The sequence below is a fragment of the Aegilops tauschii genome, chromosome 4, assembly GCF_002575655.3.
Source record: "Aegilops tauschii subsp. strangulata cultivar AL8/78 chromosome 4, Aet v6.0, whole genome shotgun sequence".
Lineage (NCBI taxonomy): Eukaryota > Viridiplantae > Streptophyta > Magnoliopsida > Poales > Poaceae > Aegilops > Aegilops tauschii.
The window spans coordinates 374,968,634-375,040,722 of NC_053038.3; the positions used below are offsets into that span (position 1 = coordinate 374,968,634).

A 72,089-nucleotide genomic window follows, 5' to 3' on the forward strand; every position below is an offset into this window, starting at 1 on the left:
TGGTCATTTTCTCCAAGTGCAGTCCCACGTGTCAGTGAAGAGGCAAGCCGAAGCGCGTTCCGTTTGCGTGAGCCGTGTGCAGGACCGAACGTGTGTGGGGTGCAATGCGACCGCGACAGGAGTGCTGTGAGTGTACCGCCTTTTTTCCTTTTAAACTAGGTGCTTCGCCCCCTCAAAAAAATAATTTGTTGCTTCGCGCGATCCATCGATACTACTACTAGTAATCCGGTAATCCCGACTAAAACGGCGCAGCCGGGTCTTTTCCCGTGCGATATGCTGGGAGGTTGGCTTAGTTGGTTTTTTTAGGACGAGTAATGCTACACCTATGTAATCCCAGTTACGTAATTAACGTAATGTGAAACGTGTGAGCTGTTGATTGTAGATTGGGGGGAGGGAGGGGCCCACCACCATGAAAATCAGGGGAGGAGAGAGAGAGGCAATTTACGTTAACCCTTTCGTAGGTTCCCGTAGATGTAGAAAGATGTGAAATGCGTGAATGTGTAGTGGACGTACTATTGGAGTGCCTAAGATAATTTGTGTATGTATAGACCCTATGTGTTTATTTTACTTCGCATGTTAGATTTGTCTCGATTCAATAAAAAGCTGAGTTGGTGATGATGGTGTGCCTGTCATCCTGCAATATAGGCCGTCCGATCTATATCTAACGGATAGGAAGGAAACTATGACAATTTACCCGCACTCCTCTCCACATTTGCAGATAAGGCTTTCCCTCGTTCATCCTTTTCTCCCACAAGATCTTGATCTTCCGTGCAACGCACGTGCATCTTGCTAGTACTCCTACAATATGTACATTATTGTGAAAGTTCATATACACCGGCCGAGATTAATGCAAACACGGCAGATTTTCATTACATTTCGAACTTTTATAGGACAGAAAAATAAAAGAAACCCGACCCTAAACCTATTCTACGGCGGCGACCGACGTCCTCCATCTGCGATCTCTATGTACGGGGGTGGGGTTCAAGACCCGTGAAGTGAAGGTGCGGTCTCCGGCGAGGAAGAGTAGAACACGGGATACGGACCGGCCAGTTGGCACACCATGCCCTGCCGCCTCCCATGCCCTACTCATCCTCGGAGGAGTCCCCGACCTCGGCGGTGCCGGACGTTGGACGGCGGCAAGTAGGACGCGTGGCTGACGGTGCTCCCATCGTCGGCCGCCAGCGTGGCCACCGCTTGTGTGGTCGCGTCCGCGTCCGGCTACGCCGCTATTGCGTCGCGAGAGGCGACTTGAGCGAGGGCGGCGACCTCGAGCTTCATCCCCGAAGACAAGCTCTCCCGCAGAGCGTTCACACTTGCGGTCATGGCGGATGTGGTGCCAGGTAGGAGGACGATGCGCTATGGTGTGGAGGTTAGCTGGGCGTTGCCGCTTTAAGTAGCGCATTCCGGTGAGGCCAAGCGTTCGGGTGCGTCATTAAGTCACCGGAGTTGGTTCCTCGGGCACCAAGCCTCTTAACGACGACATATGAACGAACGTCATGAATGCGGGCAGCTAGCACCGGTTGGGAACGCACCGTGCGACGGCGCGAGGGACGAGGGTTTTGGTGTGCCAGGGTAGTCAGCTGCGGTCGTGGCAACGTTGGAGATTCCCTTTGCTCACATGCGATCCCCGCATGTCATTGAAAAAGCAAGACGACCCGGCATGGTCTCAGGTCCAGAGGATGCAGTTGGCCGCGCTACACCACTCCGCGGACACGTCGCGGCGCCCCGTGCATCCTCGACGAGCCGGGTGTTGGGGTGTGTTTGGATTGTGGCCAAAGTGCACCTTACCAAAATTTTGGTCATGACCCAAAGATTGGTCTTTGTTTGGATGGTTGCCATTTTTTTGGCATGCCAATGAACTCTAGCCAACTCTAGTTCATTTTTCTTGCCAATGTCGGCCAAATCATGGGCAACCAATACCTCAACCAAAATTTTGGTCATGACCCAAAGATTGGTCTTTGTTTGGATGGTTGCCATTTCTTTGGCATGCCAATGAACTCTAGCCAACTCTAGTTCATTTTTCTTGCCAATGTCGGCCAAATCATGGGCAACTAATACCTTAAGCAACATTTTGGCTACCCAATGCTTTGATGGGGCAACCTTGGGCACAAACCAAACATACCGTTGGTCGTGCCACAGCACTAACGCTACCCTCGGCACACTGAAACCGACCGTGTCTAGCGACGATATGAGCGTGTCGCTCACCGCGGTCGCCGTGTCCAGAGGCGGTGCTGGAGCTGCGCCCCGTTGTTGGCCCCAACGACCCACATGAACGGTTGTCGGTGGCGAGGAGGTCGTGGGCCAGCTCCTCCATTGGACTAGTCTGCGCTACATCGTCCCGACGGGTGTGCCCCACATGTCGGTTTCCCTGTTTTCCCGGCCATATTCGAGCGTTAGTGCTCCGTGTTGTGCATTAGGCCTTTCACTATGTAGGCCAAGCGAGACAACGTATTATTTATTTGATCCATTCAAGTATAATCATGTGGCGTTTGCTTATTTCTCATTCCTCTCCAACCCTCTTCTCCATCAATCATGTCGCCCTCCAGTCGAGTCCATCCTCCCGCATGCCTCATTTGAACATTCCGCCGAGTACCATTCGCATGTACCCACCCTAGTTCTCTTTCAATAGATCTCCGGACCCCGAAATGAAATCGAGAGGGAACGAGTGGGGGCACGTGATACCTAAGGCGGATTCAAAATTTTGAACCGGTGATCATAGCATCCGCAAATCATATATAAAGGGTATTCAATGTTTGTTTCATTTTTGAACGTACAATATACTCCCCCTATCCTTTCTAGTTTACATATAAGTTTTATGTGTAGTCAAAGTATCTCTACTTTGATCAAAAAGGTATCAACATTCAACAACGCCCAATCAATATTGTTAGATTCGTACGTACTCCTAGATTTGTACTCGAGATGGTTTCCAGTTTGACTATTGACAAGATTAATAGTACATGAGATGTATAATGTGAAAATTATATCATTGGAAACTCCTTTCACATACGAATTTGACCGTATGCTTTGTGTAAGTTGCATGTAATATATTATTACTCTAACATTTGGTCGAAGTTATCCTCGAAAAACGTATTAGACCCTGTATGCTTTGTGTAAGTTGCATGTCATATATTATTACTCTAACATTTGTGTAAGTTGCATGTCATATATTATTACTCTAACATTTGGTCAAAGTAGTATAGTGGAAGTGGATCCTCTGACGTAGGTATCCCTGCCTTACCCTCCCTTTCGGTCACTTACTGGCGGACCCCATGCTTGCTAGGCCCCGCATGTCAGTTACTCAATGGGTTCGGCCACGTCAGGGGATCCTCATCCGTAGTATACTCCCTCTGTTTTTATTTACTCCGCATAAAACGGAGGGAGTGGTGGTATAATAAATGACGCGGGCGGGGGAGGGGGAGGGACGTCGGTGTGCTCTCAACTGCGGTCCCACAAGCGAGCGAAAACGCAAGACGAAGCATGTTCCATTCGGTGAGCGACGTGGAGGGTCCAGCGTGCCGGGCTGCAACGCGAACGCGACAAGAGCGATGTACAGTCAAAACCGATTCACCGGTCGTCACCGGAACCACTATTCACACCAGAACCTTCGCTGCTCGGCCTACGCCAGCCACTGCCCTAAAACCACATCAAATCTCCAGCCCATTCCCCTACCTTTTGATCCCCTAGCCCGCATCAAGCGTCCCCTAGTTCGCCGGAAAGCCATGGTGCGCTGCAAGATCACTTACTACAAGCTGCTGACGCCGGAGCGCCGCGCAGAAATCACGGCGGCGGTCAGCGCCACAGACCTCCGTTCCCAAGCTCGCTTTGCGGCGGGCCAATCCCCGAGTTCTCTGGAGCCAAGCTACGAGGAGGAGGAAGCCGATCCAATGTTCATGGCGGAGGTCGCGGCGCAGAAGGCCCCCGATGGGTATGAGACGATGGACGTCGACTTCGTGCCGGCGTCCGAGTCCCCCATGGTGCAGGCGGACCAGCTGTTCAACATGGCGATACTAAAGGAGGACCGGGAGGCAGAGGCTCAACTCGACGCGGAGCGCGCGCATGCCGCTGCCATCGAGGCTCTCCTGCAGGCGGAACCGGATGTCGTGGATGTGAACCGGGCGGCGGAGGCTCAATTTGAGGCGGAGCGCACGGATGCCGCTGCCATCGAGGCCCTCCTGCAGGCGGAACCGAACGTCCTGGACTTGAACCGGGCGGCAGAGGCTCGACTCGACGCAGAGCGAGCGGATGCCGCTCTCATCGACGCCCTCCTGCAGGCGGAACCGGACGTCCTGGACTTGAATCGGGCGGCGGAGGCTCGACTCGACGCGGAGCGCGCGGATGCCGCTGCCATCGAGGCCCTCCTGTAGGCGGAACCGGACGTCCTCGACTTGAACCGGGCTGTGCTCTCGTCCGTGTAGAGCGCCCGCACGCTCCGCTTGAACGAGTAGCTGGAGGCCGAGGACAACCACGGTGCGGAGACACACGTCGGCAGCGACGGCTGGTTCGCGCCGGCAGCCAAAGACGACGAGGCCGTCTCTTTCCGCGAGCAGTGATAGTTTTTCTTTATGTTGTTGTTTTTATGGATCTTTTGCTGTGTAAAAACATATATTTGTTATGCAAGTCGCCTGACTTGGGTCAGTCTACCATTTCAGGCGGTTGGATGAATATCCTACGCCTCCTAACCCTTCTTTCCTTCTTCCTCACCTCTTCTTCTTCCCCAACAGACCACCGCACGGGCCGTACGGATACTCCCCAACATGCTGTTGGATAAACATACTCTATGAACGAAAATTATGTGTCAGCGATAAGATGGCTGAGTTTGGTTTGTTCACATGCGACAGCACATGTCAGTGAGGGTGCGTTCCCTTGGTTGGGTTTGCGGCGTGCAGGAGCGACTGTGTGAGGGTGCGGTGCGACCGCGGCGTGCAGGAGCGACCGTGTGAGGGTGCGGTGCGACCGCGACAGCCGTGCGCAAGTGTACCTCCTTCTCATTTTGAAAAGTTTAGGCAAGCTTGGCAAAAATGTGTGGCGAAGTTTGGCAATGCAAGGCCTAGACCCAAACAGGATAAGTACATACGTACTAGGAGTACTAGTGTTAAAAAAGAAAGGCGGGGTTTTCCTTCGCTGGATTTAATCGATACAAATCCTCGTTTCACGTGTCAATTAATGCATATTTTTTTCTCCAAAGACCAAAGAGCTAACCATCTCACCCCTCATTGCTTGATTAATGCAGTGCCATGCAAACCAACCTTCTCACTTCCGCATGCATGCAGGGGATATTAATGTCCTTGGTTGCTAAACCCATCAATTTTGCCTCGATTAGTGTTAGTGGCCCTTTGCAAATTGTAATTTTGATATACTGGCCTTGTGTACAAAAAAATGGAGGTAGTAACTATATTTGACTTCCTTCCCCATTGCGGTGACGTCGACGATATCTTTTTTTTGGTGGTTTGGCGAAGTGCGTTCGACGGAGAACACCATTGAGGGAGACCACGGTAAGTCGTTCGCAAGTGCCGCCTGCAAGCCGAGACAACCGCCTTATTTGCATCCAGGAAGTCCTTTACTAGTACTACTAGGAGTACTAGTGCGGTGAGATGATTTCTCAAAGAAGACGATGGAGAAGCGGAGTCAGCGAAGAGTGAAATGATGGTTGCTTCGTCCATGCTTTTGTGATTTGACGCCTCACTGCTTTGTAATTTGTGATAGAAGGGACAGGGGAGTATACTCTGTGCTCTATACTGTACTACATGCGTCCAAGCATGGGAGAAAGAGGAGAGACGTTGCATTTTTCTATTCCTTCAATCAATCAATCAGGGAGCTTCGGTTCCATCTTTTTGGCTTTGGCAACACCGTCCACAATGGTTCCCACGATGCCAAAAGCTATTTTCACATTTGGCTACACATTGTGGATGCCCTTAACCGTACCACTTGGTTTTGCTCCTGTGTGCTATCTATACAAATCTCAATTATATTGATCTAAAAAATTATAGAATCAAGATTAGTAAAAAGGAGGTGATTTTTCCGCGCGGATGGCGGGGAGGTTTCTTATTTGAGCAATGCTACATCCACATAATGGTTTACGTAAAGTTACGAACTGATGTGATGTGGGACTATTTGATTGGATTAAAGGAGAGGATTAGGCCCACCCCACCTGAAAATCAGGGGGGGCATATATAGATTAGATGGAAAGTATACGTAGCAGCTACGTAGCCCTTTGTAAGTCTAGGATTAGGCTTCTTATTTTCGGAGGACGTTGTCCTGGTGGTTTGCTAACATGCGGTCCCACGTGTCAGTGCTTTACCAAGCCGATCCGCTCCCCACATGAGGCAGAACAACGGTAGAAGCAACACGTGGTTAAGTTGAAGAAGATGAGGGAGAAGCGGATTCAGCAACGAGTGAAATGATGGTTGCTTCGTCCCTCCAACTTAAATGCGGGAAAGGTGCAGCTTGTGATTTGACGCCTCATTGCTCATTACTACGCCGGCGCCATGACTGGGGTGCTTCACCCCAGCTGCTCTGCACTGTATTCCGGTATGGCACGTGGACCCGGTAGCTTGATGTCCCACATGTTGGCGAAAGGGACTAGAAGATTTATGAAAGCGAGCGCTCCACTCTTACGACGGAGGAGTAGACGACACGACGGCCCAGTGAACTGTCACTTGCAGTACTGTATAGTACTATAGTTTTGCTGTTTCGCGCGATCCATCGATACAAACCCGATTAAACAGGAAAGGGCGGGATTTTTCCCGCGCGGTAGATGATACTGGCCATACATTTCAAAGGCAATTTTAATGTATGCAAACTGAATAATTATAAGTAACAATATGATATCTAGTAAAACTAAAAACACATATGATTTATTGTGTTAGAGTGTAGTAGTAGTGTTGTATTGCATAGTTGTTAGATGTAACATGCGAGAACGTGTAGAGATGTAGTTTTGGAGGGTCTACAGAGAGAAAAGCGTAATACGGTCACTGAACTTCAGAATAAGCTGATTACGGTCACTATATACGTTTTGCGGTGATTATATGGTCACTTGCTCACATTTCAGCATCGGATTGCGCTCTGTTGACTGGCCAAATAGTATGTGTGGCGCCATGTTGACTAGTTAAATTGACCATGTTCCTTGTGGGTCCCACCTGTCAGTTCGCATAGGCAAAAGGTTAGATAAACACAAATTTACGCAGGCGCGACAAGGCTCCAACCCGTGCGCGGGAATCACCTGGTTGTGTATGTGTCTGTCAGGGCCTGATGTGTGCGCATGCACGTGTAGGTTGAGCACTTGAGCGTGAGAGTGTGTGTTGGTCGTGTGGTGTACTGGTGTGTGCATGCATGTGTGCGTGTGTGCGTGTGAGTGTTGCGTGCGTGCGTGTGAGTGTTGCGTGCGTGCGTGGCTGCGTGTGTACGTGTGAGTGTTGCATGCGTGTGTGGGTGCATGTGTTTGTGTGAGTGTTGCGTGGATGCAGTTCGTGTGCATGCGTGCGTGTGTGTATAATCACCACACCAGCTCCTGTGTGTTAAAACAGATGGCTCAGCATACCAATACAAGGCCACCTTGTCCGTTGTGCCCGCGGTCATGAATTCGAACCACCGTCCAAATATTTTTTGTCGTTTGTTTTCATTCTTACTAGCAAGATGCCCGTGCGTTGCACGTAACATCAAGATGCATTTGTATGACTTGTTTATCTTGTGAGAGAAAAGGATGAACGAGGGAAGGCCTTATTTGCAAATGTGGAGAGGTGTGTGGGTACCTTTTTGCAAAATTGCCATAGTTTCTATCCTATCCGTCAGATATAAATCGGACGGCCTATATTGCAGGATGGCAGGCACACCATCATCACCAACTCTATTTTTTATAAGAGTGTATTTTATGTATTTTATAAGAGTGTAGATGTAGAGTAGATACAAGTCGACAGGTGGGCACGATGGTAGTGAGATAATGTGATGCAACACTAGAGGTGCCACGTGGAGCGTTTAACTGGTCAACTAGTCATGTCATGAGCAAATACAGAGTTGTACGGTGAGCCCGTGACTGTATAATAACCACTAAACGTAAATGGCGACCGTAATGAGTGGATTCTGAAGTCCAATGTATGTACCGTGCTTTCGCTTCAAATACAATGATCGTCATTGCATATATCGCGAGAGAAAGATGAAACATGCGTGAATTTCCTGGGGGCTTACTTTTAGAGGACCTGGAGATAGTTTTGTGTGCATACGTGAAAGGGGCGTATAGGGGGGGTATGCGATGGAGAGAGAGATGCTCTTCGTTTCTCTTTATTATGACTAACTTTGTATATAGTATAAAAATATACAAATCCATAGTGCGGAATAAATATCATTGTGGGCACCATGCAACGCAAATTAGCGTTCGTACTCCTCCATATAACTTTGTAATGTTGTATATATGTAGAAACTCTAAAATAATTTTTTGGCCACACTTTATTCAAAAGGAATGTTGTATGTGAAATAAACGTGAAGAGATGGCTTTTTAGATCAATGGGGTACGTGATGTAACATGTGTGAATGTGTAGTTGATGCATTTGGCGGGGCCTAGAGAGGAATGTGTGTGTATTACGTATTCGAGAGAGGCATGGATAGAGGGGTCGACGGGGGGCGTGGGAGAGATAGCACGAGAAATGAGAGTGGTCTAGAGAGAGAGAGACGAATATGACGTCACGACAAGAGATTCCATTCCCTTGAGTGTGTATATGCAAGGGGGAGGGAATAGAGGCACCAGGAGAAATTTTCTGTGTGTGGTGTTTGTGTTGGTATGTGTGGGTGTGAGAAGATAATGAGACGTGGGGGCAGAGGGTGTGTCACCGTGTGAGGTCCGGTGGGTCGAGGTGAGGCCCTTCGTTCGGTTCCGACCTGCGCCACATTGGTCGGCATGTGACGCATTTAGGAAGACCCATGGATGACTAGTCGTACAAGACAAAGATAGCAGAATTGTGAAGGACTCTATGTCCACTGACAAAGCCGGCTAGGATTTGTAACCCTAGGTTCTCGGACTAAGGTAACCCCTTTATCTCTGATATTACTATTCATCCAACCTAACTTTAAGGGGCATCCTACAGAATGCTCTGCTAGAATCATACTCGTCGATTAGGAAGAGAGGTGTGAGACAATGCGTGAGAGACAGGCGTAAAGATAATGTGCGTACATGAGACACCTAGGCAGGTCCATGTATATAGAAAGGGTCGATGAGGATTGTGCGTGTGTATGTTTGCGAGAGGAAGAGTGCTTGTGATAAAGGTTAGTGAAAACAGTTGTAAATGGTTACGAGAGGGAGGGAGGGTTATATCTAGAGCATGTGTGCGAGAAAGACACCTCGGGAGAGAGTGTGTGAGCATGTGTGAGAGATCACTGATGGAGAGTGAAACTACACGTAAAAGACTGCTCTACACATTGATTAAAGATATAAATTGTATCCAAATATTAGGATGGGATCATGACATTTGCAATTCGCGTAAGGAGCGGTCATTGATCCATCAGACATCTAGATTCTATCGAATTTGAGCATGTCTATGTTATTATTCGACACAATTGATCCACATAGTTAGTATTTTGAACTCCAGACAATGCATCGCTTTAGCAATCGAATATAAACGTGAGTATAGTTCATGTTGTGTGTGTAAAGCACATTATACATACGAAAGTTACACAATGGACATTATAAATAGCTACCTATGAACTAGCATACATTTGAATTCAACTTAAGGTGGTTTAAAAAAATCGAATTCAACATGAAGTCCATTCAATTATTTGAATTTGATATCATGGCATTTGTAAACCATACCTAAATTATGGGGGCACCAATCTTTGCTCTGATTTTGTACATAATAGCATATGTAGTCGTGTACAAAATAGATTCAAATTTAGCTCCTCCATTCCAAAATAATCGTAGTTATAGGATTTTCAAGTGTCAAAATTTCAAAAAGAAGCGGATAATTTAATGAGGTTTTCAAACATACAAGGTCAAATATAATGTTGTCTATTTAGGTCAATCCTCATAGTTCAAGAGTACTCTAAACGTGAATGCTTGTGTTTCAAAATTTTGAACGAAGCGCCAAAAGAGCCTCTACTCGCCCGAAACCGCGTGAGACCAATGTTTGGTAGTACAAGGAAATTACTTTTCTAATAACTCCGACCCGTGAAACCTACCGGCCCGAGGTCCAAAGGTCTAAACCGGGGTAGGTTTGTAGCTTCATCTAGAGGCCACGCAACCGCATCCGAAAAACATTCATACACAATGGCCGCCTAAGCACACATGCGCGCAGCCGAAATCGCTCCCGCCCACTATTTGGGACACCTGGGATTACCATCCTACCCCCGACCCGCAGTAGGTCCGAAATTTAAGAGGGGGGCAAAGTTTGTACTTTCCCCAAATTTCAAACAAGCGCGTCCCATCTTCTGTTCAAAAAAGCCAAAAACAAGCGCGTCCCAGACCGAAACATGGTTCCCCCCCACCCGTCCGATTCCCCATTCGTACTCCATGGGCGCCAAAACTACCTCTCCACCAGCCGCGAAACCCCGGCGTCCTCCGTCCGCCACCCCATCCCACCCATCAACTGCCGCCCTCCTCCATCACGCCGGAGCCGATACCACGACGTCATCGTCCACCGCAACCTCAACCGCAACGCCCTCCATGGCTAGTAGTTGAAGCCGAGGCCGAGCCGTCCGTACCCGAGCCAGTTCAACCACGTCGTCCTGCGCCTCACCGCTGCCGCTCCAACTTCGCCACCCTCCACCGCACCGGAGCTGTTCCTGCTACGCCGTCCTTCGCCGCCTCGGATCTGCTTCCCCTCCGCCGACATACGGCCACCCTCCAGAACATCGGTTTCCCCGGTAAAAAGAAGAAGATCGGCGCAACATGTGGAGGTGACCACACCGGCAACCGAAAAAGGTACTCCTCTTCCCTTATTCGTGCAAATCTTACGTCTCTGCTTGCACGGTATTCATCCCACAGAAGACACTAGTTGACCGCTTCTTCTTGATACTAGATGTTCCTAGTAACTCGTGATGCACAAGGTTTCTCCTCATATACTATTTCACCTTAGCTAGAGGTCCGTCGCCCCCTGAATTTCAATTTCTGGCCAGTTGATTCCCAATTAACAGAAGCATTCCCCGGCGTAACAGGCGCTAGTACGCCTATTATGCCGGGGAAGCAGCGCCTTGGTGTTTATCTTAGGGGCGTGTGCGGCCTAGAGCTACTGGCGCCCGATCTGGAGGTCGGTCGGGATTAAAGGGATGGCCTGGGGGCGCTGCCAAGCACGGCGGTGGTGTGAGGTTGATGGGAGGGCGGGGCGGCGGAGGCAGGGGTCTGGGCCGGTGGTCGCTGGCGGTTCGAGAAAGATCGTCAACAGTGACTGGCGGGAGGTAGATGAAGGCCATCTGCCCGTTCCTTATAGATCGGATGGTTCATTAAAAAAATCGACTAGCCTATTTATTTTCAGTCGACTGTTATCTTAGATATGACCACATGTGGTGGTGTGCTGGAGGAGTACCTGCATTTCCTGTGCTCAGATATTACAAAATCATACATAGTAGAATCTAATTTTGTTTGCCATGCAATGTTGTAGAGCTATCATATGTCTCCTGTCATTTATTTTTCAGCCACCTGCTATCTGCTACTTTTACAGTGCACTAGTTCTACACACACTTCACCCTTACTCTCACTGTTGTGTTTTTATGCAAGGGTATTTCAGACTCTGCTGCCATGAGAGAAGCCAAAAAGAAAAGAGAGAAGTCGCTCCAGCTTTGTGTGCGGTTAGGCAAGACACGTTACAACGCTATAAAGGGTGCAGTGTCAGCAGATGGAGACGGTAAACGTAGCTCTATAGTTGATGACCTCGCTCACAATGAACCACCATCCCAGGTGCTTGCTTTAACTTCGCGGTGTCATATGTGGTTGCATGTTCCATATGGTGTCTAGCTTGTATTCGAAAGGCCGAAGTCGGTAAGATAAGGAAAGATATATTTTTTTACATGAACCACCATCCCGTGAGCACCAGAAGACAAATAGCTAGTCAGGGCACTGGCCGAGCCAGTGACAAGCCCAGCAAAGGTAGGCATCACCTGGAAGCCAACTAAAAAGCTGCGATGGTGGCGAAGCAGCCCGCCTCCCACCAGGCTCTCAGGTCCTAGATGATCATGCTCACCACTCCAGCCGGATGTCTAGCTTGTATTGCTTCCAATTTGGTTAAATTGCATCTGCTTAGCTTACACATTATACCTTTGAATATGACATGCCTTTCTGTTTTTGGTACATACTAGTATATCTGTGTATTAACCATGTTCTTACATCAAACTAATGTTCTTGTGTATCCCTCATCAATCACTTATGACGAGGCAGGCAGGCAGGCAAGGGGACTACTCCTCATTTAAAGAATGCAGCGTCAGCCTCCCGACATGATTCTCAAGAAATAGAAATGCTAGATGAAGATAGTTAACGTAGCTCTGTAGTTGATTACAACATTTCCCCTACACTAGCATCGCAGGTGCTTGCTCTAACTTGGCAGCGTGATATGTCGTTGCATGTTGCATATGGTGTCTAGATTGTAATTCTTCCAATCTGGTTAAACTGCATGTGCTAGTCTGCTTAGCTTATACATTATACCTGTTAATGTGACATGCCTTCCTGTATTTAGTACATAGTACATCTGTCTATTAAGCATGTCCTTACATAAAACTATTGTTTTTTTTGTATCCTGCATCAATCAACATGACGAGACACCTTTAGTATATGCAGTGCGATATTAGTTGCATCTTTCATATGATTTGTAGCATGCACTGCTTCTAATTTGTTGAAATTCCATTTATGATGGGACGCTTTTAACTTGGCAGAGTCATATTGGTTGCATCTTTCATGTGGTGTCTAGCTTGCATTGCTTCTTATTTGCTGGAATGGTTTTTGCTTAGTTTACACAAACAGTTGTGAACATGCCATGCCGTCCTGTTTTTCGTACATATTCCATCCTGGTATCATGTGTTTGCCTTACATCAAAGTAGTGATTGTCAGTATCATGCACGAATGAGTTCTGAAGAGAGAATTTTATTGATTTTTCTTGTCGGTTTTACTTGACAATTCAAAATCAATAAAGCGGAAGGAAGTTAGCAAGGCAGCGGATAAAGGTGCTCCTTCCGAATGGAGGGCCTCTACAGTTTCTACTCCTCCACACCCCCAAGATGATTTCCAAGACAACACATGCATAGACACTCAACAAAGTTGTGTTTATGATGAGCACGTCTCCCCTAGTGCAGCATCACCGGTGCTCCCTCTAACTTGGCACTGTTATATGTGGTTGCATGTTATGTGTGATGTCTAGCTTGTATTGCTTCTAATTTTGTTGAATTCCATCTGCTTACTTTACACATTATACTTGAATAAGACACGTGTTCCTGTTTCTAGAACATACAATATCTCTCTACCACACCATGTTCTTACATCAAATTACTACTGTTGTGTAACCTGCAACAATCACTTATCATAAGACACGTTTGACTTCGGAGTGTGATATAGGTTACATCTCACATTCTTTTCTAGCTTGTACTACTAATTTGTTGAAATGGCACTTATGACGAGACAGTTTTAACTTGGTAGAGTGATATTCGTTGCATCTTTCATATGGTGTCTCGCTTTCATTGCTTCTAATTTGTTGAAATGCCTTCTCCTTAGTTTACACATCATAAGCTGTGAATATGCAATGGCACTAATGACGAGAGACCTCTAACATGGTAGTGTGATGTTGTTTGCATCTTGCATATGATTTATTTCTTGTACTGCTTCACATTTGTTTAAACGCCATTTATGATGAGACACTGTTAACTTGGCAGAGCGATATTTGTAGCATCTTTCATATGGTGTCTACCTTCCATTGCATTGCTTCTAATTTGGTGAAATGTCTTCTTCTTAGTTTACACATCATAGTTCTGGTTATCTCTTCCGTCCTGTTTTTCATACATATTACATCCTCCTATCATGTGGTTGTCTAACATCAAAGTTCAGTTCATCTGCATCACGCATCAATTTGTTCTGAAGAACTAAATTGTTATTCGTTTTTCTTGTCGGCTTGACTTAACATGGCACACAGAAAGAGGAAGAAACACAGAATGGCAGGGAATGAGAAGCGGATGAATCCTGCAGATTCTGCTGGTACTGATGGTGCAATAGAAGGTCAAAGTCCAGCGGAAAATTCTACAAACACGACATCCCATGCTACACGAGTTGCAAAAAAGCCAAACAGAAACAAATAGCTGCCACCAAACAAGCAGAGACAGCCGTAGTTCTTGCAACACCTACCACAGTACTACCAGTTGCACGACTTACTCGTGCGTCAACTGAGCTAGCAGCACATTCCCAAGCTCCCTTGCCACCTGACACTACTTCCCAAGCACTCTTGACACAAGACGAGTTGGCAATATCAGATGAACCTTGTGAGCTTCAACAGCAAGAAGGTAGTTGCTGGAGTCAAGTTATAGTTGCATGCTTCTTTATATGTAGTCTCACAGTTTGATGTACACTAACACTTCCTATGTTCGTTGTTGGACTAGCACCTAGGCGCAAGAGGAAACAAACATCAGGGATAATGCTCGATAGGTTAACTAAATCTAGAGGAGGAAGAATGGAGATTCGTTTTGAGGCAGGTTTAAAAAGGCCACGTGATGCTACAGAGTCAGCCAAGTTAGTATCAGAGGCAGCGGTTGCTGTTAGGTGTCATGTACGTATCCTCCCAACATGGATTCAGTACAGGAATGACAAAGACGAAACCCAGTTCAACACCTTCCTCGACCATTTATCTGTAAGTATGGTTATGTATGGAAACTAGTAATATCGTCTTGCTCTGTCCCATACTTTCTAGGTTGCTGATAATGAGACTCCCATAATTTTCAACAGATGAGGTTCAAGCTGGATAGCCAAGCTGATGCAACCAGACAAGCTTGCACCCATGTTTTCAAGTCTGCTCTGCGACAGTATCGGTATAACTTGAGGAAAACTCACTTTGAAGGCAAGGCTAACAGTGAACTTTCCCAAACATCTCCAGTGGAAAATATATCGGATGAAGACTGGAGGGGCCTTGTTAAACACTAGTCTGATCCGAAGTATCTATATGTGATCAGATCACATGTTGAAGTCCTATTTACGCATGTGCCACACAAATCTATCTTCTTGTAGGTGAACTGTTCAAAGAACAAGGCCAACCGTACGAAAGTGAAATTCCAACAGACGACAGGATCTCGTAGCTATATTGCACACTGCGAGGCTCTTGTAATTAGCTGTTGTTTCACTCTTTTCGTTGTACCATATTATCAGATCTATATTGACTTGTTCGAAATGCAGAGGAAAGCCCGCAAGGACCAAAAAGTACCTAAACCAAATGTTGTGGAAATCTTCAAGGACTGTCACACCAGCAAGAAGAAGGGCATGACTACACCAGTCAAAGCCGCTGTTGTAAGTCCTTAATCCTCATGCCTTTTAACTACTACTTACTCTGACTTGTGCCTTGAACTGCATGGTTTGCAGCCAATGTCTATTACTCTTTTCAATTTTATACACAATTGTCTTAGCGTATCATTGCACCTTACAAGGTTTAAAAGAGAGGAGTGATGTTCCTTTGATCTTGACCCGTAATCTAGTTCCGTGCTGGACTTGCCCACACAACGTTACAATCGCCTGTTTGTCTGTTCTCAGTTGTTTTGTGATATGAATGATGTCATACTATGCTTACCGTATTATAAACTTCGTCTCTTTATCCTTAGCCCTCAATACAATGTGAAGAAATAGACAATACATTAGCGATGGTACATGGTCATATGTTTGGAACCTGGTTTTATTATGTACTTTGCAATAAAATACAACTAATATTTTACATGGGTTCACCGGAATAAGTTCTGTATATAGACCAAAGCTATTTTGTTTGGTTTTGCTGCCTCCTTAATATCTTCTGTTCTGGTACTACTAATGTAAAACCTCAACTTTTCAGCAAGCTATGGAAAAAATGGTGGAACCGCCACCTTCTGAAGGTGGCGAGGCAACTATAACCGCAATGTCAGCTCTTGCTGCAGTGGGTCAGTACCTGTCCACTAACAGTGCCAAAAGCACGTTCCCGCGTAATACTGGGTTGGTTGTTAAGGCAATATCGTCCAAACTGCCTCATGATCAAGATATGCAAGCTCAAAGCAATGTTGTATCTGCGCTCCAGACACAAGTCCATTCCCTAACAGAGACCCTTTGTGAAACAAGGAGAAACATTGCTCAATGTCGTCAAGATATGCATGGTTTTGAAACCAGACTATCAGACATTTGCTATGTTGTTCAGGAGCCTAGGGGAAATGAAGGCGAGGGTTATGGTGCTCCATCGGACAATACAGCATGAAAACGTAACAGTCAGGTCAAATGAACTGAGCTTCTGAACTTCTGGTGGTGCATTTATCTTCTAGACTGTTAAGTTTTATGCCAACCTTCCTTTTGTTATATAGTTGTAATTTGTTTTGGTGCGATACAAAATTTATTCTTAACGTGCAGCCACCGGCTGAAGAAAACAGCAAGCCATTTTTGTATAGTGTAGGGTGTTCCCTATATTTGCACTGGTGGCGATCTTTGATGCCGAGTGGATGTAATCTGTGCAATCGCCTTAATAGCCTAGCGTTAGTTTCGGCCTTATTTATTTCCTAGTCTTCTTTTTCCCTGGTTTGCTAGTGGCCGCAACTACCATGGGCCATATACGGGCCGTAGGATCCATGGGTCTCCTACGGGCCGTCGATAAATGGGCCTGTAATCGGTGGGCCTCGGGCCGTCGGATAAATGGGTCTACATGGGCCGTAATCGGGCGTAATTGGTATCGGCCCAGCACGGTAACAGGCCGTTAACAGGCCGTAGGACAGCAAAGGCTTAATTCTGTCACGGGCATAACGGGTCGTTAATGGGCCAGAATATAGGACGGGCTGGAAACAACGCAACGGGTTAACAGGCCAGAAACGGGCCGACTCTTGCCATGGGCCGAATTTGGCCCATTAGGGTAACAGGCCAGTAACGGGCCGACTCTTGCCATGGGCCGAATTTGGCCCATTAGGGGAACATGCCAGTAACGGGCCGACTCTTGCCATGGGCCGAATTTGGCCCATTAGGGGAATAGGCCAGTAATGGGCCAGAAGTAATCGAGGGCCGAAGAGGAGCCCAAGAACGTATGGGCCGTCAATAGGCCGAAAGATAACATGGGCTGGAAGGCCCATGTAAATCACGGGCCGTTAACGGGTATAAAGAAAATTACTGTTCATTATGGGCTAGAGTCACCGTCGGCCTGTAAAGGGCCGAAAGATACGAAGGCCTCATATGGGCCAAAAGACGTTGTGGGCCATACATGGGCCGAAAGTGAAATGGGCTGGCGTTATATTCGACGGCCCACATGACGTTGTTGGGCCGATTTCCTTTAGGGCCTAACGGGTCGTGAGTTAACAGGCCGTAAAATGGGCTATTTGCGAAGAGATCGTTAACAGGCTTTTCATGGGCCAGCCCGTTAACTTTTCACCAAGTCAAACGGGCCGGCTTTGTAAGCTAAATGGGCCAGTGGTGGGCCGTGGCACGTGTCGACATATCATAGGCGCCTATCTGACCCACTGACGAGCTGACACGTGTTTCGTCCGGCCAATAAGAATTTTACACGTGGAAATTTCCCATTGGTCGGGGCTGTTAACGGGTTATCGGATCCAAAACCCGACCTGATAGCTTAACGGCGTTCCGTTACGGTGGATGCCACGTGTCGGTCACCCTTGACGAAAGCACTTCTGTGACGCGCGATTTATCGTCATGGAAGTGGACACTTCCGTGATGATAATTTTGATAATGTCATGGAACACTTCTACGACAGCACAGGTATGACTGTCTTGATTTTGTCATAAAATTTTCATGGATGTACATGCATGACAAAAAACGCGACCTACTGTGACAAACACGTATCATCACGGAAGTGTATTTTTTTTGTAGTGTTACCGATGAACGAAGACGAAAGAGGGGATCCCATCCGGGGCATACCCAAGCTTAGGCTCTTTGTTGTCCTTGAATATTACCTTAGGGTGCCTTGGTCATCCCCAAGCTTAGGCTCTCGCCACTCCTTATTCCATAGTCCATCGAATCTTTGCCCAAAACTTGAAAACTTCACAACACAAAACTCAACAGAAAACTCGTAAGCTCCGTTAGTATAAGAAAATAAATCACCACTTAGGTACTATTGTGAACTCATTATAAATTCATATTGGTGTAATATCTACTGTATTCCAACTTATCTATGGTTCATACCCTCCGATCTACTCATAGATTCATCAAAATAAGCAAACAACACACGAAAATAGAATCTGTCAAAAACAGAACAGTCTGTAGTAATCTGTATCACTAGAATACTTCTGTAACTCCAAAAATTCTGAAATAAATTGGTGGACCTGAGGAATTTTTCTATTAATCATGTGCACAAAGAATCAACCTAAAAGCACTCTCCAGTAAAAATGGCAGCTAATCTCGTGAGCGCAAAAGTTTCTGTTTTTTACAGCAAGATCGCATAGACTTCACCCAAGTCTTCCCAAAGGTTCTACTTGGCACTTTATTGAAACAAAAGCTATAAAACATGATTACTACAGTAGCTTAATCATTTAAACACACAAAAACAGTAGGGTTAAATATTGGGTTGTCTCCCAACAAGCGCTTTTCTTTAATGCCTTTTTAGCTAGGCGTGATGATGATAATGATGCTCACATAAAAGATAAGAACTGAAACATAACGGGAGCATCATGAAGAATATGACTAGCACATTTAAGTCTAACCCACTTCCTATGCATAGGTATTTTGTGAGCAAACAACTTATGGGAACATGAAACAACTAGCATAGGAAGGTAAAACAAGCAAATCTTCAAGATTTTCAACACATAGAGAGGAAACTTGATATTATTGCAATATGTAGAAGCATATAATCCTCTCTCATAATAATTTTCAGTAGCATAATGAATGAATTCAACCATATAACCAGCACATAAAGCATTATTTTCATGATGCACAAGCATAGAAATTTTACTACTCTCCACATAAGCAAATTTATTCTCATGAATAGTAGTGGGAGCAAACTCAACAAAATAACTATCATGTGAAGCATAATCCAATTGATTAAAATCATGATGACAAGTTTCATGGTTATCTTTATTCTTTATAGCATACGAGTCATCACAATAATCATCATAAATAGGAGGCATGCTTTCATCATAATAAATTTGCTCATCAAAACTTGGGGGACTAAACATATCATCTTCATCAAACATAGCATCCCCAAGCTTGTGGCTTTGCATATCATTAGCATCATGGGTATTCAAAGAATTCATACTAACAACATTGCAATCATGCTAATCATTCACATATTTTATGCCAAGCATTCTATGTACTTCTTCTTCTAGTACTTGAGCACAATTTTCCTTTCCATCATTTTCATGAAAGACATTAAAAAGATGAAGCATATGAGGCACCCTCAATTCCATTTTTTTGTAGTTTTCTTTTATAGACTAAACTAGTGATAAAACAAGAAACTAAAATTTTCGCTTGCAAGATCTAAAGATACACCTTCAAGAACTCACCTCCCCAGCAACGGCGCCAGAAATGAGCTTGATGTCTACTACACAACCTTCTTCTTGTAGATGTTGTTGGGCCTCCAACTGCAGAGGTTTGTAGGATAGTAGCAAATTTCCCTCAAGTGGATGACCTAAGGTTTATCAATCCGTGGGAGGCGTAGGTTGAAGATGGTCTCTCTCAAACAACCCTGCAACCAAATAACAAAGAGTCTCTTGTGTCCCCAACACACCCAATACAATGGTAAATTGTATAGGTGCACTAGTTCGGCGAAGAGATGGTGATACAAGTGCAATATGGATGATAGATATAGGTTTTTGTAATCTGAAAATATAAAAACAACAAGGTAACTAATGATAAAAGTGAGCACAAACGGTATTGCAATGCTAGGAAACAAGGCCTAGGGTTCATACTTTCACTAGTGCAAGTTCTCTCAACAATAATAACATAATTGGATCATATAACTATCCCTCAACATGCAACAAAGAGTCACTCCAAAGTCACTAATAGCGGAGAACAAACAAAGAGATTATTGTAGGGTACGAAACCACCTCAAAGTTATCCTTTCTGATCGATCTATTCAAGAGTCCATAGTAAAATAACACGAAGCTATTCTTTCCGTTCGATCTATCATAGAGTTCGTACTAGAATAACACCTTAAGACACAAATCAACCAAAACCCTAATGTCACCTAGATACTCCAATGTCACCTCAAGTATCCGTGGGTATGATTATATGATATGCATCACACAATCTCAGATTCATCTATTCAACCAACACAAAGAACTTCAAAGAGTGCCCCAAAGTTTCTACCAGAGAGTCCAGACGAAAACGTGTGCCAACCCCTATGCATAAGTTCACAAGGTCGGTGAACCCACAAGTTGATCACCAAAACATACATCAAGTAGATCACGTGAATATCCCACTGTCACCACAGATAAGCACATGCAAGACATACATCAAGTGTTCTCAAATCCTTAAAGACTCAATCTGATAAGATAACTTCAAAGGGAAAACTCAATCCATTACAAGAGAGTAGAGGGGGAGAAACATCATAAGATCCAACTATAATATCAAAGCTCGCGATACATCAAGATCGTGCCAAATCAAGAACATGAGAGAGAGAGATCAAACACATAGCTACTGGTACATACCCTCAGCCCCGAGGGTGAACTACTCCCTCCTCATCATGGAGAGCGCCGAGATGATGAAGATGGCCACCGGTGAGGGATCCCCCCTCCGGCAGGGTGCCAGAACAGGGTCCCGATTGGTTTTTGGTGGCTACAGAGGCTTGCGGCGGCGGAACTCCCGATCTAGGTTATTTTCTGGAGGTTTCTGTATTTATAGGAATTTTTGGCATAGGTCTCACGTCAGGGGGTTCTCCGAGCCGTCCACGAGATAGGGGGGCACGCCCAGGGGGTAGGGCGCGCCCCCCACCCTCGTGGGCAGCCCGGGACTCTTCTGGCCCAACTCTTTTACTCCGGGGGCTTCTTTTGGTCCATAAAAAATCATCAAAAATTGGCACGTCAATTGGACTCCGTTTGGTATTCCTTTTTTGTAAAACTCAAAAGCAAGGAAAAAACAGAAACTAGCACTAGGCTCTAGGTTAATAGGTTAGTCCCAAAAATCATATAAAATAGCATATAAATGCATATAAAACATCCTAGATGGATAATAAAATAGCATGGAACAATAAAAAATTATAGATACTTTGGAGACGTATCAGTGTCTATGGGGTGCCCCCTCCCACGTATATAAAGGAGGGAGGGAGGAGGCCATCCGGCCCTAGAGGGCGCGCCCAAGGGGGGGAGTCCTACTCCAAGTAGGAATCGCCCCCCCCTTCCTAGTCCAAGTAGGAGAAGAAGGAAGGAGAGGGAGAGGGAGAGGGAAAGAGGGGCCGCGCCCCCCTCCCCTAGTCCTATTCGGACTCCCCTTGGGGGGGCGCCACCTCCTGGTCGCAGGCCTATCTCTCCCCTAAGGCCCAATAAGGCCCATTATTTCCCCGGGGGGTTCCCGTAACCCCTCTGGCACTCCGGTTTTATCCGAAACTCTCCGGAACACTTCCGGTGTCTGAACAACATGGTCCAATATATCAATCTTTATGTCTCAACCATTTCGAGACTCCTCGTCTTGTCCGTGATCTCATCCGGGACACCAAACAACCTTCGGTACATCAAATCACATAAACTCATAATACCAATCATCATCGAATGTTAAGCGTGCGTACCCTACGGGTTCGAGAACTATGTAGACATGACCGAGACACATCTCCGGTCAATAACCAATAGCGGAACCTGGATGCTCATATTGGTTCCTACATATTCTACGAAGATCTTTATCGGTCAAACCGCATAACAACATACGTTGTTCCCTTTGTCATCGGTATGTTACTTGCCCGAGATTCGATTGTCGGTATCACCATACCTAGTTCAATCTCGTTACCAGCAAGTCTCTTTACTCGTTCCGTAATGCATCATCCCGCAACTAACTCATTAGTCACATTGCTTGCCAGGCTTACTGTGATGTGCATTACCAAGAGGGCCTGGAGATACCTCTCCGACAATCGGAGTGACAAATCCTAATCTCGATCTATGCCAACTCAACAAACACCATCGGAGACACCTATAGAGCATCTTTATAATCACCTAGTTATGTTGTGACGTTTGATAGCACACTAAGTGTTCCTCCGGTATTTGGGAGTTGCATAATCTCATAGTTAGAGGACACATGTATAAGTCATGAAGAAAGCAATAGCAATAAACTAAACGATCATAGTGCTAAGCTAACAGATGGGTCTTGTCCATCACATCATTCTCCTAATGATGTGATCCCGTTCATCAAATGACAACACATGTCTATGGCTAGGAAACGTAACCATCTTTGATAAACAAGCTAGTCAAGTAGAGGCATACTAGGGACACTCTGTTTGTTTATGTATTCACACATGTACTAAGTTTCCGGTTAATTCAATTCTAGTGTGAATAATAAATATTTATCATGATATAAGGAAATATAAATAATAACTTTATTATTGCCTCTAGGGAACATTTCCTTCAGTCTCCCACTTGCACTAGAGGTCAATAATCCAGATTACATAGTAATGATTCTAACACCCATGGAGTCTTGGTGCTGGTCATGTTTTGCTCATGAGAGAGGCTTAGTCAATGGGTCTGCAACATTCAGATCTGTATGTATCCTGCAAATCTCTATGTCCCCTTCCGACACTTGTTCACAGATGGAATTGAAGCGTCTCTTGATGTGCTTGGTCTTCTTGTGAAATCTGGATTCCTTTGCCAAGGCAATTGCACCAGTATTGTAACAAAAGATTTTCATTGGACCCGATGCACTAGGTATGACACCTAGATCGGATATGAACTCCTTCATCCAGACTCCTTCATTCGCTGCTTCCGAAGTAGCTATGTACTCCGCTTCACACGTAGATCCCGCCACGACGCTCTGTTTGGAACTGCACCAACTGACAGCTCCACCATTCAATATAAACACGTATCCAGTTTGTGACTTAGAGTCATCCGGATCAGTGTCAAAGCTTGCATTGACGTAACCATTTCCGACGAGCTCTTTGTCACCTCCATAAACGAGAAACATATCCTTAGTCCTTTTCAGGTATTTCGGGATGTTCTTGACCGCTGTCCAGTGATCCACTCCTGGATTACTTTGGTACCTCCCTACTATACTTATAGCACGACACACATCAGGTCTGGTACACAGCATTGCATACATGATAGAACCTATGGCTGAGGCATAGGGAATGACTTTCATTTTCTCTCTATCTTCTGCAGTGGTCGGGCATTGAGTCTCACTCAACTTCACACCTTGTAACACAGGCAAGAACCCTTTCTTTGACTGATCCATTTTGAACTTCTTCAAAATCTTATCAAGGTATGTGCTTTGTGAAAGTCCAACTAAGCATCTTGATCTATCTCTATATATCTTAATGCCCAATATGTAAGCAGCTTCACCGAGGTCTTTCATAGAAAAACTTTTATTCAAGTATCCTTTTATGCTATCCAGAAATTCTATATCATTTCCAATCAGCAATATGTCATCCACATATAATATTAGAAATGCTACAGAGCTCCAACTCACTTTCTTGTAAATACAGGCTTCTCCAAAAGTCTCTATAAAACCATATGCTTTGATCACTCTATCAAAACGTTTATTCCAACTCCGAGAGGCTTGCAGCAGTCCATAAATGGATCACTGGAGCTTGCACACTTTGTTAGCACCTTTTGGATTCGCAAAACCTTCTGGTTGCATCATATACAACTCTTCTTCTAGAAATCCATTCAAGAATGCAGTTTTTACGTCCATTTGCCAAATTTCATAATCATAAAATGCGGCAATTGCTAACATGATTCGGACAAACTTAAGCATCGCTACAGGTGAGAAAGTCTCATCGTAGTCAACCCCTTGAACTTGTCAAAAACCTTTTGCAACAAGTCGAGCTTTGTAGACAGTAACATTACCGTTAGCGTCGGTCTTCTTCTTAAAGATCCATTTATTTTCTATGGCTTGTCGATCATCGAGCAAGTCAACCAAAGTCCACACTTTGTTCTCATACATGGGTCCCATCTTAGATTTCATGGCCTCAAGCCATTTCGCGGAATCTGGCCTCATCATCGCTTCCGCATAGTTCGTAGGTTCGTCATGGTCAAGTAACATGACGTCCAGAACAGGATTACCATACCACTATGGTGCGGATCTTACTCTGGTTGACCTACAAGGTTCGATAGTAACTTGATCAGAAGTTTCATGATCATCATCATTAGCTTCCTCAGTAAGTGGTGTAGGAATCACTGGAGCTGATTTCTGTGATGAACTACTTTCCAATAAGGGAGTAGGTACAATTACCTCATCAAGTTCTACTTTCCTCCCACTCACTTCTTTCGAGAGAAACTCCTTCTCTAGAAAGGATCCATTCTTAGCAACGAATATTTTGCCTTCGGATATGTGATAGAAGGTGTACCCAACAGTCTCCTTTGGGTATCCTATGAAGACACATTTCTCCGATTTGGGTTCGAGCTTATCAGGTTGAAGCTTTTTCACATAAGCATCGCAGCCCCAAACTTTAAGAAACGACAACTTGGGTTTCTTGCCAAACCACTGTTCATATGGCGTCATCTCAACGGATTTGGATGGTGCCCTATTTAACGTGAATGCAGATGTCTCTAAAGCATAACCCCAAAACGATAGCCGTAAATCAGTAAGAGACATCATAGATCGCACCATATCTAATAAAGTGCGGTTACGACGTTCGGACACACCATTACGCTGTGGTGTTCCGGGTGGCATGAGTTGCGAAACTATTCCGCATTGTTTCAAATGAAGACCAAACTCGTAACTCAAATATTCACCTCCACGATCAGATCGTAGAAACTTTATTTTCTTGTTACGGAGATTTTCCACTTCACTCTGAAATTCTTTGAACTTTTCAAAATGTTTCAGACTTATGTTTCATCAAGTAGATATACCCATATCTGCTCAAATCATCTGTGAAGGTCAGAAAATAATGATACTCGTTGCGAGCCTCAACACTCATCAGACCGCATACATTAGTATGTATTATTTCCAATAAGTCTGTTGCTCGCTCCATTGTTCCGGAGAACGGAGTCTTAGTCATCTTGCCCATGAGGCATGGTTCGCAAGCATCAAGTGATTCCAAAAGCCCATCAGCATGGAGTTTCTTCATGCGCTTTACACTAATATGACCTAAACGGCAGTGCCACAAATAACTTGCACTATCATTATTAAACTTATATCTTTTGGCTTCAATACTATGAATATGTGTATCCCTACTATCGAGATTCAATAAAAATAGACCACTCATCAAGGGTGCATGACCATAAAAGATATTACTCATATAAATAGAACAACCATTATTCTCTGATTTAAATGAATAACCGTCTCGCATCAAACAAGATCCAGATATAATGTTCATGCTTAACGCTTGCACCAAATAACAATTATTCAGGTCTAAAACTAATCCCGAAGGTAGATGTAGAGGTAGCGTGCCGACAGCGATCACATCGACTTTGGAACCATTTCCCACGCGCATCGTCACCTCGTCCTTAGCCAATCTTTGCTTAATTCGTAGCCCCTGTTTCGAGTTGCAAATATGAGCAACAGAACCAGTATCAAATACCCAAGCGCTACTACGAGCATTAGTAAGGTACACATCAATAACATGTATATCAAATATACCTTTCACTTTGCCATCCTTCTTATCCGCCAAATACTTGGGGCAGTTCCGCTTCCAGTGACCAGTCCCTTTGCAGTAGATGCACTCAGTCTCAGGCTTAGGTCTAGACTTGGGTTTCTTCACTTTTGCTTGTCGTTCTTCTTGAAGTTCCCCTTCTTCCCTTTGCCATTTTTCTTGAAACTAGTGGTCTTGTTGACCATCAACACTTGATGCTCCTTCTTGATTTCTACCTCCGCAGCCTTTAGCATTACGAAGAGCTCGGGAATTGTCTTATCCATCCCTTGCATATTATAGTTCATCGTGAAGCTTTTGTAGCTTGGTGGCAGTGATTGAAGAACTCTGTCAATGACACTATCAACCGGAAGATTAACTCCCAGTTGAGTCAAGTGATTATGATACCCAGACATTTTGAGTATATGTTCACTGACAGAACTATTCTCCTCCATTTTGCAGCTGTAGAACTTATTGGAGACTTCATATCTCTCAATCCGGGCATTTGCATGAAATATTAATTTCGACTCCTGGAACATCTCATATGCTCCATGACATTCAAAACGTCGTTGAAGTCCCGGTTCTAAGCCGTAAAGCATGGCACACTGAACTATCGAGTAGTCATCAGCTTTGCTCTGCCAGGCATTCACAACATCCGGCGTTGCTCCTGCAACGGGTCTTGCACCTAGCGGTGCTTCCAGGACGTAATTCTTCTGTGCAGCAATGAGGATAATCCTCAAGTTACGGACCCAGTCCGTGTAGTTTCTACCATCATCTTTCTACTTAGCTTTCTCTAGGAACGCATTAAAATTCAACGGAACACTAGCACGGGCCATTTATCTACAACAACATAGACATGCCAAATACTATCAGGTACTAAGTTCATGATAAATTAAATTTCAATTAATCATATTACTTAAGAACTCCCACTTAGATAGACATCCCTCTAATCATCTAAGTGATCACGTGATCCATATCAGCTAAATCATGTCCCATCATCACGTGAGATGGAGTAGTTTTCAATGGTGAACATCTCTATGTTGATCGTATCTACTATATGATTCACGCTCGACCTTTCGGTCTCAGTGTTTCGAGGCCATATCTGCATATGCTAGGCTCGTCAAGTTTAACCCGAGTATTCTGCGTGTGCAAAACTGGCTTGCACCCGTTGTATGTGGACGTAGAGCTTATCACACCCGATCATCACGTGGTGTCTCGGCACAACGAACTGTGGTAATGGCGCATACTCAGGGAGAACACCTGTACCTTGAAATTTAGTGAGAGACCATCTTATAATGCTACCGCCGTACTAAGCAAAATAAGATGCATAAAAGATAAACATCACATGCAATCAAAATAAGTGATATGATATGGCCATCATCATCTTGTGCCTTTGATCTCCATCTCCAAAGCACCGTCATGATCACCATCGTCACCGGCTTGACACCTTGATCGTTGTCGTCTCGCCAACTATTGCTTCTACGACTATCGCTACCGCTTAGTGATAAAGTAAAGCAATTACATGGTGATTGCATTTCATACAATAAAGCGACAACCATATGGCTCCTGCCAGTTGCCGATAACTGTTACAAAACATGATCATCTCATACAACAATTTATATATCATCACGTCTTGACCATATCACATCACAGCAAGCCCTGCAAAAACAAGTTAGACGTCCTCTACTTTGTTGTTGCAAGTTTTACGTGGCTGCTATGGGCTTAGCAAGAACCGTTCTTACCTACGCATCAAAACCACAACGATTTTTCGTCAAGTTGCTGTTTTAACCTTCAACAAGGACCGGGCGTAGTCACACTCGATTCAACTAAAGTTGGAGAAATAGACACCCACTAGCAGGGATGGCACCCGCAGGGTTTGGGTATGGGTGGAGCCACCCCATACCCTTACCCGTCATCTCAAACCTTACCCATGACCCGTACCCATACCCGTTGATGGGTATAATTTTTTCCCATACCCTTCACCCATTAGGGTAAATGGGTACCCGCGGGTAAAATTACCCAGATTTGCAACACATCAATTTGAGCATTACATAGTCATAAACAACAACTTATAATAATAATTTATAAACAGCAACACATCATGACAACAACGCATACTAGTTTGTGGGCTAGCTATTGTGGAGCGGCGGCCTAACATGAATGCATAATGAGGTCTTTTTAGGGATGTGGGATTTATGCACATGTAATATGTTTAATATGTGAATACATAATATATAAGGCCTGTTTGTCAGAATATATGCGGGTACATGGGTGCATGGGTATGGGTTATAATAAACCATACCCGTACCCACTGTACCCGATGGGTATAAAATTTTCCTATTTATATACACATGGGTATTTTTTTGACCCATACCCTTGCCCTAATAGGGTTTTTACCCGCAGGGTATGCGGGTAATGGGTACCCATTGCCATCCCTACCCACTAACCACATGTGTGCGAAGCACGGCGGTAGAACCAGTCTCATGAACGCGGTCATGTAATGTCGGTCTGGGCTGCTTCATCCAACAATACCGCCGAATCAAAGTATGACATGCTGGTAAGCAGTATGACTTATCGCCCACAACTCTTTGTGTTCTACTCGTGAATATAACATCTACACATAGACCTGGCTCGGATGCCACTGTTGGGGAACGTAGTATTTCAAAAAAAATCCTACGATCACGCAAGATCTATCTAGGAGAAGCATAGCAACGAGCGGGGAGAGTATGTCCATGTACCCTCATAGACCGAAAGCGGAAGCATTTAGTAACGCGGTTGATGTAGTCGAACGTCTTCGTGATCCAACCGATCAAGTATCGAACGCACGGCACCTCCGCGATCTGCACACGTTCAGCTCGGTGACGTCCCTCGAACTCTAGATCCAGCTGAGGCCGAGGGAGAGCTCCGTCAGCACAACGGTGTGGTGACGGTGATGATGAAGTTACCGGCGCAGGGCTTCGCCTAAGCACTACGACGATATGACCGAGGTGTAAAACTGTGGGGGGGCACCGCACACGGTTAAAGATCAACTTGTGTGTCTATGGGGTGCCCCCTCCCCTGTATATAAAGGAGGGAGGGAGGAGGCCGGCCAGCCCTAGAGGGCGCACCCAAGGGGGGGAGTCCTACTCCAAGTAGGAATCGGCCCCCCCTTTCCTAGTCCAAGTAGGAGAAGAAGGAAGGTGATGGAGAGGGAGAGGGAAAGAGGGGCCGCGCCCCCTCCCCTAGTCCTATTCGGACTCCCCTTGGGGGGGCGCCACCTCTTGGTCGCAGCCCTCTCTCTCCCCTAAGGCCCAATAAGGCCCATTATTTCCACGGGGGGTTCCAGTAACCCCTCCGGCACTCCAGTTTTATCCGAAACTCTTCGGAACACTTCCGGTGTCCGAACAACATGGTCCAATATATCAATCTTTATGTCTCGACCATTTTGGGACTCCTTTTCATGTCCGTGGTCTCATCCGGGACACCGAGCAACCTTCAGTACATCAAAGCACATAAACTCATAATACCAATCATCATCGAACGTTAAGCGTGCGGACCCTACGGGTTCGAGAACTATGTAGACATGACCGAGACACATCTCCGGTCAATAACCAATAGCGGAACCTGGATGCTCATATTGGTTCCTACATATTCTAAGAAGATCTTTCGTCAAACCGCATAACAACATACATTGTTCCCTTTGTCATCGGTATGTTACTTGCCCGAGATTCGACCGTCGGTATCACCATACCTAGTTCAATCTCGTTACCGACAAGTCTCTTTACTCGTTCCGTAATGCATCATCCCGCAACTAACTCATTAGTCACATTGCTTGCAAGGCTTATTGTGATGTGCATTACCGAGAGGGCCTAGAGATACCTCTCCGACAATCAGAGTGACAAATCCTAATCTCGATCTATGCCAACTCAACAAACACCATCGGAAACACCTGTAGAGCATCTTTATAACCACCTAGTTACGTTGTGACGTTTGATAGCACACTAAGTGTTCCTCCGGTATTTGGGAGTTGCATAATCTCATAGTCAGAGGAACATGTATAAGTCATGAAGAAAGCAATAGCAATAAACTAAACGATCATAGTGCTAAGCTAACGGATGGGTCTTGTCCATCACATCATTCTCTAATGATGTGATCCCGTTCATCAAATGACAACACATGTCTATGGCTAGCAAACACAACCATCTTTGATAAACAAGCTAGTCAAGTAGAGGCATACTAGGGACACTCTGTTTGTTTATGTATTCACACATGTACTAAGTTTCCGGTTAATACAATTCTAGCATGAATAAAATATTTATCATGATTAAGGAAATATAAATAACAACTTTATTATTGCCTCTAGGGCACATTTCCTTCAGGGAGGAGGGCGACAAAGGCAACAAGGGGTCGGCAGAGGCACTGGGTGTTCGCCAGAAGCAACGCCGGCGACGATGCGACACGGGTGGGGATGGCACATGCATGGGGGAGAGGACAAAACTTTTACTCCATGGGTGGGTGGCTGATTATATTTGAGAGTCAAGGCACCTCCAGAGTAAAAATTGTCCTCCTCCAACGACGATATGGATTCAGTTAGGTGCCGTTTAGAGGAGGAAAACAAATTTATCCTCGATGAGTGATATTTTGCGGTCATCGCACCATTGTTTAAACTAGACAATTCTAGAAATTTCAAGAAAATCAGATGATATTGCCAATAGTGACTAATAAATGCGAGAGATTATGAAATCCTTTGTTTAATGTGTTTTCGGGGGAAAGGGCGACGTGAAAGGAAATCATCGGGCACAAGGAAACTTGAAGTTTGGTGGAGAAGAGAAGGCAATTGAAGGTGCACCAAAGTCAATAGAGCGCAAGATGATGCTTGGTACAAGCGCACGCGCTCGTACGCACGCTCGTACCATATGCCGTTAGCTCCGGGAGGTTTACGTGACCAACTTCTATAAAGAGGTCGACGCCTAATTCTCAACATGGGCACCATTCGCGAAATGGAGAAACCATCTTCCAACCCTAACATCGTCGTTTCCCATCTCATCTCCATAGCCACCGCCACCATCATCACCGCAAACATCCATCTTCAAGATAGTCATACTTGTAATCGGTAAGACTGATATCATGAAGCACAAAAACAAAATCACCATTCATTGATACAATACCCGTGTTTGATCCATCGACTCATATCTTCCACGAGCGAGATTGGACGGTCGGAATCACTCTAGCAGATCAGATTGCGAGAAATGCCTGAGTTAAGAGGCCTTAAATTTGGACGCGATATTTTTTTGGGATGCCCAAAGGGTGTGCCGCACTACCCCCGAACAATAGAAGGTCCATATAAGACAATATCCCGGGCTGAAAGAGCACATTGGGTCGAATAATACTGTTCTCTCAGTGTCACCCAGAGGTGGCCACCTGTGTCGTGCCAGCCAAGCCGACCCGCCAGCATACCTGGCACGGCCCCCCATGGGCCAGGCACGACACAGGATAAACGGGCCATGCCCGGCATGCGGCACGCCTGGGGCTGTGCTTGGCCTGGAGGCTGGGCACGCGGGCCGGCACGACACGACCCGTCTATTTTTTGGATTTTTTATATATATGGCCTAAAATACAATCCAATAGGCTTAAAAAACAGTGAAACAACCTGAAAAACATACGGCCCAGCGTGCTAAACGTGCCATAGACCGGCCCGTTTACTAACTGTGCAGTGCCTGGGCCGAGGAGCCAGGCGGCCCAGCATGCTAAACGCGCCACAGCTCGACCCGTTTATTAACTTGCCGTGCCTGGGCTGAGGAGCGAGGCACACGGCCTGTCTATAAACGTACTTGCACGGGCCGTGCCGTTCCAGGCACCATTAGAGCATCTCCAGCCGCGCCCCCAACAGGCCCCCAGTCCATTTTTTAGCGTCGGCGCCCAAAAATCGGCCCGGGCGCGCCCCCATGATCTTGTTTATCGCCGGTTCGGGCCGAAATAACAGCCGGCGAACCTGAGCCGAACCCAAGCCCCCGGGAGTCGCCTGAGAGCGTCGGTCGAAGCGAAAAGGCGCGTGGGTCCGCTCTGTCGGCGAGACTGGGCCCTCTTCTCGCTGACCCCCCCGCTCCCCCCCGTTTCCCCCCATTCCTCCCTTCTCCCACCATTCTCCCCCCTCTCCCCTCCATCCGTCTGCCATGCCGCCGAAGAAGTACACGGCCCCTCGCGCCGCTACCGATGCCGACGCCACCCGACCGAAGCAAAGGAAGTAGAGGTCGCCTCCGTCCAAACCCCCGGGCATGTCAAACGCCGACTGGAAGGCGGAGGTTTAGCGCAGGGAGGCTGTCACCACCGACCGGCGAAATAGGCTCAACGCCAAGAAGGCCCGGGTCAGGGCGGCGGCGGCTGCGGCCGTGGCGGAGCAAGCAGATCGCGCGGCGGAACAAGGAGAGGCGTCTCGCTTGGGGATGATGAATCCGCCTGGCGGCCACGGCCCGCACGCTCCATGGAGCCAGCAAAACGTCGGGTCACCGGCCGGCTTCGCGCCGTCGCCACACCCTGGGGGTGCGCGCCCTCACCTGGCTACATCGACGGCGACGCGCACGGCGGGTTCAACCCCAACGCCACCTTTCCGCATGGCCACCCTGCCCAGTGCACGCCCTCGTCCACGTTCGCCGACGTCCAGTACCCCCCGTACACCTACTCGCCGCCGGCTTACACAGCCTCCCCGATGCCGCCTCTGCGTGTGTTGCACTGCTCTTCTTGCATGCCTCGTCGTCACATCTCGGCAACCCCGACGCGAGCGAAGCCAACATGGACGACATCATCATGAGCGGCTCAGCCGCCGCCACCGCCTCCCTCGGGTTCAATGCCCAAGAAGATACAATGGACCTCAACGGCGGCATGGACGACGAGCTCGACTACGGCGAGGAGGAGCCAGAGGAGGAGGAGGAGCCGACGCCTGCTCTGGCGAGGAAAGGGAAAAATAAGAAGCGGGCGGCCAAGACCGGCGAGCCGCTGTGTGATACGTCTCCGTCGTACCTATAATTTTTGATTGTTCCATGCCAATATTATACATCTTTTACATACTTTTGGCAACTTTTTATACTATTTTTGGGACTAACATATTGATCCAGTGCCCAGTGCCAGTTCCTGTTTGTTGCATGTTTTTTGTTTCGTAGAAAATCCATAACAAACAGACTCCAAACGGAATAAAAACTGACGGAGATTTTTTGGAATATATCTGATTTTTGGGAAGTGGAATCATCGCGAGACGATGCCCGAGGGGGCCACGAGGCAGGGGGACGCGCCCCTGACCCTCATGGACACCCCGTAAGGCGGTTGTTGCCCTTCTTTCGCCGCAAGAAAGCTAATATCCGGATAAAAACCGTGTTCAAATTTCAATCCAATCGGAGTTACGGATCTCCGGTTATAAAAGAAACGGTGAAAGGGCAGAATCCAGAGCGCAGAAACAGAGAGAGACAGAGAGATAGATCCAATCTCGGGGGGGGGGGGGGGCTCTCGCCCCTCCCACGCCATGGAGACCAAGGACCAGAGGGAGAACCCTTCTCCCACCTAGGGAGAAGGCCAAGGAAGAAGGAGAAGGAGGGGGCTCTCTCCCCCTCACTTCCGGTGGCGCCGGAACGCCGCCGGGGCCATCATCCTCACCGCAATCTACACCAACACCTCCGTCATCTTCACCAACATCTTCATCACCTTCCCCATCTATCTACAGCGGTCCACTCTCCCGCAACCCGCTGTACCCTCTACTTGAACATGGTGCTTTATGCTTCATATTATTATCCAATGATGTGTTGCCGTCCTATGATGTCTGAGTAATTTTCGTTGTCCTATCGGTAATTGGTGGATTGCTATGATTGGTTTAATTTGCTTGTGGTTATGTTGCTGTCCTTTGGTGCCCATCATATGAGCGCGCGCGTGGATCACACCATAGGGTTAGTTGTATGTTGATAGGACTATGTATTGGAGGGCAAGAGTGACAGAAGCTTCAACCTAGCATAGAAATTGATGCATACGGGATTGAAGGGGGACCAATATATCTTAATGTTATGGTTGGGTTTTACCTTAATGAACGTTAGTAGTTGCGGATGCTTGCTAATAGTTCCAATCATAAGTGCATAGAATTCCAAGTCAGGGATGACATGCTAGCAGTGGCCTCTCCCACATAAAGCTTGCTATCGGTCTAGTAAAGTAGTCATTTGCTTAGGGACAATTTCACAACTCCTACCACAACTTTTCCACACTCGCTATACTAACTTTATTGCTTCTTTACCTAAACAGCCCCTTGTTTTTATTTACGTGCTCTTTATATTCTTGCAAACCTATCCAAAAACACCTACAAAGTACTTCTAGTTTCATACGTGTTCTAGGTAAAGCGAACGTTAAGCATGTGTAGAGTTGTATCGGTGGTTGATAGAACTTGAGGGAATATTTGTTCTACCTTTAGCTCCTCGTTGGGTTCGACACTCTTACTTATCGAAAGAGGCTACAATTGATCCCCTATACTTGTGGGTTATCACTGTGACGCCCCCGATTTGACCGTACACTAATCATGCACGCAAATGTGTACGACCAAGATCAGGGACTCATGGAAAGATATCACAACACAATTCTAGACACAAATTAAAATAATACAAGCTTCATATTACAAGCCAGGGGCCTCGAGGGCTCGAATACATAGCTCGATACACAAGAGTCAGCGGAAGCAACAATATCTGAGTACAGACATAAGTTAAACAAGGTTTGCCTTAAGAAGGCTAGCAGAAAAGCAACAACGATCGAAGAGGCAAGGCCTCCTTCCTGGGACCTCCTAACTACTCCTGGTCATCAGCGGGCTCCATGTAGTAGTAGGCACCCTCGGGGTGGTAGTAGTAGTCGACTGGGGTGGCATCTGGCTCCTGGGATCCACCATCTGGTTGCAACAACCAGAAAGAAGAAAGAAGGGGGAAAGGGGGGAGCAAAGCAACCGTGAGTACTCATCCAAAGTACTCGCAAGCATCAGATCTAAACTAAGTATGCATTGGTATCAAATGGAAGGGTTGTGTCTGTGGACTGAACTGCAGAAAGCCGGAATAGAGGGGAAGGCCTAGCCTATCAAGACTAGCATCTTCAAGCAGCTCCAAGCATCTTGCAGCATGTCGAAGAGTAAAGAATAGCATTTTAATTTAACAAGCATGTTGTAGTATTAAGGCCCAGAGATCCTGCCTCGACTCCCTGCGAGGAAGCAATCCCGGGGCCAACATATCCATCACATATCTCAAGTAACCAGTTCTAGTTGTAATAGATCAGGATACAAGTCTGAACGTCCATTACCGTGGACACGGTATTCGACTTCCCTGCAGGGGTGCACCACGTTACCCAACATGCTCGACCACTCTGGCCGGACACACCTTTTTGGGGTCAATGCCCGGCCTCGGAAGATCAACACGTCGCAGCCCTACCTAGGCTCAGCAGAGAGGTCCTCGCCGGTCTACATCCTAAGTGCTCCGAGGTCTGGGCCCATCGCCCGTTGCACTCCGGGTCGTTGCGCGCAGGGCGGGTCCAGGCTCCACCACTACAGGATGGTGCCGGCCCAGCCGTGCTGCAATGCTGAACTGGACGTCTGACAAAGCTTCGGCTGATACCGCGACGTCGAGGCCCATAACTATTCTCGCGTGGTGATTAGTGCGTAAAGGCCAGAGGCCAACTCAGAACAAATACCCAAACCTGTTAGTGCATTATTAAAAAGAAGTGACGGCTGTCGGGACAAGTCCGGAGCTATCACCCCCTCCTGGGTGATACCGCTAAACAGCCAGCCGCCACCGTAACAACTCCTCAGGGTGCTCTCCGGGCCCGCCCGACTTTCACCAATGTCTCAAGTAAAGTCAAGGTAACCGTGTGTCCAAACATCAAGGGGAAAACCCAAGGAATCACCCTCGGAGGATTCCACTCGATGTAATCATCAAGGTGAACGTAAGAGGAACCACCCTCAAGGTTCACACTTGAGGTGTTGCACGACAGATTCGTATCGGGAATGGTGAAGGAGGAACCACCATCGTTGACCACAACCGAATAGCTACACTACAGAGATCTCATCAGGGGTGATGTATGAGGTTTCACCCTCGGCACTCGATGGTAACTCTGCAGAGTCGAGCAACAAAAGGGGTGTGATGTGATGTGAGGTGTCGGGCTTTGGTCGTCGATCACGTTGATCGAGTCATCGATGATGAAGCAGGGGCAACAAGGACAAGGATGGGGGTCACTCATGGATCACTAACCAACCTATACTAAGCAGTTTAGGATAAGCAGGTAGGTAACAATAGCAGGTACAAAAGCAGGCTATGCATCAGAATAGGAGCAATCAAATACTGTAGCAAAATCTAATGCAAGCATGAGAGAATGGAATGGGCGGTATCGGGATGATCAAAGAGGGGGCTTGCCTGGAAGCTCCGTTGAAAGGGAAGAAGGGTCGTCGTCGACGTAGTCGATCACAGGGGCATCAACAGCGGTCTCAGGGTCTACCGGAGAGAAGAGTGGGAAGAAACAGTAAATACAGAGCAAACAAGTGCAATACTATGCATGACAAGACAAAAGCGGCGCGAGGGGTGTTCTAACGCGGTGCTACACGATACCGACGAAGGGGAACAACCTCTGGGAAAGTTTTCCCGAAGTTTGGCTTTTTCGGACAGATGAAATGGAGGGGAAAAGTTGCATGTTCGCAATGCTACGGGCACGCGACAGATGAACGGAGAGCGTATTCAGATTCGTCATATTTTTCTGAGCAACTTTCATGTATAACACTTTTTCATCCGAGTTACAGATTAATTTATATGATTTTTCAAAGATTTAAACAATATTATGAATTTGTTATTAATTCGAAATTAAATAGCTAAAATGCTATGTGCACCCAGATCTGTGTACACAGAGGTGTACCAGAGGGTGACATGCGGGTCCAGGGGGTCCCAGTTGACCAGTCAATGTTTGACTGGTCAACAGGGGGTGGGGCCCCCTGTCATTGACTGATTAGGCTAGTCCAACAGTTTAGTTAACTAAACGAGGTGATTAAGCTAATTGAGTCTAATTAGACCTAATTAAACCAATTTAATTAAGTTAATTTTTTTTATTTTTCTCTCTTTTTTTGTTTGACAAAACAGGGGAGAGGGCCCCAGTGCCAGTGGCACAAAAGCCACTTGAGCGGGCTTAACGGGCGCGGGCGAGGGGTGCCCGTCGGGGCAGACCCAGGCGACGGCCACGGGGCGCGGCGGGGCACCGGCAGCCACCAGTAGTGGCGAGCAGCGGCCCTAGGCGATGGAGGGTGGCGCGCGCGGCGGTCAGGGGCGTGGCGCGCGGGATGCCGCCAGGGACCGGCGAGCGTGGACGACGGCTAGCGAGAGGGGCCGCGGGGCGCAGCCGAAGCGGGAGGTCGGGGCTGGGCCGCGAGCGGCGCGCGTTGTGCGCGTGCATGCAGCCGCGCGGCGAGGCGAGGCGGAGGTGGCAGGACACGCGCGGGCGGGGGTAGGCGGAGCCGAGCAACATCAACGCGGCGGCGAGCAGCAGCAGCGCTGCAACGGCAACAGGAGTAGAGCAGGCACGGCGCAGGCGCGTAGCACGGAGTGGCGGACGCAGAGGCGTGCAACAGCGGGGGTGCGGGGCGGTAGCTGCGGCGAGCGTACGCAGGCACCGAGCGGGACCGAGGAGAAGGCGGTCGGGTGCGAGGCCAGCGCGAGCAGGAGCAGCGGCGGTCGGCGCAGCGGACAAGGGGCCTGGGAGCACGGGCGGAACCGCGACAACCGCGAGCTGCGGTGGCTCCAGGCGCGGGGTGATAACGGCCTACGACGGCGTTCCGAGGCGGGGGAAGGAGAGAGAGGGAGTTGCGCTCACCGAGCAGGCGCAAGGAGGCCCGTCGAGTGGCTTAGGAGCAGTAGAGATGGTCGGCGTTGGCGGTGATCGTTGGTGATGCAGAAGACGGGACCGACTCAATCCGCGCGCTGTGGCATCGCCCGGCTCGAGTTCGCAGTCGAGGACGAGGTAGCGGAGGCCGGCAAAGCTTTAGGACAGGTCGGGGGCGCCTGGGGACGACGGGGGCTGCGGTGGTGGTGCGACGACGACGACGATGACACATCGGTGAGGTGGAGGGAAGGAGATCTGGTGGGGAGAGCGACGGACGCGCGAGGGAGGGAGAGGGGATAAGGGTTCCACGAAGGAGAGGAGGGGGCGCCAGGGAGGTTCTTATCCCCTCCCGCGTCGCTGACGGCGAGGGGGTTCGGCGGCGACCGTGCCCCTGTAGCGATGCGGTCGCGGGAACAGGACGACCGATGGGGGAGGGAAAGCTAGGTGGGCCGGCTCGGGTGGGGGTGGGCCGAGGCCCGGGGGAGCCAGGGGGTTTTCTTGCTTTAGCTTTTGCATTTTCTTTTCTTTTAAAAACTTTTCTGTTTTCTTTCAGTTTCTTTTTAGTTTTAGTTTTATAAAACACAACACTAGTCCCTAAATCAACATAGTTTGAGGTTTAAATAAAATAGTTTAGTATTTTTATAATTTAAAAAGCATTCAAAAATTGTTTTTAGCCACTGTTATTTTCACAAAAGAGCATTTAAATACTTTTACAAAAATGTTGGGCCAGCACCATAATTGGTTATGAAATATTTTCCACACTTTAAACATTTTATTTTGCAGGTTTGAGAAATTTGAATTTGAATCTGGATTGCGATTTGGATCAAGCGAGGATTAGCAACAGTAATGTGATGATGTGGCATCATTAGCAGAGGATTACTGTAGCTTAATTATCCGGACGTCACAGCCGCGCGTCAAGTGGGCGTCCAAAGAAGACGAGTGCCTCGCCGAAGCTTGGAAGATCGTCTGCCTCGACCCGATCACCGGCACGAACCAGAGCGCCGACACGTACTGGGAGCGCATCAAGTCGGAGTTCAATGAGGGCAAACTGGTAGATCCCTACTTCGCCGGCGTCCACATGCAGCGCGGCTCGAAGGCCATGACGAACCATTAGACGCTCATCCAGACGGCGTGCAACAAATGGCATGGGATCGTCGAGGAGGTCGCGGCTCGCCCGGAGAGCGGCGCCAGCATCGAGGGTCAGGTATGCACAGATGCCGGTCTCTCGCTCATTTTTCGCCGTGTGCGTCGCCGACACTTGTTCCTCGGCGCAGATGGTTCGGATGTTCGCCATGTATCGCCAGGACAGCAGCGCCGACCAAGATTTCAAGTACCTCCATGTGTTTTCCCGAATCGAGAAGTGCGAGAAGTGGGCGGACGTCCGGTGCATCCTCGCCAAGGCCAAGGAGACGTACAAGCCGGACGTGTCAACGCCGGGCGCGGCTAATGGGCGCCTTGACGGCAACAAACGAGCCAAGTCGGCGAAGGACGCTGCGTCGGCTACAGCGCGTATGCAAGAGTCCATCGAGCATTGCATCGCCGACGCCAAGACCCGCCCGCCCAGAGGGAAGAGAAAACCAATGCGCGATGGTCGGCGTTGATGACGAACAACGCCGTCAAGCTCGACCTGCTCCGAACCAACGTCGCCGCGAAGAAGACGAACACCGACCTGGCATTCCTGATTGGGGGGGGACATGTCGACGATGGACGAGCAGGTCAAGGCGTGGCCTCATCCTGAACTAGGTGCCGTTGGCGGCAGCGCCAACTCCCTCGCCGCCGCCGCCGCCGCCAGCGCCAACTCCCTCGCCGCCGCCGACGCCGCCGCCAAGCCCGAGCGACGATGCCTCCACGACGCCCAGTGCAGAAGCCGCGCCGACGCCGACCGGCCCGCGCACACCGACTCCCGCCAGTCCGACGCCGGAGGTCGACGCTGCCATTTGATGCATTGTCTACACGTCCTTTCTTTTGAACGCCGAACTTTTTATTGATCGTCGAACTGTGGCATGGTGATCGCCGAACTTGTGGCGCTGATGGCCAGACTTGCGGCATTTTTTGGATAGCGGAAATGGATAAATTTGAATTTATGACGTCTTGAGAGTGGCATATGAGGACGTGGCTGGGAACCAGATCGCCAAAAAAGCGTTGGCCGAAGGGCCAAAATAGCGCCGGACGACAGACTGGGGGGCTGAACGAGTGGAGATGCTCTTAGCACGGGCCGGCCCGTTTGGCCAGCTCTGACCGTCACCACAAAACCCCACTCGACGGAAAAGGGGCGGCAACGCCCTAGCCCACTCTCATTTCCCCCGCCATTTCCCGCCATCGAGGTCATTCGCTTTTAGCCGCCGCTTGGGAATTCCGCTGCGCAGCGTCGGCGACGGAGATGGCGGCCGACATGGAGATGCCAGATCCGGAGGAGCTCGAGTGGATGGAGAGCAACGGCCTCCTCCCGGAAGAAGAGGAGTACGCCTACTTCGACGACCCCGACGAGGGCTTCCTCCCGGCCGCCGGCGACGCGTGCAAACCGCACGACCCCCCGCAGGAGACCCCCACCTCCCCCGCAAAGCCCGCAGGTACGCATCACTCTCCATCTCTATAGACTACGAATCTAGGCCTTGATTGTCTCGACTGCTGATTGAATCGACCAAATCTGTACGAAGATGAGGTGTCGGAAGCCAATCTGAAGCGGCCTCCCCCTCCGCCTCCGCCGGAGCAGGAGGAGGAGAGGAGCAAGAGGAGGAATGTCGATCGGGTGGACTCGGTGGACGAAGACTGGCTGCGGTACTCGCCCCCTCCCGCCGCCGAAGCCGTCGCCGAGAAGATTGTGTCGCGGTTCGCGTCGGAGATCCAGGGGGACTCTATGCCCGTCACAGCGCCCAACGGGGAAAGAGTTTATGCCAAGCTTGCGACGGAGAAATTGGTTAGCGAAGTAATTGAGGGAACTAGGCGAAGGACTTCAATTTCCAACCACGATGGTTAGTTACTAAGTAGTGTACTTCGATCTCACGCTCTTAATCATTTCTCCCGAGAATGAAGATTCGTTTGTTAATACACAACGTTGTTTTACTTCCTGTTGTTTGCTCTTCTGCAGGGCTTCTTTCAGAATCATTTCATTCGTTGACTATGCAAGCGGAACAAGATGCTCTAGCAAAGGTACACATGTGAGATGTATGTGCGGATCATTAACATGTAAATAGATACACAACCGGATTGTTTTCCTGCATCATTATAGTCTGGCCAAGTAAGCAGTGTCTATGATAAGCAAGCAGTGAACTAAATGGTATTTGGGCAACATAGGAATAGGTGCCCACTAGTCACTATGGTATTTATTTTAATTTAATGTTTTCTTAGGAAGATATTAATCCCACAGATTAGCATCAAAACAGAGAATGCGCACATTCTTTATCTCTGTGAGCTTCCCAGCAAAATGTTACCATGTGCACTTGTGCAGTCCAGGATATCATACTTATTTTTGGAGCTTGAAGTTGAAAAATCTAGTCGTCATACTTTAATTGCAAAACTGCATTAAGAACCGGGAGACAATTATACTTTTTTCCGCCTTTCGCCTAAGCAAGTTGACAATGGATTCTGACTCTTGTACCTAGTGCAGTGTTGATTGCTGCAGCTATAAGCAAAGTTAATAAATATCTTAGTAATCTATCTCTGTAATGTGTATGAAGGCCTTGATGGAAAGCACAGGGACACAGTATGTCGAGGGTTGTCCATTGACTCCAATAGTCACAGAACAACTTTGGGTGGAGAAATATGCACCACACTCTTTTACAGAGCTGTTAAGTGATGAGCACACAAACAGGGAGGTAAATAGGCATCCCATTTCCTTAAGAAATGTGTTTATAAGTGTAGAGCTGACCTGTAAGAATCTTTGCTTGGCTTGATGTTCCTCATCCAGGTACTTCTATGGTTAAAACAATGGGACTCCTGTGTGTTTGGGTCCCATATCCGGGGTACAAGTGATGATACTTTATCCGCCTTACGTAGACATTCTTGTACCATTCAAAAGAACTCAAGTAGCAGAAGTTTCTTTTCCAAGAGCAGGGGAGCCTATGTCATGGGTCAAGATAACATGCCCCAAAATACACCTGGTAGCAACTCAGAAGATTTGAAAAGCACGTTTCACAAAAAGCCTTCCGTTGATAACGCACCAGAACAGAAGGTGGGTTAGTACTAGTGTGCTGTGTCTTATAAAGATGACCGCAAGCTGTGCTAAGCAGTCGCTGGTTAGTTGCTGCATTTGAATAACCTCCTGATGTTGCAGGTGTTGCTACTATGTGGTCCAGCTGGCCTTGGGAAGACAACACTTGCTCACGTGGCAGCCAAACATTGTGGTTACCATGTTGTGGAGGTCTGAATAGGAACAATATTTCTTGTTTATTGTGTGGTAGCTTCTATGTGATTTGATTTGATGAACGATATTTAGTCACTTCCTATAGGAGCATACATCTTTTAGTGGCTATATGATAAGTGGATCTGATATATCTGTTGCATCCTTCTGAATTGTCTTCAGTTTTGTTACGCATCATCTAGTCACAACTGGATACCGCTGGATAGATTTTTTATATTCTATACACTGTAAAACTGCAAGTATAAGTCTATTACGCCCCTTTGAAGCCAATGGTGACATGTTCTTTAGCAAGATTTCCTCCAAACTCCTTCTAATGTCGCCTCTTGTTAGTTATGGTTGGTGGCCACTTTTGCTATTGGTCTATGGGCTGGCACACAGCTGTTTTTTTTTGCGGGGGGCACTCAGCTGCTTATTACTACCTGAATACAGATTCTGTGCATTGCTTATGTTAAGTACTACATACACGCAGATAAATGCCAGTGATGATCGTTCTGCTTCATCCATTGAACCAAAAATTCTTGATGTAGTTCAGATGAACTCTATCATGTCAGATTCCAAACCTAAGTGTCTGGTGAGTTAAGTTATGCTACCAGATTGTTAAATCACTTTCCCCACATTCTGTTAAGGTCTGCTAGCACGTGTAGGTAATTGATGAAATTGATGGAGCGCTTGGTGATGGAAAAGGGGCAGTGGAGGTTATTCTAAAGATGGTAAGTTGGCAACATTTCAACATTAATTTCTATTGAATTGCATGCTCCAGCCAGTTCTGATGGAGAATGACGAGCAATATACTTGAACCCCCCCCCCCCCCCCCCCCACCCCTCGTTTAGGCTCCACCAGGCCTTACACGTGGGGTCAATGTAGTTTGCAGCTATTTTCTTTTAATAATAGTGTGTTGGCCTGGTCTTGAGATTGAGATCTCTTAGCTACGATACCATATTGAATCGCGTGCTCAATATATTTCAACAGTTCTCTTATATTCTTTCTTTCGTTGATCGAATAATATTTTGCATTGCTGTGCAGTTGAGAACCGAGATAGGCTATTCTCCGCAGCATAGTGCATATGAATGTATTTCTGTGATCATGGATGATTAACTCTTTTTGGTGCAGATCAATGCTGATAAGAACAACAATTCTGACAGAAGCAATGGAGCTGAAGAAACTCAAGTCCAAAAGGCTTCCTCAAGGAAAAGTCATAGAACAGCAAAACTACTGAGGCCTGTAAGCAACGATGCTGTGCTGCCACTTTCATTTTAATGCCTTCACATTGTATTCATTCATATGATATTATTTGTAGGTAATTTGTATATGCAATGACCTGTATGCTCCAGCCTTGAGAAAACTACGCCAAGTAGCCAAGTAATGTTTCCTTCCTCGTATTTTTTTAATAGTTCCGTGCGGTCCTAAAACTGTTTAAACTTTTCTTATAAGGATTGGTTTAATTTTGCAGGGTTCATATTTTTGTGCAGCCAACGATTAGTCGTGTGGTGAACAGGTAATGTAAAGGCACTTACCTAACAACATTCAACACATTCTATTTTAGTATGGTACATTTTGCTCATTTTGCTTGTTTAGGCTCAAGTACATATGCAAGAAGGAAGGATTCAAGACAAGTTCAATTGCTCTTTCTGCATTAGCGGATTATACTGGTACAGTTTCTTTTGCTCCACGCAAGCCATAACTATGCTTAATATTGGTGAATAATGCTATGCCCATTTTGTAACAATAGCAGAACCAAGATACTCTAGTCTATCAATGGACATGCAATATCTCCTTGAGTGATAATACTTGTACTTCTAGAATTCCAGTCTTCTTCCTATGTTTAAACCTACAGATATTTATTTAGCTAAATTGACTAGATTTTTGGCCAACCGAGCACCTACATGTCTCATTAACTACTTTAGTTGTGTAACAAAACTCAGCATCTGCTGAAACATATTATACAACTGCCATAGTAGCTTTGTTTACTTTCATCCTCCTAGCTTGTCTGTTCAAATTAATTGGATGACTATATCCTATATTTGTGAAATTAACTTGATATCTATATCTATATTTGTCATGCATTTAACTAAAATATCTTTATATGCTGGCATACTTTGGGGAACCTGTTTTTATGCTTCCCAGCACTCAGGATCTTCACGATAGTTTATTTGAATTCACTCTTTGCAAAGTGTTGTCTTAATTTAACTTTTAGTCTTGGACCTGAAACCTATTATGCCATATGTAGTGCTACTTTTGCTTGTATTATGCACTTATTTATACACAGATGGATGAAGGAGAATTGCTAGTACATGCATAAATTTGTTTTATACATGAGATGACTGGTTGGCCTCATAGACCGTACTAAGTGAGCAAAGCCTCCATGCAGAATGTGACATTCGATCATGCCTGAACACTCTTCAGTTTCTGAACAAGAAAAGAGAGGCACTAAACATTGTAAGTGAGCTAATTGAGAGGGCCACCTGCTGGCTGATGCTACTGTTTAACCGATATAGAGTTCAATTCTCATTGTTCTGTGTCATTGAGCAGTCAGGGTTTGATTCACAAGTCATTGGACGGAAGGACATGTCCAAAAGCATCCTTGATGTTTGGAAACAGGTCTGATGTTTTCTTACTGCAATTATTTTATTTTCTGCGGATGCCTTCATTGTTCAAGCATTGAATGTATAATCTCAAACTTTCAATATTGGCACTGAAATTGTGTGCCAAGCATAAGTTCAGAAGGCAACCCATATCATACATTGCTGCAAAAAATAACAATACATTTGCTCATTGTACCATTTAAGTATAACAAGTTTGCTTCTCAGGTTCTTCAAAAGAAAAAACTCAAGCGGGCAGAGATGGCAGATTGTAATATGAGCGGAGACAAGGACATTGGCTCTCTGTTCTCACTCATATCTAACCGGTAACATTTGTTTTGTATATTGCACACTTCTTCCATATGGGCTTGGTTCACTTTCTTATCATGTCATGCTCTACTTGCAGTGGTGACTATGATGTTACTATGGATGGGATTCATGAGAACTTCTTAAAACTCTCTTACCATGATCCAATGCTGCACAAGACGGTATAAACTCTTACCAATCACAAATTTGTATTGAATTTCGTATTTATCATGCACCCGCAGTTCAAAATTAAAGTAGAGCCAAAGGCCAGGGCCTGGTGTGTGGACCTTGTACACTCACCACTGCACCTCCTTGGAGAGTTCATCAATTTCTTGCTCTGTAAATATATTGTACTTACTGTAGACCAAACCACCTTGCAGGTGAAATGCCTTGATGTACTTGGAGTTTCTGATTATTTGACGCAATATGTTTACCGAACTCAGCATATGTCACTCCAAGGTAGTATCCGGCTGTTTATTACCTTTTTTTAATTTATTTTTAATAAATGTTGGAGTAACCTAAAGAGTTTACCATTTTATTTCAGCATATCAACCTCCTATTGCCATCACTATAAGCCGTATCGTTGCTCAAGTTGAGAAGCCAAATATTGAGTGGCCGAAAGCCCTGCAAAGGTATTTGTTTTTAACACATCTAAAGCTAATAGCTATCCATCAGCGGGTTAATGTGGATGTGTTTTAGGTGCCGAACAATGCTTTTGGTAAAGAAGGACACATTGAAGACCTGGCAAAACCGAATGTCACCGCTCATTTCAAGGCACCTGTCAGTGGAATCTTTTGTTGGAGACATTGCTTCCCCCTTTTTACATATTCTTTCGCCGTTGAATCTGAGACCTGTAAGTTCTCAATCACCTTAGTGTCGTGTTCCAATGCTTGATTTTCGAACTTCCCTTGGCATTGGCATGCATTAATTTGTCTGCTCAGATGCACCTTGGTTTCTAAGATAAAAAATACAAGCGAGGACAGCATGGCAAAGCTATCTGCACCATGCCCCTTCCCCAGAACATTCTATAATCTAGTGATGCACCCACAATAAGATGGAATTAATGCATCTGCCAGTCTACCTACAACAATTTAGCAACCAAGTAAGGAGGCTATAAGTTCCTGATAAGACCCTATGCTAATTCAAGTTCACTAGTTTTGAACACGGGGATTTTACATCGTATTGCAATTTTTTATATTTATTTTCTTTGTATATTTCCATACCTTTTTAGATTTCTAACTACACATCGCATGCTCAGGTGGCACTGAATTTGATGTCAGAGAGGGAAAAAAATGAACTTGTGCAGCTAGTTGATACTATGGTTGCTTACTCGGTTACATACAGAAACACAAAGTTTGAACCTCAAGAAAGGGCAAATGGATCTATTGTGCCTATGGATATTCCTTCACTTTCTTTCGATCCTCCAATCAATGATATTATAAGCTTTAAGGTTCTTCCCAACCTTTATTTTTATTTTTATTTTTATTTTCACAGTTCTTTGTTTTCTCACTGTGCCTGACAAAGATGTTGATGTCAGGATTATCAATCCGAGCACATTGGTCTCTCTTTGGCCATGAAACAGGTCTTGGTGCACGAGGTGAGCAGTAGTTCCAACTTCTATGTTTGGAACCCTTAAGTTCTACTATATTTTTTGCTTAGTGCTTGCCACTTTAGCAATTCCTTCACTGACTGCAACTTCTTTGATCTGAGAAACCAAATATTGACCTTTTTATTTCTATGCAATCTTTTCCAGCTCATCATTTGTTCCCATATTTTCCTGGAAAACTATCTTGAACCTGTATGCATGAACTGACCAGAGCATATTTTGTTATACGTTATTTGAAAAACTGGCTGTGACCATACGACTTCGGGTTAGGAAGTTATCTGCAGAGAAATATATATTGAGGAATTCCTAATGCCAGCAGGTTTTTTGTTTGTATCTAGATCCATTACTTGCTTTCTTTTGGGGGGCTGAGTTTCTAGTATCAATTATCTAGTTTAGGAAAAGCTCCATTTTGAACCCTGAACAATTGTGCTTGGTTGTACCTGAACCCTAAACTCTCGAACAATTTGTATTAAGTCCTGAACTGTCTAAAGTAATTAAAACGATCCCTAGACTGGTTTTGAAAAGTGTTTTTTGTATTTCAGGGCTTTCAGAAAATATGAAAAAAAAATCCATGTTTGTAGGAAATGCTATGAAATGATAACCCTGCGAAATTCATAAGTATGACAACTTGTATCCTGTGCAAAATTGATAAGAAGAATTTATTTATCTTTTGTTTTTATTTCTAATGCAACACATGTGATCAAATTTGATGATTTTTTTTCTGGTTCTTACTTATAGCGCACGCCACACCTGTGAATTGTTTTAGTTTTTTGAGAACCTTGGAAGATAAAGCCACTTTCCAAACCTCAACCCGGTTATTTCGGGTGGCTTCACAAAGTTTCTGAAATAATTGGAAATTGCTGTGCATGCAGAAATTCATTTAAATAAAATAGTGCGCTGTGCCTTATGTACACAAATAGACAAGTAAAATCTATTTATCTCAACATTTTTGCACATGACAGGTAGTCATATTTTATGATGAAAATTTGCAGGCTATAAATTCCTGGCATTGCATACATCTTTTTGTTCTTTTACATTATCTGAAATCCCCCAAATGCAAAGCCACTAACGAAAACCGGCTAAGATTCAAGTTGAATGGTTTTACAATGTTTAGGGTTTAATTTGAACAGTGTTGCCTATCACTTAGGAGTGCAGCGTTGTAAATTTGGGGTGTGGTTCTTCTTAGGGATTGTACATAATCTTTCTCTATCAATGCATCGAGACGCAGGGCTTTTATGTTTTCTCGAAAAAGGGTTTATTGAACAGTTTGATAGTTCAGGGTTCTAATTGGACTAGACACCATATTTTAGGGTTCAAATTGTTTTACCTTTTTACTTTAGTTGGCATTTCCATCTTGTTACAATCCAATATGTATACTCTATAATTTCTGTTATCAGGGGCCTTTCATGTTTGGAAATGCCACACTGGGCACACAAGAGACTATTTTATTGTTATTGTTAACACATGTTTTTCTGCAGGTAGAGAAGCAAAAGATCATCAAAGATAGTGCAGGAAAATTGTTGAACCAAGTTAATGAAGGAGTTAGGAGTGAAGTTCCAACAACTACATGCCAGAAAACAGCAACTGGTACTGCATGTGATACTTCTCAGGGTAGCTCTAAGGGCAAACCATCTACACTTCCAACGCAGCTAAACTCAGCCTCTAGTTTGAGTGGTAAAGGTCTTCCACCTGCAAAGAGACCCTCAAGTCGCCCAACTGATTTCTTTCAAAGGTAACACATCAGTTATCATTATTTTCAAACGTGACTGCATATTCAAGGCATTGATTATGAAGCTACCTCTTTTCCTTGACAAAAAAACAGCTTTAGGAAAGAAAGACCAGGGGGTGCAAAGACTCATATTGATGCTGGGCAGCAAGGAGCAACAGTTCAGAGGGACTTGCGCCCGCTGATCTTCAAATACAATGAGGTTTGTGTGTTTTCATTATGGTAACATGATTTCTGCAGTGATGTAAACTTGGATCAATATACAATCACCCTTTTGCGCTCATTATCACAAGCAAGAAAACAGTGACAATCTTGTAGAGTTATAAGATATCGCCTTTTTCTTAACATCAACATTACATTAGCATAGCTGTACTGCAAGCCTTCATGGCCCTAGAACTAATTAAGCAGAAAGTTACACAAACAGTAATATTGTAAACTGGCACATTGTCCTTTTCTTTAGAAGTATTCCCTCTGTATACAAATGTAAGACGGTTAGCTTAATTTAAACTGCAAAAATGTCCTACATTTGTGTACAGAGGGAGTACCACGTTACGTTTTATGTTGGCATAATAGCCAGAACACAGTGTTGCTAAGAGAACATCATACTTGTTCCATTTTGCACATCGAATTATGGAACTAAGAACTGTTGCTATGGCTAGTCGGTCACATGGTGCTTGAGAGTGGTATGACTGCTGGAAATTCCTTGTCTACGAACTGTTCCATTGTGATTTTGTTTTTCTGATAAATTTCTCGACAACCTTTATGCCTTCACACTGTAGTTCTTTTGACCCAAATGATCATGGGACTCTAGATGCTTCTTGTTCTAGCATTGACATTATATCATGCATGTTATTTTTTGCAGGGCTACACAAATGCAGTTAAAAGACCAGTCAGAGTTCGCGACCTTCTGCTCTAGCTATGTCCTTTCGGTTTCTTGCACATTGTTATGTAAAGTATGTAAAGTAATGTTCCGTATTTCATTCTGTCATATTATTTTTGTTAAATATCTCTACTATTAAAGGAGAATCGAACGTCGTGATGGTTCGACCTCCTACAACGCGGTGCGACCTTCATGATCGCCTCGCTCCCCTCCACCCCACCCTCCTACGATTCCCTCTCTCCCGGCGTGATAAAAGAAAAACAGAGAAGCCACGATAGAAAAAGAAATAGCCATGATCGACCTCCTCCCACCCATCGCACGTCCCGTCAGCCCCACCTCTCCCTGACCCCTCGCTCCCGATCTCTTCTCTCTCCTGCCAAATAGCAGAGGCACCGAGGAGGGGACTGCGCTTCGGTGCCTTGCACCGAAGGAGGAGGGGGTCACCTCGCTTGCTTCTGCTGAGTGCTGACGACGATCATGCCCATCGCCACCCCCACTGCCTCCGCCGCAGCGGATGCGGCGAGCAGAGCCGCGGGACACCGGGCGCGGCCACCCCTGCCGCCGTCGGAGGGACAGGAAGAGCAGTGCCACGGGAGCCGGCGAGGGCTCCGAGGAGAGCGCCCACCCGGAACCCGACCCCCGCCCCCAGGCGAGTTCCGGTTCCGCCGCCCCGTAATCCGCTCGAGCCGCGCCAAACACCATGGTTTATTGCAGGTGGAGGTGGAGTACGTGATGGAGAAGCCCGGCCTCAGCGCCGACCATCCCCGCCTCCCTGCATGTATCTTCGTTGCCATCCGTTGCACATGCCCACCATGCCGGCGAAGCTTCCGCGCTACCTGCATAAACAGATCAACGTAAGCATGCTTCCTGTCCTAATGCTTAATTTTGGGTCTCAGTGTTGAGTTCTCCTTGGTTTGTCTTTGTGATGCCTAATTTTTGGTTCTCACTGTTTAAATCTTCTTGGTTTGTTTGGAATTACAGGCCTTATTCCTGGATTGGTTCTTGTGATCACAAACCTGGAGACATACAAGATCGATGAGGCAGACGTCGTTCAATTTGGTTAGTGATCTACTCTTTTCCCATAGTTGGATCCTTTCTTCATGTGCATCTTCCTCCTGCAGATGGATTGCTGTTTCATGAAGTTTACCAGGTTGGTGCTCATGCCATGGTGGTATGCCAGCTGCTTGCAGCATGCGTTAGCAATCAACACCAGGACTCCATAAAGACCCAAAGAGAGGCAGAGCAACAATGAAGGTATGTATATACCGAGCATGTAGGGGCAGCCTGGAAGTTGCCGGCATTCTTCAGGTTGCTCTTGATGTCCACGTTGAGCATAGGTATCCTAATATGCTATGCATTTGAGTTCTAATTACAATCATAAATAGTTTGCCTTGCAGAACTATCGAACTTCTTAAATTAACAAGTTGACAACCTTTGAATGTGTAGAACAGTAGTGAGGAGATTGTTGTCGAGCTTACAAACCACTATGCCCAGCATGCACATATCTGATTTCCTCTTCTAGACTGTCCAAACCACTATGCCGAGCTTAGAAACCACTATGCCTCCCATGTATAGCATGTTGGCTTTTTTACATCCAGAAAAAGACAGTCCATACAACACCTATGGTCAATTATTGTCAACGGATGTTTGTTTTGTACACAACATTTTCTAAATTAATGTCAAACTTCAACAGATATATACTTCTAACAAAGTCAAACATGCTACACGCATAGCATTTTCTTAGATGGTATATAAGGTTTGAATAATAATTGTGGGTTCTCACGTACTATGTATAATGTAAGAGAAACTATATGGATGATATATCATTAGAAAAAATGAAAGAATTATGATGGCTATTAATTTGCTCGAAATGATTACTCCACTACAATGCTTCTCATAGCTTTATAGTTCTGTGATGCAAGCATATGTGTTCTGGAGCCTTTTTTGCCAGGGAACTCTGAAGCATGTAGTTGAAGTAAATATTGTATAGTCAGAGACAATCTTTGCATATTCAGGAGCAGACTGCACCGCAAGCTGCTGGTGCGAAAACATAATTGGCACCGTACAGCAGGCAAAGCTTCACTACAGAGTTCTGCATAGGGATATGCGTTTTGCTGACCTTTTTTCAATGATGCAAATAGAATTTAATACATGTTCTCGTTGTGCCAACGATTTATGTGCTACACATTGGTTTGTAATTTTTTGTGCATTTGGTATGAAATTCATCACTCGCTTTTGATTGCTTTTTTCCCAATGAGAGGCCTTGCTAATAGATTGTCATCTCTCATTGTACTATGATTGTGAAAGATGCAATATCTTTAGTCTTTACTGCAACGACATCCTCCAACAAGGTGTATCGAATGCATTCTAGGACCTCAGACACAAAGGTGGATCCATTATTATGAAGATGAGCAAGTAGTTGAATGTTTTGTAAAGAACAAATTCCAGAACAGAAACATGATGAGATGGTTCAAGCACGTCACAGCTCTAATAATCATGGTACAACAGTAATATCTAAATATTTCACTTATCTAAAATGCTTGTCTTATTTTACTTTTTATTAGTCAAGCCCGAGCAACATTTTTGCTACATTGGGATGTACTACTTCCGGTAAGTCTGTTATTGGCTATACATGGGAGTTCAAAAAAATACAGACTCCTTTCTTTCTTGCATGATTGTAGATGGCTACCAAATAGGAAATTTTCCAACCTTCAGTAAATATAGATGTATTTTGTATGGGCAGGTTTGATGCATGATTGCAGATGCGTGTAGGTTTCAGCTTCTGAAAGACAAGTGTACATGTATTACCAATAATTACTACTTCATTTACAAATGTCGCCTTTTGTGCGCATGACAAGTGTGTTATAAATTAGTATCATGTTGCCTGCACATTGAGCTTATTATTTTTCTTAATAATGTGGGATATTTTGTTTCTGGTCAAAATCACCATTGCTTGTTTTTCTCGTGATTTGATTGTGCTCTTTCAGAGCTATGTATCTATGTAGATGAACCTCTCAATTTTCAGTTTACTTGAAGGGTATATTATATGTAAACTTCTCCGACACAAATTGCCACATAGACTACTTTATTTTGGTAGTAACTGTCTTATGTGCATCCATCAGAGCTATTGCACAATTCTGTCCCTGCTTATGGCTTTTTCACACGTCTATATGTGTTGCTTCTTCTTTTAATTTTTTTAAGACATTGATTCTTGTGTTTAAAGTCTTGATGTGTGTAGAACTACTTCTGTAGTGAGCCGGCATCTGGTGAGCCAGAGCGCATCACGTCTTCTCACAGCATGCCCCCATCAGTGAAGGTGGTCGTCGATTGATATCGAGCTTGACCAGTACTTCCATAATGTTGTTGCCTACTCTTGTTGGGTCATTGATCCAGACCCCATCTATGTGGGAAGCTGCTATTTTTCATACATTTGTAAAGAGACGCTTGATAGGAGAAAATGAACACGAAGAGCATGAGACATTGGATATGCATAACAGAAGAAAAGTTTGGTCAAATGTCACCATGTTCCTTTTCGCTATCAGGTGCTGAGAACCTAAATAATGCACACAAGTTTACATATTCAGTGTGATGGTAGTGTGTCGTCGTAGTTTTCTGTTAACCAGGCATGTTCGTTGTCCTACTTAATGTTCATGTTAGTCCTAACTTATCACATCGTTCTCGATCTTGAGTCATGTGTGGAGTTTTGATCTGCAACCATACAAAATCAGAAAGCATGTCCTAGGTTCAAGGTAATATTGATAATTTGGAGGTGATCAAATCATATGATTTTTGGGAACGAATATGAGTCTTGTGAACGAAGATGACAGTCTTGAAATCGAGCTGCCCCATCACAAAGAAGTGCAATTGATGCATCTGTTGCTAAGATATATCCTCAAGTGATACTCGTATCATGTTTGGCTCTTTATGCTATGAGCGGAATTTAAAGATTGAATTATATATATTTGATATCACTAACATACATCTATTTTTTCTTTTGACAGTGCATTGTATGTGGCAAGGAGGCGATGATGAGCCCAAGGCTGCCAAACCAATACAGGAGCTCCAAATATGTGTCTCGGCGCGAAGGATATGGACCATGGCCATTGGAATTTCAAGTATGAGTCACATGTATTTTGTTTTAGTGGCACATTGTATAGTACAAGAAAGTATAATAAAATCTTTTATGGGATGAGCACATTAGTGGAGGGGTTGCAAGGATGATGGGAGACAAAATATCCCCTCCCCTTTCCCCTCCATTGCGACTGACAAGGGGTGACGGTGTCAGCGGCCAACAATGATGGTGAGCAACATGTAAATTTGTTGTTGCGTGGCAGCGCACGGGCACTCAACTAGTATTAAGCTAATAGGTGGATCTAAACTGAAACACAGTAAGTCTGCACTAGCTTGCAAAGTTTTTTTTAATATCATTTAAAGAAATGAATTGCAAAACTAACACCGCAAATGTTGTATGGAAAAAATGCTGACATGAATATGATTTATGGGCTAGTTTGTTATTGTCTGTTTATACTGAAGTTATGAAAACAGTTACACCTAGCAGTTTGTTTGTCAGTTCAAATTGAAGTTACAAAACATTAGTATGATATGGACACTCTTTCTATTTTTTTGAAAGAATTTTCTATTAGTTGTGATGGAAAAGTTTCTTTGTGTCCAACTTAGACTTAGAAAAAGAAAGCTAATTGATTTAAGACTAGAGTATATGGAAGAGGTTATGTTAAATGAGATTGCCATAACTGTGGATGGAGGCTAAATTGTTTTATTGTGCTGTTCCATATTCATTGACGAGTCTAGTCTCAAGGTTTGTGGTGGGGTGTGGCTGTGTGGCTGAACACATGAATAACGAAAGTACCCCCTCCGTTCAGAATTAACTGTCAATGAAATGAATGAATCTACAACTAAAACATGTCTAGATACACTTATTTCAACAATAGTTAATTCTGGATGGAGGTTGTAGTAAAGTGGACACCAAGGTAATACTCACAACTAACAAGTGTTGGGCTTGTTCGGTGCACATGGAGAACTATGGGATCCTCGCCCAATCACAAGAAAGAAAAGGCATGTGGTATACTCTCTCTTGGAATTTTGTTGGTCAATTTGGTTGTGGCCTCAAGCAGGGAAATCTAGGCCCACCTGACTTGTGGGATGAGTTCCTTATCTCTCTCTTGCTCTGCCTTTGCTCGCAAACCTGTCGCTACTCTCGTTGTCTCTGTCCTTGTTGCCTATGTTGCCAATGGCTCCTCACATTCTCTTCAGTTTCAATCCCTCTCTTTCTCCAAGTCGTGAGGATCCACTCAAGCCTCTTTGGTGCATCTAATGGCTATCTTTTGAGAGATCAGTGACGCCTGCTAGTTCCGATGACAACTTCGCACTGGTGACTACATCATGCATCAAAACATCAAGGCAAATGGCGGCATCGTTGTAGAGACGCATATGCCTTCGCAAGGGGGTGCACGATGTGCCCCTTTGATCTGTTGTAGACTTGCTGTTTGATCTTGGCTGGATGCCAAGAAGAATATAAAATGCATATATGGTGAAACTGGTGCCTGGTGTTTTGCACTCGATCTTCCTCCTCTATAGAGTCCCAACTCTCAGCCATCTCTCTGGCAAATGGTAGTTGCACCAGCCAGTAGCAAGATTGCAAGAGCAGTTCACCCTAGAAAAAGTATGTACAGTTCATCAGAGAAGAAGCTATTATCCCCCGCTCCTCCCAAATGGCGAGGCGGATTTTCCTCGGGGTTTCTCTTTTACTATGAATATTCCACCCAGAGCAACTCTTCCTTGGGAACATCTCCCATTATGGGCAAACAAGGCCTTAAGGTACAATGATTACTCACACAGTTAGATGTGACTTATGGGGTCTAAGGAGGATAAGTGCCCCCAAATAATATTAAGTGGAAGCTTGACTTGCCTTGTATCTAAGGAGGTGGGGGCACACTACAATTTCTCAATACTTTTTATTGGAAAATATGTGTGCATATATCACATGCATGTTGTGTTGCAGGGACCACATCATTAGAAACCTTGAGGCTTATTGGTTTGCTACCAACATTTGGCAAAATCAAAAGTTGCCAATCTTTTGTGAGATTGGCAACGGAAATTGGTATGCAACCAATCTCTAGCCAACATTTGGCATCAAACCAATTAAGCCCCTTGTGTTTTCAAGAAACTCACTCAAAGTAGATCTTTTACCTCGTTTGTCTTTTTTCTTTTCTTTCATGTACATATAAGAACTTGTGGTCGATGTATTTACTGAGGTTGCTCTTCATTTTACCTCCTGCAATTGGCTATTCATTGTCCTGATATATAATGGTGGGGCTTTGTACATTGTTTAGTCTATTCTCTATTGGATGTGGCTAATGATTTGGTGAAGCCATACACTCATGTCCTTATATGCTCATGTTCGTTGGACTAGTGATTACTTGGCCAACATGCAAACAACTACCATATGTTTTGCAGATTCACTTTTCGATGACTAACAACGTGGCCAAATATATGGATTTGACCTGTCTTCGTGTAGCTTTTGTACCCGGTGTCTGCACTTGACGAGCAGATTGTAGGGAATTGGCTCGTAGTGAAGCAAGTTAGCAAGGAGTATCAAACATTGGACAAGACCATGTCAGCTTATCTTGCTAAGGTGTGAAAGCTGGAGAAACTCATCAGACTTGAGGTCAAGTACATTCCAAGAAAGGACAACTTCCTTGTCAACAATCTTGCTTGCCTAAATTCCTCGTGAGCTCTAGGGCCAATCTGGGTCTTTGTAGGAAAGTTCTTGAAGGTGTTTATAACATGTGAAGATGGCATATACAAAGGCGTGGTGGTCACAAAGACCGCCAACTTAGGACACCACTGGGATAGATGCTTCAAAAGGAGCCGTAGAAATGCTTGTGTCATCACTTGAATACCAATGTTCGTGGATGGGCACTATTTGTATGTACCATCAAGTGGTTCCATAAGAGGATGCATCATCGTAGCAAATTTTCCGTATGCCAAGATGTACCTTGTTTGATGGTGTTGTTTATCACAAGGACGCTCACGAGTGCTCATGAATGATTTAAGAGAATGGTTTGGTGCCAAAAATTGGCATTCCATATTGGCTACTTATTGATCGATTACAAAGTTGTCACACCCATCTCACATAAGTTACCAATATTCGACAAATCTTGGTATTGGCAATATTTGGCTAGCCAAATATTGGTAGTGACAACATTTGGCTAGCCAAATATTGGTAGCAAACCAATCATGCTCGATGTGTTTTGAATGAATATATATCTACCCATAGAAATCCACTCTACAAGGAGAGATGTGTAGGGCCGGCACTTGTCTTAGAGGACACCCACTATGAGAATAAGGGAAGAATATATTAGCTTATCAAACCTCAAAAGAATGAACAAGGATTTCATAGATTTCTCAAAGTGCATAAAATATTGAAGACACGTGGAGCTTGAACAACTTTGTGAAGGCCTTGTTGAGCATTTATGGGAGCTCTATGGTGGCTAAACTTCTTCATGTTTAAGGACACATTTTGATTGTTATGTTTGAATTTGAATTTCAAAGTTGTGGATTTGAAATGATGTTGAATTATGTGTGGTTGAAATGCAATTATTTTATTATTGTGATGATAAAATAGAGATGCATGCTATAAGTCTCCTGAAAAGTTACTTCTTTCATATCATGAGAGATGTCTTTACTAAGCATAGCTTAGTGTAACCAACCCATTCAGATTTAAGTTCTAAACTTAGCACGGATGCTCGTATTTTTTGGATTTATTTTACATTCTTCGGCGCTAATCTTTTAGCGATATGACGTTTTCTGTCGGTATGAGACGTTTGTGAAAACTTCGCCAATCTTAAAATTCGCCGGCTCTGCTCTCAAAGAGTCAAATGTGTTTATAGAGATAGAAAGTATGTGTATATTCGTAGGGTAAATGTGCGTCGGCGATCATCTTTGTTTGTAGTACTGTTTTTTTTAGAAAAGGAGGATGACCCCTGGCCTCTGCATCTGGGCGATGCATACGGCCACTTTATTAATCATTCTCACAAGATCTTACAAAATCATACAACAGCAAGACTAAAGCCACTTTCTAAGCAACAACTGTCGCTACACCTATCCAATCGATGAAGGGGCGCTGATAGTCTGGGCCTAATACCAAACAGACATCGCAGCCAAACCTAAACATCTAAGACCTGAGGTCCCAACCAGGACGCCTGCCGGGTATGGGATACCTACCAGTCCGGCGCACTCCTCAACCAGGACGCCTGCCGGGTATGAGGCCGCCACAGCCACCTGCCACCAAACCATCTTCAGAGCTGTACTGTTGCATCAACCTTGCACGATCTAGCTACCGTCGACGCCACCACGACGCCAGACAGCTCCACCGCTCTGCGCTCGTCCATCCCGAGGCGGACACTCTGAAAGATCTGTCGTGCGTAGCACCTGCCGACTAGGCATGACTCAGCGTAGCACCGCAGTTAGAACGCCGCTCCTCCTGCCAACCTCCACACCATTGCCGCTGCTGGAGCTGACACACGAAGCCCTTCACCCATAGCAACTCCCCGAACGCCCAAGCCTTCCAAGACGGCGCCTCCATGGAGGTTACGACGCAAAGGGCACCGCCGCCGTCCAATCCAAGACGGATTTTGGACTTTCGTCCGGGAACAGGACGGAGGTGGATAGGAGGGACCTCGACTTCGCCATCAAGATGGGTAACGACGTCAAAGCCGTCGCCGATGCCGGGCCGAGCTAGCCGACCAAAGTTTCCTCCGGTCCTCTTCCTGTACCACCAATCTCCATCTGCTTTGGATCTGGCAGCAGCCAAGACCCGAAAACTCCAGAGAGGGAAGCACCATAAGGCTCAACACCTCCGGCGTAGATCCATCCAGGCGCCGGATCAAAAGACCCGACCTGGTCAGCGACGAAAGCCACCATCCCGCGCCGGCCGACGACCAGGCACCGGATCCAGAAGGATCGGACCCGAGACCGACGGCGCACGCGACCACCAGATCCAGCGGCCGCACCACGCCGCGAGCACGAACCCCAACCGCCGGCGCGCTGCGCACGTCGCGGCCAGGATCCATCTGCAGCGCCGCCGCACCCCGCAAAAGTACGGCGCCTCCTCTCAAACGGCCGTCCCGCGCCAGCCCATTCGGGGGAAGGAAAAGGGAGCCCCGCCGCCGCCCCTGCCGGCCTGGCTTCGCCCGGCGGCGCTGCTGGCGGCGGCGAGGATGGAGGAGATGCGGGGGAGTCCGGGCGCCGGCGGCTAGGGTTTCCCCCTGGTCGCCCGCGGGGGCGACCCGAGGGGTACCAGCGACTCTGGTCTGAGGATAGATGTTTGTAGTACTGTGTTTAAAGAAAACTTCCCTTCTTATCGAGTCGTCTACTCGTCGGGCAGCACAACAGCCCGAGCAAGAGAGGTGGGTTTCTGCGAGAGAGACGAGAGTGCATCCAGAAAGAAGAGAGAGTGGTGAGCGCCAGCATCGATGGAGACCAGCGCCGCCGGCGCCGGCCGACCAGGCGGAGGAGGCAAGAGCGGCACGGCGAAGCAGCTAAACGTGGGGGGCAAACTCTTTGCCCTGGAGGCAAGCTCCCTCTCCCTCTCCCTCTCCCTCGATCCCTCCCCAACCCCAACTTTCGTGGACCGCGACCCCGCTCTCCTCTCCGCTCTCCTCTCCGCCATCCGCGCGCCCTCCTCCCCGCCGGCCTTCCCCGCCCGGGTCCTCCTCGACGAGGCCCTCTTCTACGGCCTCCACGCCCAGCTCCTCGCCGCGCTCTCCCCTCCGCCCCTCCTCGGCTTCTCCGCGTCCCTCGCGTCCACACTGTCCCCCGCCTCCGAGCCCTTCCCCACCGCGCTCGCCGCGCACCACGACGGCTCCTTCTGCCTCGCCCACGGCGCCGGTCAGCTCACCTACTACTCCCCGGCGCTGGACCGTCTCACCACCTTCCGCACCCACCTCCACCGCGCCACCTCCATCAGGCTGCTGCCCTCCAGCCTCGCCGTTGTCGGGTCCAGCTCCTCCCCCGGGCTCCATGTGTACGACCTCCTCGAAGGCTGGCACGTCGCCTCCGTTGAATGGTCAGACCCGACCGACCTACGCGTCCTCAAAGCGAAGGTCATCGCCATCGCCGCCCGTCCTCCTGCTGATGCCGCTGACACAAATTCACCGATCCTCGCTACATTCGAGTGCCCACACCGGGAGAACTGCATCCTGGCGATTGACCCTGTAACTCTTAAGCCCATACAGGAGATTGGCCGGCAAAGTGGGAGTGCGGCTAAGTCATCTTCGCCGGATCGACTAGTGCACCTGCAGGAGCTTGGGCTGGTGTTTGCTTCATCTGTGAGCTCGGGGGCATTTGGCTATTCTGGGTACATGAGGCTGTGGGACATTCGATCTGGGAATGTGGTCTGGGAGACAAGCGAGCCAGGGGGATCCGGAAGAAGCAGCAGGTTTGGTGATCCGTTTTCAGATGCAGATGTGGACGTGAAGCAGCTGATGCTCTACAAGGTGTGCTCAAAATCAGGAGATATTGGAGTTGCAGACCTGAGGCGCCTCGATAACGACCCTTGGGTGTACATGTCATCAGGACCAAAGGGGAGTGGAGGGGGTCATGGCAGTGTTCTGCATTGCTACAAGTCCCAGGTGTTTGTCAGCCGGAAGGATGGATTGGAGGTTTGGTCCAGACTGGAAGAACAACGAGATGACACATGCAACTTTCCGGAGCAACCGGGAGCAAAGGAGACACTTGACAGAAAAGGAATTAATGAAAATAGTTTCAGAAGCAGCTATGTGGATACCGAAGAGGATTCTAAGCGTGGAATGATAGAGATGATGGAAGGCGGCGGAGACCGCTTATTTGTGACCAGAGAAGACATGCCAGTTGTGGAAGTGTGGGAGAGTTCCCACCTAGCCGGTGCTATCTCTCTGGCATAGCAGTTTTTCCCTTGTATACAGGATGACGTTCATGCTCTCTTTTTTCAGTTCAGACATAAATTCAGTTCTGAAAATATGGCTCTTCTTTTGTTCCGCTCTTCCAAAAATTGATGTGGTAACATTACATTTCTTGCCTCTACAGATGCATTCAATGTAAGCATGCATATTTTTCTAATCCCTTAGCATTAGCACTAAGAGCTTAGTTTTTTTTTTACAATTATCATTATCCAATAAGTCCCTAGCACCCTAAATACAGTGCAATGTTGTTATTCAGCTCACTATGTGATTATCCTGCCAGGGCATCATCAATTGAGAACAACTTATATATCTTTAAACGGTAAAAGGACTTCATACTGCTGATAGCAAGATTATCTCTTCATCTCTCTCTTATAGAGTTCGTAGATAATGACTTCCAACATTGTACATTGTGCAAAATTATAAGCTCACAACTCAGAAACTTGATATCAGATTTCAAATATTACTGATTTGCTCTTCCAATATACTTCTCCTATGCAAAATGTAAGTATTTTAGGACATTGACACTGCTTTGAGATGGTACTTTGACCATCAGTATCTATGAAAATGTGTTACTTCACATAAAAAAATATAAATTATAAAAGTATATTTTATGATAAATCTAGTATGTAATATAATTTGATGTTTTGGACACTAGTAAGTCTCATTTCATAAATAAACTTGGAAATGGCGATCTGATCTGACGGCCCCAATCTGATCTGATCGGACTCGAGCTGATCTTAGATCGGTAGCACATCCACTTCGCTGGTCGTATTATGAAAGAAGTGAATTACTTTTCCAGTGCAAACCTACAAAACTAAGCTTGGGATGCGATGAAGGCTAATGGTGCAAAATTGTAACCAATTATGGTCCACCTTATATATAGTCAAACGATCTATATTATCATTGTATAGCACGTGCCCTCCTGTATCTGGTTGGTGAGAATCATGGTTATTAGTTAGGGAGATCTCTTGGTTAGGCAATCAAAATCAACACCGTTACTGGCAAGCAAACTTCCCATAGAACTCCCATTGAACTGTTTATCTTTTATGTTTCCTATATAGCCAGTTGTAGCATTAGGGAGTTTTTTTCACGGCACTCTCAGAAGTTAGTTGCAGAATAGGCACATTAAAGATCATTTGGAAATACAACGATGGGGAAACTGGGGATATTCATTGGAACAAAAAAGTACTACTAACTAAACATTTGCTGTTTGTATATTTGTCACAAGCTGGTTTCAAACTCTGGGATCTTTTCGTGCCTCTGGTCTAGGACAATGTCATTCTCTAAGAATGCGCCTTCTTCAGGGCTTACCCTACCAGTACTAATTATTGTGAAAGGAAAACATCAACTAAGCATCATAATAAGTGACTTCCCTTCCTTCTTAAATTGATAACTCAGCTTCATCAAACTTTAATAGTATGAGCTGTGACCTTTGCTTTTGTTGCCAGAGTAGGCTCTTTAATAGTGCAAATTCGACCGCTAACTTACAATCTTCTGTTGGTCAAGCATGCTCGATCATCTACATAATCTTTTGAATTTCATGTTGACTTGCTGAAATTCAAGTATGGGCAATAATTTATGGTTTTTGTTAGGATGCTTATTTTTGGAATGTTGTATGGTACACATGAATGAAACTGGGGCTGGTCATTGTGTAACATCACAACTGAAGTACACTGAACCCACAAGGCAGCTTTCGTTCATATTTAATGCTGTATTTAATATATTAAACTTGGCACCCAAACAGTACTTGCAACAGCATATGTACACAGTAAGTACATTTCTTTTGGAACATCGGCACAGTTTAGTTGGCAGAGTGGCTGTGTCAAGAAAATTTATCATAGCGCTTAGAATGATACAAATAAATAGATAGCCACAAGCTTGTATGCACATGGTAGCTTATTGGTTTTCCGTTATTTTTAGACCAGTTTGAGCATATGATTGTCCTTGGCAATTACTGAATGGTCATCATGTCATTTTTGGTTTTTATCCACATCAAAAGCTAGGCAGGGTCGCTTCAGTGCCGGACCTTGTTGTTCAACTCCCAATTTTGTATACTTGCCTGGTGCACATACCCCATTATATTAGCTGGAAACTCTTGTGAGTTTCGACTTACGACCTTAGCAGTTTTACGGAGTTGAAATGTAGTGTTCTGAATTATCAACTACTCCTAGGTTTTTGTGGTCGGTGTAACATATCACCGAATCATAAATTACCCTTTTTTTGTTGCGAGAAGAATCATAAATTACCTGATGGTATGTATGCATATGCATTGTCGTGGGCCCGCCTGTTGAGTGTACTTAATTCCGTCATGTACTTTGATCTTTATCATCTTGGTGGATGCTTGGAGCTGGAATTGAACAATTGTTCATTTAATAAGTTGCTGTGATTTGTAAGGCGATAAACAAGATTCTTGGATTCTTGGAGGGTGTTTGTTTCCAGGGACTTATTGGTTTAGGGACTTTTTTAAGTCCCTATAAGTCCCATCTAAACCAAACAGGAGGGACTTATAGGGACTTAAAGTGGTGATTTGGGACTTATCAAAAAAGACTCTCAGGGAGGAACTTATAGGGACTTATAGTGATGATTTGGATCTTTTAGCATGTCATTTAATAACCTCTAGCCCATGATAAATCATGTAAATAAATAGGTAGGGACTCGGGACTTATAAGTTGGAACTTAAAAAAGTCCTAGGACTTATGAAACAAACAGGGCCTTGGTTTTCCTGCTAACTTTTGTGTCGATTCGGTCCTGGAACCACACTCGATTGGTCTCCTTGGACTGTTGCATGCATGTGCTCAAGTATTCTTTCCTTTTGTTTAAGACACAAAAAATCCCATTTAGTTGTACCAGGAATACGTTAACGGCACTACGTAGCCCCACCACCAGGACACCGTGATGGCGCCGAATCTCAAGACCTCCGGTCGGTCTGACTGACTGTCTTTGTGCCCAGCATCATTCGTTTCTTGTGTTAGACGCAGGTTTGAGATGTTCGCATTGCTTTGCAACGTTTCGGATTCTATACACTCGAGTGCACTGAACCTGGAAGCAGATGATTATGCAACCCTGGACGTGGCCTCCCATCTGTTTTGGCCGCGTTTGAGGCCTCAGGAACACACACATGGAGCCGCCATTATGCCACGAGGAGCGTGGTGACTGGCAGTAACGTCCATCTTATCTCCCCGGCCTAAAATCCAGCTCGTTGTGTCGTTCGTGCAGAGCTTCGTTCAGCGGTGAAGGGGACATGGAGCCGCGGCGGAGCAGAGGGATCTGCACCGCACCGCACGGCCAGGCTCTGGCGCTGCACGTTTTGCCGTTTGTTCCGGAGCGAGGCAGGAGGAACAGGGCGTATCTTGTCCCGTCCCCTGTACTCTGTCTCTGTACCGTCCGTTGCCCCGTATGCTTTGTTTGGGGTTTAGCTGCAGCACGGCAGTCGGCAGGGGCAGGACCGCCGCGCTCGCCGCTGACGACGAACGAGCCCGTTGCCGTTGGGTATTATTTTTCTAACCTCGGCTACTGTAGACGAGCAATAATAATAACAGTGGAGCGAGACGGGACGAGAGGAGACGCGATGGTGCATTATGGAGACGGAGAGAGAGGAGGAGGAGACACCGGGACAGGCGCCCAGATCAGGCCGATGATCAATGATAGCTCCCCCCGAACCTACACTACACATCTCCAGTCGAGTCGAGTCCAGTGCACCGACGCGCCTGATCCGATCTGATCTGATCGGACTCGAGCTGATCTTTTTTGATCGGTAGCACGTCCGCTTCGGCCATCCTTGTCCCTGCGATTCCTGCATCGCTATCTCCCATCTCCCCGCTGTAATGACGCATTAGCATGGCCCTGGCTGCTATGCTGGGAAGAGTACAGCGGGCGAGCACCATCACTAGTACCAGCTCAGTGCAACACTGTACCGCTTTGCGTGATGCATAATTGCGCAGCTTAGCTTAGCTGCGGTGCATCTGCATCCTAGGTACTACTACTCCAGTAATCAACTGATTCGTGCGCGTACCCGCCCGGACACCCTGTTGCTGTCCCCGGATCGATCGCCTTTATCCTTCCTCCCGTCCTTTGCCAACACAGCCACACACACACGCACAGAGCCCACGTTCCCTTCTCCTCTTTTAAGCGCCCGCACTTTTCCCTCCCCTTTCCACCCCCCTCCTCGAGCCCGAGCCTTCTCGTTGCGTTGCGTGATCATGATCTGATCGGAGCCTCAGCTGCCGGCGAACGGGCGATGGCGGGCGGTGCTAGGTGCAGCTCGCTGCTGCGCGGGTTCCTGTCGCTCTTCTTTGTCATGTTCCTCCACATTGGCCACGCCGGCTGCTGCTTCTCGCCGGGCTCTGCCTCGCAGCAGCACGAGGAAGACGACGCCGGCGCTGCCAGCAGCAGCAGCAGCAAGAGGAGGAAGATATCGCCGCTCGCCTTCTCCCCGGCCGTGTCGTCCTCTACCGGTGTTGAAGAGAGGGCCGGCGCCAGGCGCAGGGCCAGGCACGTCTCGTCTCTCGCCACCAGTCTCCGGTGCTACATACACCGCATCTTCTCCTCCGCCGGGCACAAGAATTCTGTTCCAGGCGGAGAGGAGCAGGAGGAGGCCGTCACGACCACCTTGTCGTCGCCGCTTGCTCAGTCCGTGACGCAGCGTCAGGCGTCCGTGGTGCTGTCCACGCCGTCCTCGCCGTGCGCGTCGCCGTTCCTGTCCCCGATGTCGCCGCAGTCCCTCAGCGTCACCCCGCTCGTGCCGTGCTCGCCGCTGGCGACCAGGCAGCTGTCCAGGTCGTTCGCCGCCCGCGGGGACCTGTACCCTTGCAAGGTGTGCGGCGAGGTGCTGAGCAAGCCGCAGCAGCTGGAGCTCCACCAGGCGATGAAGCACTCCCTCTCGGAGCTCACCCACCTGGACTCCAGCATGAACATCATCCGCATGATCTTCCTCGCCGGGTGGGGGCTGTCCCCGCCAGGCGCCGGCTATCCCCCGGCCGTCAGGCGCATCCTCAGGATCCACCACAACCCGCGCGCGCTCTCCCGCTTCGAGGAGTACCGGGACCTCGTCCGCTCCCGCGCCGCCCGCCGCTGCGCGGGCGCCAGCGGCGCGGTGGTGGAGGAGCGGTGCATCGCGGACGGCAACGAGCGGCTGCGGTTCCACTGCGCCACCATGCTCTGCTCCCTGGGCGCCGGCGTGTGCGGGAGCCCCTACTGCTGCACCTGCACCATCCTCCGCCACGGGTTCGCGGGGAAGCAGGCGGACGTGGACGGCATTGCCACCTACTCCTCCGGGTGGGCCGCGCACGCGTCGCTGCCCGACGAGGTGGAGCGCGAGTTCGCGTTCCTGCAGGTGCGCCGCGCCATGCTGGTGTGCCGCGTCGTGGCGGGACGCGTCGTTCGCGGCGTCGACGGGGACGGCGACAAGGTGGGCTACGACTCCATGGTGCCCGTGCCGCCGGGCGGCGGCGGACGAGGGGGAGAGGACGACGGCGAGCTGCTGGTGTTCAACCCCCGGGCCGTGCTCCCGTGCTTCGTCATCATGTACGGCAGCTAGCCGTACGTGGCATGTGCATGGAGCACTAGTGTGTATAGCCGTTTCCCGCTTTTGCTTGTCCCGTCATCTTCTTCGTTAGGTAGGTGGGTGTGCGCCAGTTAGTCCGTCACTCGATCACCGCCGGCGATCGTGAACAGGAGGCCGACCTCAGGTTTTGGCTGCATGGCATGGCAGTGGCACTGCACATTGGCTGCCCCCCGCTCTGTCGCTGGATCCGATCGACCACTTGGTACACCATGATGTCGCGTCGAGTCTGCCATTCGCCCCGCCATATGCTCATACGCGATAAGTTATGTAGTGTGTGTGGTTGGCATGCTTTTGTTGCTCCTACTGTTTTCTTCGGTCATGTGTCAGGTGTCAACTGAACTCCCAGTGGTAGTACATGTTTTTTTCCTTTGTCATCTCTTCTCGTTCTTGGTTCTTTGGTTCATATCTCCTCCTGGCGATCGATTGACGTGCTGTGGAGAATTTGGGTTACTGAATTCCTTCAGTCATGAAAGCAAAGCTGCGATGTTGCTCGCTAAGGCATGTAATTACGGTCCGTCTATGTCACATCTAGTTGTGAGATAATATCTCACATCTAAGTTTATTGTTTCCTGTTTGTTTGTCTTGTTTGTTGTCCTGTTTGTTTGATTTTAATTTGTCAAAGCCCAAAACTAAAAACTACCTCGTGCGTCCGCCTTGATGACCGGCCTATACGAGCAAATCTGGTCACTAGCTCCCCCCATTTAAAAAAAACCTGGTTGCTAGCTACCTGTACAAGGAACCTGCCAGCTTTTTCTGGAAAACAAAATGATCGCTAGTGCTAAATCGACTTGTTAGCTTTTGCCTCTGATCATTATACATTTACAAGGACATCTTCCATAGCTAGCTTCTAGGCTACCAACGGTTTATTTTATTTTTTGCCTATTGGTTTTTGCGTTTTTCACTATTATATCTTGTAATTAATTTCTAGTAAAGTACAAAATTTCATCAACACATATTTCAAAAACATGTTCACGAATTTACATAAGTTTTTTCAAACTATAAAAAATGTTAACGAATACCAAAAATGTTCTAATATATGGTGAACAATACTTTAATATATGACGATCATTTTCTGAATACACACTAATTTTTCCAATACACACTGAACATTGTTTTTGATATACATGAACTTTTTTATATACGATGAACTAAAAGCGAACTTTTTTATATACATTGAACTAAAAGCAAACAGGAAAAAACAAAAATAGATAAATAAGAAGAGAACAAAAAATAAACACATTTTTATTTGCTTTTAAAAAATTGATCAACATGAACAATTTTAGAAAAGTGAACTAATTTACAAATTTTGAAACATGTATTGAAACTTGTGAATTTATGAAGAAACAAAAAATACTAGAATATGAAAAAAATGAGATTAACTTTTGAAAAATCAAAAAATAAAAAGGAGATGAAGACAAAGAAGAAAAATGATAAATAAAAAAGCAGAAAAACATGAAGAAAATGAAACAAAACAAAAAATGGTATCCTAGCTACTTGGGCCGGCTCATCTGCAGTTTGTTCGCTGACTAGGGTGGACTTGAAACAAGGAAAAAAAATATTGGATCCCCAATGGCAAGTCGAGGGTGGACTCTCAATTGGGAATAAAAAAGGTCATGCCCCAGTTGCAAGTCGAGTTTGGACTTGCAACTAGGGACAAAAATGGTTGGACCCTAATTGCGAGTTAAGGGTGGACTTGCAGCTAGGCTAGAAAAGGCCGAGCCCCAGTTGCGAGTCGACGGTGGACTTGCACTTGGGAAAAAGGTCGGCCCCAGTTGCGAATCGAGGGTGGACTCGCAATTGGGACTAAAAAATGTCGGGCACCAGTTGCGATTCGAGGGTGAACTTGCAACTCGGACAAAAAAGGGTGAGCTCTAGTTGCGAGTCGAGGGTGGACTTGCAACTCGGACAAAAAATGTTGGGCCCCAGTTGCGAGTCGAGGACGAACTTGCAACTCGGACATAAAAGGTTGGACCCTAGTTGCGAGTCGAGGGTGGACTTGCAACTCGGACGAAAAAGGTTGGGCCCCAGTTGCGACTCGAGGACGAACTAGCAACTCAGACAAAAATGGTTGGACCCTAGTTGCGAGTCGAGGGTGGACTTGCAACTCGGACAAAAAGGTTGGGCCCCAGTTGCGAGTCGAGGACGCATTTGCAACTCGGACAAAAAAGGTTGTGCCCTAGTTACGAGTCGAGGGTGGACTTGCAACTCGGACAAAAAATGTTGGACCCCAGTTGCGAGTCGAGGGTGGAGTTGCATCTTGGAAAATAGTCTAGCCCCATTTGCGTCGAGAGTGGACTTGCAACTAGGACAAAAATGGTTTGGCCACAACTGGACTTTCAACTGGAAAGAAAAGGCCGGACCCTAGTTGTGGGTCGAGGGTGGACTTGCAATTAGGACAAAAAATATTGAGACCCAATTGCGAGTTAAGAGTGCAATTGCAACCAGGGAAAAAAAGGTCAGGCCCAGCTGCGACTCAAGGGTGGATTGCAACTGGGACAAAAAAGGGCCAAGTCCGAGTTACAAGTCGAGGGGGTTATTGCAACTGGGACAAAAAGGTTTTGTCCCTAACTGTGAGTCGAGGGTTGACTTGCAAATAGAAAAAAAGTCAGGCCTAGTGCGAGTTGATGATGGACTTGCAACTAAGACAAAAAAGTTCGAGTCCCAGAGTCGAGAGCGGACTTGCAATTGGGAGAAAAAACGTCGGGCCCGAGTTGCGAGTCGAGGACAGACTTGCAACTGGGACAAAAAAGACCGGGTCCCAGTTGCGAGTCGAAGGTGAACTTGCAACTAGGACAAAAAAATGTCAGATCCCAGTTACGAGTCAAGGGCAGACTTGCAAATGGGACAAAAAAAAGAACGGATTCCAGTTGCGAGTTGAGGGTGGACTTGCAACTAGGACAAAAAGGCCAGACCCCAGTTATGAGTTGAGGGCCACCAAAAACGAAGTCGAACAGGCCTAAGCCAAGAACATGATACACAATAAACAAACAACAACAAGGGAGGCGGAAGGTAGAGCTTGCAGGAAAATGACGGAAAAATAAATCAAATGATGAATTTAAAAAGTACTTATAAAATTTTAAAAATCATGGATTTAAAAGACTAAAAAAGAGAAAAAAACAAAAGTTTAAAAGATGGGACCTCTATTGCATGTCAGTGTGTGGTTGGACTTGCACCTAGAACAAAAAATTTATTGGGCCTCAGTTAGGGGAGAAGTAGACAGAGGAATACGTCATCCAACGCCGGAGATCAAAAGCTTACGTGAAAATTAGAACAAGAAGATGCAACGGTGACAGTGACTAGTTGCACGACAAGGGTGCACTTGCAACATAATCTAAAAATATGTTGGGCCGAGTTGCATCTCGGTGGTTTGCTTGCAACTGCGACAATAAAAAATAAAAGAGACGAGCTCCAGTTTGCATGTCTGTGGTGGACTTGCAACTAAAATAAAGAATAAAAAGGCGAACCCAGTTAGGAGTACACTTGCAGGAAAGACCAAAACGTTTTGGACCCAGATGCATGTGGGTGATCGACTTGCAACTGAAACAAGAATAATAAAAGGACACAAGGTTCTTACATATTAGGGTTAGACATGAGAACAAAAATAAAAATAAGAAATTGGCCGTTGCCCGTCATTGTACTGTTTAGAAACTTGGACAGGCCGCCTCTACTCCTTAGACAAAGAGCAATGGGATAGAGAGAGCGAAGAAACAAAGCCGACGAGCCAGCGGTCAGCTCCTCTCTTCAACTTATACAGACAACACTTATCTTCAACTACAACAGAGGAAAAGAAGACAACAAAAAAGGGCCCAAAAAGAAAGACGCACGGTGTGATGCTGTAAAATGAACGACAGACGAGCGCACACCGGACGCGCGGGACAAAACAACCCCGATCAAAGAATTGCACAAAATTTATAGAGACAAAACAAATGGACTAAAACTTAGATGAGACATCACACTCATCTATATGAGTTTTAACAATTTCGATACATGATTTACTATTCCGTGGACACGTTGCATAGATGAATACAAATCAAAACAACGAAAAAACTGCATGAACAATCATACGGTATATACACGCACAAAGGAGATAACTGTACACGTCATCTGATATATACACATATCATAATATCGCAAGGGGGAGAAAAAAGAAATGAAAAGAAGACAAAAAATACCTCACAAACTGCAACAGCTGCAGTGTATCGAGACAATACAACAATAGACAAAAAAAGAAAAAAAACAGAGAGGAAAGGTAGCGCTAGCACACATGGGCTAGCCCATGCTGGCACACTGCATGCACGTCCCGTGCGGGCTGCGCGAGCGCACGCTACAAATCGCCAGATCGTACAATCAAAGGCGAACAAATCGTCCGATCATCAGTGCACGAATTTAAAGACAAAACAAATCCAACAATGAGGGACTTAGATGTGAGATAGTTATTTTACATCTAGATGTGAAATAGCAAATCTGTAAGTATTAATATTGTTGGTTAAACTAACAAAGTTGCCCCCAGTCCGTTCCAAGTGTGACGGTTCCGTGATTGGCGGTGAGGCAATTTGTAGGACGATCTCGAGGGCGACTCCCTCTAGGGTTTTGTCCTTCCTCCGTGATTGTTCTCACCTCGACTTGGGCCGACGTCAGTTCCCCTATCCATGCCTCCCCCGCTCGCCGCTGACAGCGCCCTCCATCGTGGAGCTGCTCTGCTAGGTCGACCGTCACCATCTTCCCTGGAATCCCAACCACCATAAGCCTCTTGCGTGTGGCTAGGGCACGCGATCATAAACCACAAATCCTAGTTCCTTTTGCTTCATTGTATTGAATTCATGCTCCAGCCAACTCATCCAAAAGTCCGAACTAATGAAGGGAGGCGGGCAATATATTTCAACACTTCCCCTCACGTTTAGGCTATTTTAGTCCTTAGACGTGGGATCGGTGTAGGCTGCATGATCTTTTTATTTTAATACTGCGTTGGCAGGGTCTTGAACTCAAGACGTCTTGGCTCGGATACCATATTGAATTCATGCTCCAGCCAACTCATCCAAAAGTCCGAACTAATGGAGTGAGGCGGGCAATATATTTCAACACATTGGTTATTGACGGGGCGCTGTATAGGGGGTGGCTCATGTAAGGGAGTCTGGCCTCAGTATCTACAAGGGGCCCGCTTGGCCCAGTACAAGGAAGAAGCCCTAAGGAGGCGTTGGTGACCTTCGTGCCCTCCAAGCCTAAAGGGCGGTGGCGTCCTAGATCGCATTCACCGTGTAAACCCTAGACATCTACTGCCTATGTAAAGAGAGGTCTAGGATCCTCATTCCCATCTATCATCGGATAGGCAAACTCTCGATAGTAATCTCATACACCATTGTAACCCCTTGCACGAGGTATCCATCCATCATGAATAACTAAAACAACATGACGTATGGTATTACTCTCCGGAGGCCCGAACCTGAATAAACCCCTTGTGCAACCTCCGATCCAGGACTTCCAGCTGTGCTCGGACCCCTACCGAGGGATTTGACCGTATTTTGCACCGGCAGTTGGCGCGCCAGGCATGGGCGACGTCGACTGGAGACCGATCTTGGATTAGATCTTTTCTGCTTTCGACGACCTTCCGCCGGGGGAGAGCCTAACCTTTGGCTCCCTCACGTTCATCGATGACAGGGCGGGCTGGGTCAACATCAACCCACCGGCCCACCCCATCACTCCACGATCTCGTGAAGGACCCCGCTGCGGTTGCACCCAATCCAGAGGGCACGCACCAGCGTCAGAATCTGCAGGATCCACAGGCCACCTCGGTTTTATACATTCAGAGAAGACCGCACCAACCATCCATTGGTCGCGATGGTCCGCGGCAGTTGCCGCCTCACCCAGACAACAGAAGATTGCCTCATCGCCGACTTCAACACTTGTGACGGCGCTAGTATGGGCAATATCACCTCGGCATCGGACAACGAAGACAGTGACCCGGGGCCATTTTGCCTCGCAAATGAGGACGAAAATGCCGGCCTCCAACCCATTCGCGAAGTCAACTACTCCGACCTCTGAGGAGAATCAGAATCCCCCTCCCTCGAGCTTAGAGGGCGGCAACACCACTGACCAGGAGACATCACAATCAGAGGCTTCACAGGTGATTTTCCTCCATCAGGTCATGATGACCGAACCAACCACGAGCATGTCGCAAGCGGTAGCCATGATGGAGCCCGTCGCCTCACGCCTGCCCACATCAGGCCTGGTGGCCGCCATGACATAGAGACCCACTGACCCCATCGCAATGCCCCAGAAGCAGGTCGGCACAGGCCTCCCAGCAAGCTCACCTCCGGGTTTCCCCACAACCGTGGCAGCCCTATGAAGCGCAGCGTCCACGCTACCGCCCGTAACAGGGCATGCCCTGAACTACATCATGACGCCCATCACCAACACTGATCCATCGTCAAGGACATTGGAGGCCATCCGCGTGAC

The 72,089-nt window shown here is 46.4% G+C and overlaps 3 protein-coding genes and 1 long non-coding RNA gene across 5 annotated transcripts; all 4 read left to right on the forward strand.

The window, feature by feature from the left end:
• Positions 1–39,926: 39,926 nt before the first annotated feature.
• On the forward strand, positions 39,927–49,289 carry LOC109738785 (uncharacterized). The gene is made up of 24 exons (XM_020297886.4): positions 39,927–40,225; positions 40,313–40,627; positions 40,744–40,805; positions 41,333–41,470; positions 41,563–41,826; positions 41,929–42,015; positions 42,485–42,586; positions 42,660–42,725; positions 43,126–43,236; positions 43,313–43,374; positions 43,466–43,510; positions 43,591–43,664; positions 44,384–44,451; positions 44,545–44,613; positions 44,823–44,920; positions 45,001–45,082; positions 45,281–45,359; positions 45,445–45,532; positions 45,600–45,753; positions 46,159–46,350; positions 46,438–46,497; positions 47,985–48,238; positions 48,329–48,434; positions 49,095–49,289. Exons 1-24 carry the CDS (start codon positions 40,036–40,038, stop codon positions 49,146–49,148), a joined length of 2,820 nt encoding a protein of 939 aa, XP_020153475.1. The 5' UTR covers positions 39,927–40,035; the 3' UTR covers positions 49,149–49,289.
• Positions 49,290–49,421: 132 nt separating this feature from the next.
• On the forward strand, positions 49,422–53,307 carry LOC120963020 (uncharacterized). 2 transcript variants are annotated; one of them, XR_012182232.1, is made up of 4 exons: positions 49,429–49,966; positions 50,094–50,171; positions 50,234–50,366; positions 53,114–53,307. It is a non-coding gene; the product is annotated as an uncharacterized lncRNA (long non-coding RNA). The 2 variants fall into 2 exon arrangements; XR_012182231.1 differs by lacking the exon at positions 53,114–53,307 and having other exon boundaries at positions 49,422–49,966; positions 50,234–51,358.
• A 5,194-nt stretch (positions 53,308–58,501) lies between these two features.
• Positions 58,502–60,230, forward strand: LOC109738784 (protein ENDOPLASMIC RETICULUM-ARRESTED PEN3). The gene has a single exon (XM_020297882.3). The coding sequence runs from the start codon at positions 58,607–58,609 to the stop codon at positions 60,053–60,055; it is 1,449 nt and encodes a 482-aa protein (XP_020153471.1). The 5' UTR covers positions 58,502–58,606; the 3' UTR covers positions 60,056–60,230.
• A 3,682-nt stretch (positions 60,231–63,912) lies between these two features.
• LOC109738783 (uncharacterized) lies at positions 63,913–66,211 on the forward strand. Its single transcript, XM_020297881.4, has one exon. It carries the CDS (start codon positions 64,311–64,313, stop codon positions 65,607–65,609), a length of 1,299 nt encoding a protein of 432 aa, XP_020153470.1. The 5' UTR covers positions 63,913–64,310; the 3' UTR covers positions 65,610–66,211.
• The last annotated feature ends 5,878 nt before the right edge of the window (positions 66,212–72,089 follow it).

Bases quoted from the DNA above. Each gene is read 5' to 3' on its own strand.
- LOC109738785 (XM_020297886.4), top strand. From the start codon at position 40,036: ATGGCGGCCGACATGGAGATGCCAGATCCGGAGGAGCTCGAGTGGATG. The intron at 40,226-40,312 runs GTACGCATCACT...ATCTGTACGAAG, and splicing joins CTCCCCCGCAAAGCCCGCAG to ATGAGGTGTCGGAAGCCAAT. The intron at 42,587-42,659 runs GTGAGTTAAGTT...TAGCACGTGTAG, and splicing joins ATTCCAAACCTAAGTGTCTG to GTAATTGATGAAATTGATGG.
- LOC109738784 (XM_020297882.3), top strand. From the start codon at position 58,607: ATGGAGACCAGCGCCGCCGGCGCCGGCCGACCAGGCGGAGGAGGCAAG.
- LOC109738783 (XM_020297881.4), top strand. From the start codon at position 64,311: ATGGCGGGCGGTGCTAGGTGCAGCTCGCTGCTGCGCGGGTTCCTGTCG.